Source organism: Diadema setosum, chromosome 13, assembly GCF_964275005.1.
Source record: "Diadema setosum chromosome 13, eeDiaSeto1, whole genome shotgun sequence".
NCBI lineage: Eukaryota > Metazoa > Echinodermata > Echinoidea > Diadematoida > Diadematidae > Diadema > Diadema setosum.
In genome coordinates, this window is record NC_092697.1 from 29,776,915 (window position 1) to 29,830,447 (window position 53,533).

Sequence of the window (53,533 nt, forward strand, 5' to 3'; positions counted from 1 at the left end):
AATCCCTTTCTTTGTCTCAGATAATAAATGGTGCAAAATCAAGCGTTTTAGTCGGCCGTTCGGCCAACGATGGTCCCTCGCGAGTAGGTGTTTATCACTGCCCCCCCCCCCCCGGAAAGAGATCAAATAAAAAACAAAACAACAACAAAAGCCCCAAACAATAGAAGAACAAGAGAAAAACTGCACAACTGTCGTAATTGAGTGGTTTGTAAAACTTATGAAATAAAAAAATAAATTAAAAAAAAGAAAAAAAAAGATTGATGAGAGGGACTTACACTTATACTTCAGAGCGTTATGCTGTGGTCGCCATATGCCATATCATAATGCACCCTGAGCGATAGATATGACGCGGACGAGGCGTGCGTATCATTGAACAGATATCGTCATCGAACTCGCAGGTAGCTAGGAACCTACATCCCCGGCCGATGCAGCCCATTACCCGTCAAAAGATGATAGAAGTACGGTGGTATAATCATGACAATGTCTATATCGATGAAAAGTTAATTTTGAAAGCAAATATAGCGGCAAAGATGACACTGGCAATGAAAATGTTACTGTGTCTATCACCTTGACGACAATAATGAAATAAGAATATCATTATTAGTCGCCCCAGTAAAAGTCAAATAAAACTAACATCATGACCAATGTTGCAACTACTGCTTCTTCTGGAAATGTCATCTTAATATTACGGTTATGGATACTCTTCTCGTTTTTCAATGATTAGGTGATAAGCAACATCAACACGATGAAAATGACGATGATTGTGATCACTTATAACCTTATATTGCTCCTATCCATGCAATCAACAATGGCTTTAAAAAATGGCATGTTCACAAACAGTTAAAAATAAAAGTACATGATTCATCAGCTCTCTGAAAAGAGTTGTTGCTTTTCCTATTTTTTAATTTCCTGTTGAGGTTTTGAAAACTTTAGAAGAATTTGATAACAGTACGTTCCTGACACAAAATCATTTTGAGCTTCGATGTTTGTTTGTGTTTTTTTTTTCATTCAATACCCTGAAAAGAGGAAGCGTGGGAAAAGTAGTAGAGGTCACTTCTAACGGAGTACCGAAGTCTAAAATAAGACAAGTATACTACACGATATTGTTCATGTTGTTGCTGGTACTGCTTTCATGGTCGACCTGTAAGTTGAGGACTTCGACGATGATATTTGAAAGATGTTATGCCGTGACGGGACAGGCGTGTATTCTTAGAATTGCTTCTCTTTGGCAGTTCTTGTGAAATCTTCTTCACTTTATCTTTCAAGGTTTGGGTGACAGAGTCTGGTTCTTTTCACCATCATTTCATGAGACAACGTGAGTTGACTATTGTAGCATCTTTGAAGAGTCACTCACTGGGAAATGACGTCATCAGATGCTGTTCCGGTGAAATGTTGTTATAGTCCAAATAAGTGTAACGAATAGTATTGGACTGATGAAAGAGAAAATGAACAGTTCGAAGCAAGCACAACACCGGCTGAAAGAACGTAGACTGGACAAGGACACAGCCATTGGTGAAAGCTTGCGGAGACGGTTGTCATGGTGATGAGAATAAATTCTTGTTCAGGAGCAGGATACGTCTGGTTCCTGAAGAGTCAAACTTGCTGCTTGATAACGGAGATTTCGGTTGCGACGATCCGTTTTAATATGATTAAATGTTCGCCTTTGTTCGCGTTCAAACAGAAACTCAAATTAATGCTACTCAATGATTATATTAAAGTTGCCTGACTAGAATGCATTGACCTGCTATCTCCGTTGTCCTCTCGTAATAATGCCTGACAACTTTACTTGAAGTGTACGCTTGCTTTGCCTCTGGTCTCAGCCTTTGGCCTCAATTGTCTCTCTACGCTCATACTTTCTTTCTTTCACTTCTTTTGCCCTTTGTACCTTGGTATTTTAGCTTCTAGACATGTCCATCATAGTGCTAATTTTTCGTCCCATCTGCACTTCGAAGTGCATTCATATTGTTATTTCTTTCCTGGCACCCGCTGTTACATAAGTTCTACTACTCTCTGTTACTCCCGGGTTCCTTCATCAATTTCACATCTTGTTTAGAAAGTCCTTCATGTAGATTTCGTATACAAACGCACTTTCTATCATCCCTTGGATAGTTGTCTTTAGTAGATATTTTTTTTCATTTTTTCATATATATATATACATATATATATATATATATATATATATATATATATATACATATATATAAAACCTCAATGTCAAATGAAATATGAAAATAAATGTCCTGGAACTGTTAATATGCCAGTCATTCGAATGAAGCGCGGCGAGGTGGTGCTGTTGGTAGCGTATCTGCCTCAAGATCAAATGACTAGGGTTCGAAGCCAAGTAAGTTTTGCTGCGCAATGTTGTAGGCCATTATGCTGTCCCCGCTTTTAGGAGGCGAAAAACTCTGCCTTCTGATAGGACATAAACTGAATGTCCCGTGTGTGCATGTGTGTGTGTGTGTGTGTGTGTGTGTGTGTGTGTGTGTGCGTGTGCGTGTAAGAGGGAGAGAGAGAGAGAGAGAGAAAGAGCAATGATGATACATGTACTGATGATCGATGATAGATTGCACTTCCTGTTAAAAATTGTCCCACTTTAAGGAACTGCCTGTCAAGGAAGGATAAGGCTGCTGCTGTGATCTGGTTGGATACGTGATGTACCAGGGCCAACTATTTTGGGCAAGACAGAAAAGAAAAGAAAATGTTGACCGAAGCTGGTCACAATGCTAATGACTTAAAATCCTCGCCACGGGCAACTTGGAAGACGCAGGGTGATTAGGATGAAGGTTAGATTGGACCTCAAACTGTGGTGCATCACAAGCATTTCTTCTGGTGTCTAATCCCCCTTCCTCTCCCCCCCCCTTGAAGGGGGACCGGATGTTAGAAGCAAAGTGTTTCATTACACCAAGTCACGTTTCACTTTTCTTCACAAGAATACCGTCACTTTCGCCGAAAAGACAAGATGGCTGGTAAGCCCAAGTGCAGTTACACTGTCATAGTGCTGCTTTACAGTGATCTTCCATCGGGACCAGTTGCATTATTGTGTATATCTTTGAATAGGGCGGACCGATTTACCCGGGTTTAATATGCATCCCGCTCTTTGCGATGAATGAATGAAGCACGACATTTTACGTGGGTGGATTGTGACTCCCTCCCTCCCTTTCCTCCCCCCCCCCCCCATCTCTCTCTCTCTCTCTCTGACTCTTTCCTTCTCACCCTCTCTCTCTTCCTATCCGTTCTCCTTTCTTTCTTTTCTCTGTTTTGTCCAACGCCATCCGTGTTTTAAACATGTCTTCAAGATGCTCATGATATATACATAACTATGAAAAATGTCGCCATAACGCCCCACACCATTGTCTAGCTACCTCTTTATCTGTACATAATGTCTTTCATAAATATGGCATGATTTATGCTTATATCTATCTATCTATCTATCTATCTCTATCAATATTTTCTATCTATCTATCTTTTCATCTATCGATCTATCTATCTCTCTATCTATCTAACTGTCTATTTATCTATCCATGTATATTTCTATCTATTTGGGTGTGTTTCTAACAATTTTCTCGCCTATTGATATCATGTGTTTTTCCCAAGTGTTCGTCCGTAGACTAGACTATATTCCTCTTGGCAGAGTGTATAAAAGATTACGTGACATTGATGAGTTATCAATAATACTACAAGGCTCTCTTGGAGAGAGCAGTGTTGTAATGTTGTAGGAGCGACTGTTATTGATAACGCCACATTGTTTATTATTGACATAATTGATATAATACATATCGAGGCTCAACACTAACCCGTTCGATCCACCAAAACCATAAAGTTACACTTTTTTTTTAGGTTGCCCGACAATACCAAGTCTGATAAAGGGCTTCAAATAGCACGCAGTGTGGCTAACTTCTCTAACATTCCCTAAGGCTAAGTCTAAAATTCAACATTGAATTGAGGAGTAAACATGATTTTCCATGATACCGCATAGTCATTATATTTAGCAAGGGATATAGCAACTTCTGTTCTTAGATGATTTGGCCGTGAAAATTGCCCGTGAGATGAAAATAGTTTGGCCGCATTTGGCAGTAAAACAGACCGAGTTTGGCCGTGAAGACTATACAGGCGATCTGGTAACCCTGGTCGCTCCAGTTGGTTGATGTGCGTGCAGTTATCGAGCGCTTAGCAGCGAGTAAAGCTCCTTTTTCCTGGATGAGAAAACACATAAAAACAAACAGTCTTTCGTAAATAATGGTGGCCTGATATACATTTCCGGTAGCCCCGAGGGGCACCGCTAAATTCGCGCTATGTATACATCATGTATATGTATATATCTATAAATCATTAAAGATACAACAATAGTTGTTTGTTGTAAATATTTGTTGATGTATACGTTTTGATACGAATGTGAACGCACAAAATAATGACTGTGATTTGGCTAATGAATACTTAAATCATCAAGCGTGAGTGTGCGCTTGTTTTTGCGTGTGTGTGTATGTGTGTTTATGTCCTATGTGAGTATTATGCAAGTGTAGACACAACAGCACTTGCGTAAAAAGAAGCAACAAACCTAACGTATCCAAATAACACTACTTATGAAGATGTAGACACACAGACACACCGTAGGTCCTAACCCTATTCTCTGTTGATTATAATCGATGTCATTCTCGCTTCCGCTCTCTCCTTCTCTCTCTTTCTCTCTATCTTTCTCCCTTCCTATCTATCTCTCTCTTTTTCCTTATCTCAGCCTGCTCAACCCCCCCCCCCGTCTCTCTCTCTCTCTCTCTGCCCCAACGTTCCCATTATTGGCCCGACCACTTGACCGTGTGTTTGCTCAATTCCCGCCAATGCTGCCACATCGCCGAACAATTGTAACATTTACACCCAGATCGATTAGAATCACCTGCACTCCGCATCTCCGATACAATTGCGGAGCCCGCGCGACGAAGCCGCCGCGACTTCCGCACAGGATCGTCGCACCTTCAGACTTCTTTGGCTTCAACCATCCCGCGCTTTGTCAGTCTCTCTCCACGAACCTTCCTCCCACCACCCCCCCCCCCCCCCTTCCCCCACTCCCTCTCTCTCTCTCTCTCTGGTGAAATAGACCACTGGCCAGGAAAACGGAAACATGCGCCGGGCTCGTAGCGCCATTGCCATTTCTCATTACGCGCTCAAATATTTGTTTAAAGACAGCACCAGCCGACGGGCAGCGAATTCGGTCATTACGTCACCGCCGTGGGGGGGGGGGGGCATTGATAATGAAGGTCGCCGCCACTTACAAAAAAAGGGGAAAGCAATTACCTCGTCAGCTTTGTAGATTTTTTTTCAATATGTTTTGGCTGTAAGGTATATATCTATGCATACTTTTCACTACGCAGGCGTACCAAAAACAAAACAAACAAACAAACACACACAAGTGATTATCATACTGATGTATGACATGCATAGTGTGGCAGATTCTGGAACAGACTTTTTGTTGTTTCCCCGTGAAAGACTTACTTGGAAAAATAGATAAACAAAACAAGACAAACTGATATCTCTACTCTCGTTACAACATCCACTTTAAACAGACGAACTTTAGAAGTTGTAAAGGCAGACTGTTTGAACTTTTCTACCTCATGCGCAGCTTTTTGAAAAGTCAAGAGGTAAAAAGTGAGATGCATTACTTCGCTTTTAAATCAAAGTCAAACGAAAATACCCGTGCAATGTTCAGACATTAACATCGGTTCAAGACGCGTAGCTCGGCAATTACATAGCGTACATAAAGTAACTAGGGCCTAACTAAAACACCGACAGGCGGGGGTTGGGGGGGGGGGGGGGGAACGGGCGATCGTTTTCATTGCCGATGGTCGTGATTGTGTTATTGTAAATCATGACTTTTTTTTTTTTCTTTAGGGCGAGTATTGTATATTAAATTTTTGTTTCTTTATTACTGTTATTACGGCTTTACAAGACGATCCAGAGAAGATATGAAAATATTTTTAAAGAATGCAAAACTGAGCCGAGAAGATGACTATTGAAACGCTGCAATATCTATATCTTTTTCGATCTCTCCTCCATATGTACAGTATTTGTATTTTGGTAAATGTTTGCTTGTTTGTGTGTGTGTGTGTGTGTGTGTGTGTGTGTGTGTGTGTGTGTGTGTGTGTGTGAGTATGGGCACGCGCGTTTATGTGCTGTTTCTATAACCAGGTGTTTATATCAGATCCATTGCTTATAATTTACTCTTCGACAATCATTAATAAATCATGCTGTTTATAAATTCATTTCTTTGTTTTATCTTTTCCACAAAGTTGATATAGCTTTGCCGAGGCTGTTACATCCATTTAACTGATTGTAAAGTTGTTTATGATGAAATGTCCGGGTATTATGTGTGTTTTTTGTGTAGATTTGACACTGAAAGTCCAATTTCAGATGCTCAATTAACTTTGTCATCATACCAAAAAAAAAAATCAAACAAACAAACAAAAACAAACAAACAAGCAAACACACGACTATCAAACTCATCTGGTTGTCTTATCCAGTCAAGTTTCATCTGAAGTATAAAATCTTTGTTTTGAAATATTACTTGAAGTTTATCCCTTTTCCGATGTCACAAGCTACATTCCTAATCAGACATTAGAGCTCCAAACTAAAGTGTTGCTTTTGTTTTGGTTTTTTTGGTCTATCGTTCTTTTCCAGATCTATCGGATGAAATTTCAATTCTTCTGACACACCATGGCGACGAGGGACGGAATGACGGTAAGTGTAAATAAAACGCATTACTGTATTATTATGATAATACGACATTAAAAAAGATTAAACTAAAAAAGTTCGGCAAAGTTGCAACGAATTGCATCTGGTGAATGACAGCATGTCGTCTAATGAACTGTTGTTGGTCGGTTGGTTTAGACCATGGGCTCTTGATCTTCAGGCTTCTGGTTCAACTGTAAGCATGCAGCATTAATGGCAAGACACTTTCCATCATCTTCATTACCGAGTGCTTTGCAAGAGTCACAGCTGTCTGGCGTGTGGTTGCCTGGAGACGCGCACTTTTTTAGTCTCTTAGTGAGGTGGCTGCGTAAACAACAACATATCCTGCAAGATGAGAGGTTCTATTTAGTGTGAAGAAAGTATAAATCGCACGAAAAAATACAAGACCTGTGAATTACAAAATGTTGATTATTGAAAGAAAAACAAAAGCTGAGATGCAGCGCGGTTTCTCTTCAGGGATATGATTCAATGATAAGTGACGCGGTAGGATTTCTTATATACATATATATATATATATATATATATATGTATGTATATTCAAGAAGATTCTATGAAATAAGTCCACTTCAAATTCTTCGTTTATTTTACATCAATTCATTCTTCCTCTCTTCTGATCTCCCCAACCTTTCCTCTTGTGTCCTGCTTTTTGTTCTCCACAATATCTTATTCTGCTCTCTCCTCATCGGACATAATATACGCATCACAGTATCGTTCACATCATTGTAAACGAGAGGCATGATGTACATGTAGCTATGACCATGAGAGAGGGTGGGCGGGGAAGAGAGAGAGAGGGAGAGAGGGGGAAGAGAGAGAGAGGGAGAGAGGGGGAAGAGATAGAGAGATGGAGGGAAGGAGAGAATTCGAGTTTCATCGGAACGACGCGTAATTGCGATCCACGGTTCATGATCGAATATTCCCCGTTATGAAGTCGTTGAGATGTCTTCTGAAGGGTTAGTTCGTATGGGTCGATCACCGTCAAGCTCTACACGAACAAGCGAGCGATTGTGTGTGGAAACGGGGCCACGCGGAAAGCTGTTAAAAGGCGGGAAACGCATGCATTATAGACTGAACAATCTCAGGCCGTGTAGTCTGCCGTCTGAACTGGTTGCTCGGAGCGCTGTATTGTACGTTCGCGGTTTAATCATCGCGACTTGTGATTGATAATCAATCCGTGTGACTGTTTAATGCAGGGCAGTAAAAAAAAAAGTCAAACATTGATGTATGTTTCACTAGGATGATGTTGGCAACCTTTTTTCAGCAATGCCAGTTGTCATGGCAACAGCAATGCTCGTAGCTCATTCAACTGCTGTCTGGCTGCGGCTGAAGCTACTAGTAGGCCCCCTATATATTTGCTCTAGCACCTTGCAATAATTGCAAACCTGTGTGCACAACTGGCCCTGAATATCTCAGTCTAACGGATTTTAATTTGATCAAGTCACGCACAATCGCCTCTGTAGTGGAAGCAAGATGGATGTTAGCCATTTCCTCTCAAAACAAATTAGATACATCTGAAATGCAACCATCTAGATATTCGTATGACACTTTGAAGTAAATAATCTAATTTACTATACTAAAGGCATCTATCAACTCTCTATTCATCTTTACTCGATTTCTATCTCAGAGATAGTGCATACATTCCCACTGTCTACGTTGTCATGGTAACCATATGGTCTTCAAGCCCTAGATGACTGCCATGGTGATAACCCTGGATGATTCGACTTGATATGGCGAACCAATCAAGAATATACTGCATCCGAGAAAAACGAAAATGTGCAATTAGTGCTGCGAAGTCAGGCTTTCAAGGAACACCCAAAAGGAGTTTCTTCATCGAACTTAGAGTTCTGATTCGCGTGCGCGTGAACTAGAGTTCCTGTTAACTATGTTTAAGTGTCACATCAAACTCCTATAAAAAAAAATTAATATTTCTTAATCAGTGTTAATGTTATGACCAAATATATGGAAAGCGAAAATTTCAAGATTGACTTTACACACAGGTCATGTTTCTTTTAAATGTCATATTCTGGTACAAAAACGTCTTTTACTGGGTATAAATGCTGGTATGAAATAGCAGAGTGTATATTGCTAAGCTGAATTGTTCATTCTAATAACATGAAGACATAATAATACTCAATAGTATCTGAGTGATAAAAGAGTGACTGTAATTGTTCAGTTGGAAATTTAAACAAAATGATTTTGTACATGAGGGAAATCAACAGAAATGGCACGTAGCCATCAGATTATATCTATGCGATAAGAAAGAGAGATATTTTCTTGAATACAGCTTTCTTCGCCACATTGATAGAGATAATAACATGTTACGTATACCCGTTAATGGCCCGATGTCAGTTTAATAATATAGGCCTAATGGCATGGAGCATACAAGATAAGACTGTCGCGTTCAGCGCAAGGAGAATATATACCAAGAAGGCAGTGAGAATGTATATACACGTAGTATTTTTGATTCATCGTGGCTGTCATACTATAGACATTCGATGAAACTCCGTTTGCTGTTTCCTTTGTCAATCCGCGATTGGCGCACCATCTTCCTTCCCCATGCAGGAACCATGAGGGCGTAGTTCAACTAGGTTTCTATAGTTCGAAAAATCTAAGCTGCATGCATGGTTATATACATTCTACCGAGTCTGTGATATCCAGCTATGAAAAAGAAAGATTAATTTCTAATGCAAATGCTCGGTGATGGAGGGGTGGGAGGGCGAGGGTTGAGGGATGTAGGCCATACAGTGATATCAAAAATTGTATTAATATCCCATTAGCGTGGCATGCTACAATAGGATATTACGCCATTGTCAATATCACTATGAAGATAACTTAGCACTTCCATTCCTGACGAAGGGGGAGGCCCCGGAAATTAATAGATTTTTTAGAAAATACCAATGTGTACTGTGTTAAGGTCAACTGTTGTGCAATCATTTAGGGAAAAATACTTCAAATGGACATTACTGTTTATGCACAACAGTCAAACCACACTTAATGTCTTCTTATAAAGCTTTATCGATTAGGGTAAAACCAGAATGAAGAATTGGAGCCCTGCAGTGTTCGCACTCGCTGTGAACCCTAGCTTAACTTGCTACTGACTCCGTTGGGAAGGGGAATTTCTACCCATCGCTGTGGTTCGCCGGAAAGCTTCGTTTATACTTGGGAGGGCTTCGCGTCTCCCACAGGCCCCACGGTCTGCGGCCGTGCGACTACAACTCGCCCCGCATCTCTGCTTTTTCTCGGAAGTGAACAAGGCGTCCCGTGACGTCATTACCACAATTCCGTCGCCATGGAAACAGATGGATGCATTAAAGTAAAAAAGGACTCGGGAGGACAAATAAGAAAAAAAAATCGGAGAGCGACGAGCGGTTCGTGCGAGACAGCGAGTTAACTAGAGTATTAGAAGCTCTTTGCACGAAGGTGTCGGAGAGGAGCCCCGAGGCTACGGCGGCCTTCTCCCGTCACCTGCTGCAGTGGATCAGCCCATGCGGCAGCGAGGACCTGATGAAAATTCAATATAACCGAAAATCATGGAAGACGCAATAAAACAAAACTGATGGGGTAGAAATGAGAAAAGCAGACATGCATAATCCAGCAGAAAGGGCCTCGTTGGCTTATCTCCGCTGTTGGTGTTGGTGTTTTATTGATTAAGAGGAAAGAACACTTAGACCCAAGATGGAGATCTTGACCAGACATTTGCCAGATATGAAACTCGGCGGCTGACCAGTCTTTTGTTCGATTTTCTTGAGACCATAATGCCACCTAGGAGACCAAGGAAGGGTAGAAGAAAAGAAATGCAAAGGGGACGTCTGGACACTTTCGTGAGAAGCTACTGCATTGTGTGTGTGTGTGGGTGTGTGTGTGTGTGTGTGTGTGTGTGTGTGTGTGTGTGTGTGTGTGAGAGTTAGTGTGAGTTGCTTAGTTTTAGTCACGACGGTCGTGTTCATTCTTTTATTCTCCAGAGTCTGGCGAAATCTTAAACCAATTGCCTACACGAGACACCCGAAAATCTTGTCAGTCCTTTATAAAAATTTATCGGGAATTTGAGAATTTAGAAGGGAATAGGCTTACAAAAAATTATCCCACAAAGAAACAATTAATCAATGTCACACACTCATATCTGTACCTTTTGTAGATGGGGTGGGCGTGGCTGGAATGTGGAGTGTAGTTCGTATGGAGTTCGTGTTTTCTGTTCATATCCTGTAGATGTCTAAATCTTTATATGAAGAGTTTGTTTGCAAAAACCGATAAGTCCATTTTTGAAGATTTTGAAGTACGGCCTCTGTCTTAAAGTACAAAATAATACCTTTTCAATGATATCTTGGTCACTACATATAACGGTATATTTTTGAAGTTATGGTCAAAAGAAGCAAAAATTGTCTTATTATTCTCTTTATTTTTCGTGACCTTTAATCGCAAATATCTCCATTTGGCAAATATGGACTTATCGGTTTTTGCAAACAAACTCTTCATATACTCTTGAGATCACACTAGGCTGCAGCTCTTACCTATACTCCTTCCAAAACCTTGTCAGTGAATTCTACCGTGGTATGTATATGTGTTATTTTGAAATACTAGTAAAATCGATAACGTACGTACAGCATGTCTAAATAACTATGTCGGCACGCCTGACTGTATCGCTCTGCTCCCCGCTTCATTTCATTTTAGATTTTCAACGTTTTTTATATCTTCATCATTTTGTTTTGTAACTTTCAGTAATCATCACAGAGATATAGCCTCTTGAAAACTTAAATCCACTAATGAAACTGCGCGAGAGACACATATCCCTATCGCCCGACTGTGATGGGTTTCCCGCCAAATCGGAGCGATATCTACTGATTGATGATCCCTTTACGTCTATAATACTCTGTAAGTGAGATCGTCAACGCGACGAGAGGGTTTTCTGCTTCTTTACCCTTTTTCCTCTGTCTCTGCCTTTTCTTCCTCTTTCTCCTCCCTCCTATCTTCTTCGTCTTCTTTCTCCCACGTCGCCTTCTTCTTCTTCTTCTTCTTCTCTCACTATTTGTTGTGTTCCTCTTCATTAATTCCTCGTTTCTTTCGTTGGGGGCACTGTGGCATAGTGGATAAGACTCCCGACTCCCGATCCGAGGACCCGAGTTCGAATCCCGCCCAGTGCTTACGTCCTTGGACAAGATGTTTTTACCCACAATGTCCCTCTCGACCCAGGTGTATAAATGGGTACCTGGCACCGCTAGGGTAATAATAATAGCAGGGCCCTCTGGTAGAGCAGTGGCAACACTGAAGAGGCTACCCTGGTTAAATAAGACCTTATTATTATTATTATTATTATTATTATTATTATTATTATTATTATTATTATCATCATCATTATTATTATTATCATTATTCGTTCCCTCTTCTTTCCTCTTTTCTCCTTTGTCTTTATATTATATGCAGACTTTCATTTTTGATGGAGTCAGATATTTGCGATTAAAGCTGCTAAAAACAAAAAATAATAGGAAAATATGGGATATTTCTAGTCATAACTTGACAAATATCCCTTGCAATAAGCAACAAGTGAGGTATCTCTGGAAAGGTTTCGTTTTTCTTTATCTGATAATGAACGTACTTCGTAATGTTTCAATATAGCGCTTATCCCATTTTGAGGTCAAACTCTTTATATATTAACCCTCGGCGTGCCATATTAATTTCCTGTCCATAGATTAGTAGGTAAAATTTATGCCAGTTTGACTCTTTGGAACAGAAAGGGATAATATATAGTTTCATGTACTTCTTCCTGTTTTTTATTTCCATATTTCTGTTAATATCTGTTATTTCTTTTTCATTTATGATCAGCTGCTTCTCTATTTTTTCTTGTTTTTCTTGGTTACTCTTTTTTCTTATCCTTTCTTCTTCCTTTTGGACACTTTCTTTTAATTCTCTGTCATATTTTTGTCTATCTTCTTTTCCTTTCTTTTCTCTCCTTACATTAATGGCTGATAATGTGCAAGAATATAAGTTAACAGGATGACCATTGCACCCCTTGTGAAGCCAAACATCCCTTCGACAAAAGGTCGTCAGCTACGTTTCTAATATACTTCCCGCCATTCCCTCCATCTTCCCGCCCCTCCCTCCACCTTCCCGCGACACCTCCCTCCCCCTTTTACGCAGTGGAATGTTGTAAAACGTTTTGCACTTTCTCTTCCCAGTTTGTCAACCCACTTTGCGGAAAAAAGATCATTGCGGAGCGCACATGCCATTACGATTCTAACTATTCTCACTTTCGACTAGATGGGATTTTTTTTCATACTCCCTTGAGGACATGGAGAGGGAGAGAACAAAGAGAAAAAGAAAAGGAACTCATTCCTTCACTGTCGATAAGACTTTCTTCCCCCTTCCCAAGTCTTTGATAGAAGGTAAATATAAAAGCTCTTAACGACAAGTGCGCCGAAATGTCACAATGTATTAACAAGAGGCATTATCTTCGACTGATCAAAAACGATTCCTTCCTATGAACAAAAAACAAAACAAAACAAAACAAAACAAAAGCGCGCGCACACACACACACACACACACATGTGCTCACAATACAGAGAGGGTGTTCTGAAGAAGTATTTTTTTTCTTTCCTTTTTAAGGGGATTCTAAAGGATACTTTTTCTTCTTTTTTTGTCTTCAATATATTCGTTCTTGGCCACAAAATGCAATAAAAGGCAACCGTAATTGCACGACGGGTACTTAACTCAGGCAGTGTGCACACGGGGAAAAAAAATCACGCATGATTACTGTTGCAGATTTTTGCTACTATTGTATTGTGACGACGGTGATGATTTTAACTGTTGTTACTATATTGTAATCACTGCAGATTTTAGTCTTTGAACTAGAACTAGCATTGCAATAAATTGTTACTTCGAATACTCTAAAATTACATCGCTATATAGTTTTGTCTGGATTACTGAGCTGTTATGAATTTTGGCAGTGCAGGGGCATCGAAATACAAGACAATTATATATTGTTATAACAAATGGGAATGCAGTAGTAGAAAATAGGAAGCTAAAATATCTACAAACACCAAAGACTGCCCATCCGGCGTCTGAGTTTATTCGGGGATTAGACTGGTGTATCATCCAGTCTACGGAAAGAGCTTAATGTCTTATGACATGCCCGCCGAATGTATCTTTATTTAAGAAAGAATATACCACTTCTACGGGCGGCCGAAACCATGTCATCTCTTAACCCCTTTCCCTACACTTTTTGCTTTGCTGGGGAAAATGCGTCCGTGGTGTCTCCTTAGATCTTTTTTTGTTTTTTTATAAACAGATGAATTAACACAATGCGGAATCAGTGAAAGTAAAGGCAACATGAGATAATATTTGCCAAAATGGCACTAGAGAGAAAGCGAGCAAGAGAGAGAGAGAGGGGGGGGGGTGAGGAAGGATGGAGGAAAGCATAGATAGGACTGTTCAAGGCGCGCATGAGCGTATCCATCTGCAATAACGAGGACTTCTGAGGAAAAAGGGAGAAGGAGCTACATCTAATATTGTCACTGGATTCTTAATAACATCACCAGATAGCCAGGCGCGCGTTTTGCCCGCTCTCCCTCGCCTCAACCTCGTCCCGCTTTTGTTTTGTTCTTTTCTTTTTTTCCCATGTCTGGTTCATCGCACTATCTGCACGACGTCTGTTGCTCGTCCCGATGTACGGTTCCCCGTGCGAGTTCCGACACGCCTCGGATCTTGATCGTCATTCGTCGCGATCGGGTCGAAATCATGCTCTCTTTTCGATCTTTATGTCGGATGTTGTCATGGCAACTCACGGCACTTGCTGGCCATGGTACAGGGTGTCTATGAATCCTCCACCAGCCTGTCGTCTGCACATGGCACCGTGTATCGTCAATGTGATATTTGACACAATGACGCCTCTTCTTTCACTCCCAGCTATTTCAGTCGTTTCCGATTATTTTTAGATCCCACCATCATTCAACAGCTGGGCATTGAAGAGGAAATAGTTTTCACTATATCCATAAATCTGCTACTGTATTTTCCCTGCAGTACTCTCCGTTCTTCATTTCTTCCTGGCTGCCAATTCAACAACTGATGAAAAGTGGCATTTTTGTTTCACCTTCCTTTGCGTCATTTATTATTCTGCTTCTTTAAATCCTCGCCGTCCTCTATTTTTTTCTCATTTGTCCTTTCTAGTAGACTGTCAATACTTTGTTTTGATTAAAAAAAAATGTGTGTTGTGTGTTTGTTTGTGATTGAATACGCTTGCTTTAACAAGGATAATGTAATTAGTCTTGAATTAGGGGTAGCCCATACCTCTTTTCCAGCAATGGCATGTTGGCACATATTCGCCAGTCGTCATTTCAAATAAATTTGAACCCTATACGAGTTATCAAAAGAAAGCCATGTGTGGAGGCACAGCCTTGATTTTAGGCTAATCCGCCGGCAATACTATTCATATCTATTATCAGTCCTTTCCTTCTCTCTCTCTATCCCTCTGTGTCGTATACACGCACATACATGCACACACACTCTCTGTATGTGTGTATGTGTATGTTTACACACACATACATGCATTAATACATGCACGCACACTTTGTCTCTCTTAATCACTCAGGCAAATTCTCTTTCTATCAATCAATCAATCAATCAATCAATCAATCAATCAATCAATCAATCAATCAATCAATCAATCAATCTATTTATCTGTCCGTGTATCTATCTGTCTGTTTATCTATCCATCTTTCTATATATCAACTATCTATATTTCTATCTATCTGTCTATCTAATCATCTCTATGTATGTATCTGTCTATCTCTATCTTTATCTATGTGTCAACTATCTATATACTAAGGTATCTATCTATCTATCTATCTATCTATCTATCTATCTGTTCATCACAGTATCTCTCTCTCTCTCTCCCTCTCTCTCTCTCTCTCTCTCTCTTTCTCTGTAATTGGAGTTGCTCCTTTACCGGCAGCCTTTTTTCCAGCTTGTTTGTCAAGTGTCATGTGAGATTATGTCGACGGTGTGTTTACAAAATGTTGAAGAGGCGATTGGTCTACGACGGCTCCCGGCCGCACATCAATATTGACAGAAAATTATGGCTTTCGAGTTGAAGTTATGCGACCGACGAGAAGTACTACACGATAGGCCGCCAGTCGCTCCGTGGCTCGAAAGAACGTGTGCAAACAACGACAGTGACATTTTACGGACTCGTCGGAAAAAAAAAAATGAAACAGATTTGTTTACAGCAATGCTACAAAGTAGTTCTTCGTTTCCATCCATATACTGTAAACAGCAAAACACTATTTGCTATTTTACGCAATGTGTGTATAATACATATATTTATATACATGTAGATATATATATATATATGATAAATATTTATTCATTTACTTATTTATTCATTGTATGAATGTGTGTGTATTGCATGTGCATGCGTGGGCTTGTGTGTATTTATATCCGCGTTTCCGGGATAAAGTCGAAAAGATGCAAAGCCGAGAAAACAGCTAGATAATCGCTTAAGAGGTAAGATATTTTGCATTCTTACAAAAACATACACATTCTCATCTAAGCTGTACTTCCCGTCCGAATGTCAAAAGTCCACGCAGTGATTAATTAAACACTGATTTCTAAGCGATTGCACCTTTCGCTTCGTGTTTCAAATTTTACTCGACCATTAGCTTTCTTCATTTTTACTTTGTTTTTACTTAAATTCAAAGCCACGGTCTGCTCGTTTGTCTGCTGTGTGTTTTCAGGTGTCTCAAACGACAAGAAAAGAGCGGAAATAGGTTCGAATTCATACAAATATACTCGATCTGCGTAATGGAGATAAAGCTGACATAGTATATTGCATGTACCAATTGTAATGTGCGATTTTTTTTTCAATTTATGTATTTTGTTTAATTCATATTGAATTGTATTTGTAATTTCGATGTTCTGAACCCATTGGAACACCAGCTATGTCACTTTGTCATCTCCGTTGTTATACAGAAAACAAAATCAGTCAATCAATCAATCAAACAATCAATCAATCAATCAATCAATCAATCAATCAATCAATCAATCAATCAATGTGTTTGAGTGCAGATTGGCACAGAAACCCCTTAGCATTGTGCACTCAGCCTAAAGTCCGTGATGGCACAGAAGGGGTTAAGGTGTAGCCTTCTCGGAGTCGGCAACACCATTGTCATTGGTCCATCCATTGAAGCACCTTGGTCAAGGGAGACGAGATGAATTCAGCCTTATGTCCGATTTTGTGTGAGCACTAGACATGATTTGAACCCAAGCTCTGCTGTTCATAGTGTCTCCAGCCTCGACCACCTTAACAGCGTATGCTTCCCAGATAGCGGCCAATCAGACAGTGAACGGACATTTGCCGCCTTGTACATCAACCGATGGATAGAGAGGAAATGGATAGTAAACAAAAATATTGCTCACTCTCCGACGCCGTTTGTTCATGCTGCATATATTGCAAACGGGCAATATAAAAAAATGTTGCTCGCTTCTTTGTTTCTCATCTCCCCTGTAACATTACGCCCCATGAGCAACTATTACAATGACGGTCGATTATTTAGCGGATAGCAGGGGAAAAAAAACAAAGATATTGCCTTCCCTTGGAATGTGTAATCGTAGAACATAATGTACTCTGTGTGTAACATACTGCACTGTCCTGCACTCTGGTACTAATTCATTGTAGCCTCTCTGGACCAACGTATCTGATGAATCTTCAATGACCCGCCAGAGCACTACACGTTTAATGACGGTCATCCAATCATCGGATTGGCTTGCATCTCGTCTGTTCCTAAAAATGTAATCAAAAGAGTGCTGCAGAAAGTAATTTTCGGAGAAAGCAAGCGATCTATTTTTTTTTTTGCTCAAATCCTTGGATGAAAGATCTTTAATAGCTTATCCGAACTCTAATTGTTGGTGCATGAATGTTCTATTCATTACATTGAGGCAGTGTGCATGTATGTGTGTGTGTGGGTGTGTATGTGTGTGTGGGGGGGGGGAGGGGGCTATATTAGTAGGATCGAAAGTCTAGCCCATGTTGACATTTCTAGATAATAACATTATCGGCACAGGGCGCCTCTAAACCTCTGTAATAAGATGCTTCTTACAGAGAATATGCCATGCACATACCCATTATTTTTATGATCACAAGGTACCTGTGCATTTTGCTTATTACGTCGCCGCTTGGAGATTACGTACACGTCCTTCTGTGCATCCCATCCAATGCGATATGACGTCATATCGTAATATGCGTGGTGCGACGATTGTGCGATGCTGCGCATGCATTTCTGCGAATACGTATGTCCCCTCTCCTTTCCCATGTCGATGGACGTTGCGGATTACAGTTCTAAATGTTAATCAGTACCAGAGGCAGGGCGCCCTGGCTGAATGTCAACCCCCGTTCCGTCCCGCACTAACATTTACCGGGGGGAAATGTCAAAAGTGAAGCGGCAAGCCATCGCGGCAACATGATTTCGAGCAGCGGAGTCGGGGGAAAGAGGGGGCGAATTTTTCATATTCATGCCCCACACGCCTCGATGAATATAGGATTTTTTTTTTTTTGTCCCGCCGCCGTTTGGAAGAACCGGGGGGCTTACTAAGGTCTGATAACCAACGGTTGAGATAGCCGAAGTCCCACTGCCAGGGATTTGGAAGAGGCCCTTGTCACCAACAGCTCAACCCAACTCTTCCCACAATGCAACACCGAGCATCCACGTGAGCCTTTCATAATACACCGATGACAGAAAACTTGAGAATGGAATTAAAAAACTGAAAGAGACATGAAAGACAGAAGAAGAGGAAAGAAGAGAAGAAAAACAGAAGAAGGAGGAGGCAGAGTTGATGAACGAAATAATCATCAGTGGTTATACTGCGATGTCAACTTAAATGCGTGGGTGGTTCGAACCTTCAAATCCGTTACAGCGCCATCATATGAATGATCAGCCGTAAGCAGCGATAGAGTACACGTTTACTGTACTTGTCTCCGCTGTTGGTATCAAACCACTCCATTCACCGTAGCATTACGAAAGAGATGACCATCAGAATGTCGCTTTCGCATTGGCTTGTGCCCCATCCTAGTGCTGAATATTGCGGGCAGCCTATTAAGCCAATGGTGTAAGGCAGGTCGACACTCGGGCTCAATAAATTACCCATGAACTCCAACAGAAAGGTAACCAAACGTCAACCAATGATCCACGGACGGAATATGAGCAAAGTAAATGGTTGACTCTCCACAACTAAAACTTGAAGACGTCACACATGTTTAATTGTCAAAAGTGCGCCGAATGCATCTACAAACTTGTGAGCATACAGCAGTGATAACAGCTACAATCGTTACATTTCATAAATTTTCGAGAAGTTAGAGCCTTTCCTCTCTTCCTGTGTTCCTGCATTCAACAGTTAAGAAATATGATACAGCCAGATGATTTTGCCATGGAAGGTGAGAATATGGGATGACATGAACGAATAAGGTGAACGTACGGCAGTCACTGTATCGGCTGATAATTTCATAAGCGTGATTATCTGCCAGAAGGTATGCGTATTGGCAGTCCTTGTCTTGGAGCTTATACGTACCTGACAAAATACTGGGTTACGTCATCCGTTCGAGACGCGGCGCTAATGTATGATGCCCAGCGAAATTAGTGTGGGAGGCGAATGCTTATGGGTGAACGGAGGACACCCGAAGTCAACCCATCCGCACCGAACGCGCGTGGAGGATTTCATTTCCGTGCGTCACCATTTGGCAGCACTCGGTTGCATTTTTGCCCATTAGACAGGTAGATTGAGGGGAAAAAACGGAATGTGCGGAATCCCCTTTGACATAAAGGACTGACTGGAGTGAAAATCCGTGGTAGTCTGCACTGGACGCTCTCTCGGTGAGGAAAGCGCGCGGGCACGGCACAGCATAAATTTCGCTTTCTGAATGGCGAATGCTATCCGTGGTCATTCTGACGAATCAATATCACCGCGCTCTCCGTTTCTCTTTTTTATTAACGTGAGTGGATCTCCAGGAGAAGTGAATCTATCTCTGTGAGAAATTTATCTGCCGAAACTCGTACTGGGAGCGAGCTGCATGATTTATGGATGGGATCGCTTCACCACGTAAGGGGACCGAGTCAATTCCAATCAGAGGGTAGCTGACTGGCAGATGACCGGGTAAACCATACCACGAATTGATTCGTGTATCCCCCGGTGTGTGTGCTCGCAAATCAGAGAGGGACGGCTTGCAGACGACAGGAAACCGCAGCATAAGAACGGTCCTGTTGTGACTGAGGTGTTCATCGGTCGCATGGCTGGAGAAGAGACGAACGCGGATTGTATCAATGAGGTATGAAATGAGGGGTGATTGATCCCTCCTTTCGCTCGAGAGAAAAACCGGTTCCTCTCCCAAGTTACGCAATACTCTTACCTCCTGTATGGGTGCATGTTATTAACTTTAACACCTTTCCTTAACAGAGTGTCCAAGTGATTACCACGTTTGTTGCGTTCTGTTTTGGGTCATTATTTTTTCTTTCATCAATCAGGTTTTCAAGTCTTGAAAGCTCTTCAAGTGACAAATTCCACCCCATTCTCTTTCAGTTGCATGTTGTAGGGGCGTGGTAGCAAAAGAAGCCACGGTTTGATTTGCCCCAGGGCCTGTTCATTACCTACATTTTTCACTGGCTTGGAAGAATGTATGCAGATTCTTGTCTTTTTGCAATGGACCAGGTGTTTGCTGAGAACAGTCTCTTTCTCAACTAACTTTTAGTGATGGTCAGCATAGATTCTGTGAAAGTGCTGTGTGCATGTATTGTGTGTGTGTGTGCGTGTGCGTGCGCGCGCGCATGCGCCTGTTTTAAGCAGGCATCACCTGAGTAACAGCGAAGTAAAACGTGAAAAATCAAATTCATAATTTTATTACGGACAGGTGTGCAGTGTGATCTGCTGGATCATGCGATTATGTGAGTAAAACACAAATTTTTCTTTGGTTATTATAAGACGGATAGCGCCGGAAAGCGAACTGACTTGCTTCCGTAGATATGAAAGTATTCTGATTGGAGCGACTTTTAATATATCTACGTTATATGACTGGAATGTTTGATTATGCGTATGCTCTTATGCTTCTTGTGCTTGAAAAATGATATCTAGCGAATTTAAGTGTATGGATCTCATGTCGAAGGGTGAAATGTGCACCATCCCCAACGCATCAGCAGGGGGTCCTATTACGTAACTTGGATACCAGTCACTGAATTCTCCTTTTTTTTTCAGGCACCAGCAGCGTTTGTGTTCGTGTGTGCGCGGTTTGTCGACGAATTCCGGCCAGGTTCATATTTTGCTAAATCATATTTTGATGTATTCATGCATCACGTGTAAGGGGCCATGATCATTTAGCTTACGCCTAGGAGCTTCGTACGTATCAATGTGGGCTGTAATCTTAGCGTGGGACCAAAGATTGAAGTACCTGAAACCTATCGGTGACGTAGTGAGCGAATAAAGAATATTCTGTAATTTTTTAACCCCCATTCCCAAATAGTGGTAGCTGTAAACCATTGACGTAGGTGGCGTTGTGCTTTCTTTTTGCAATAGTGCAGTATAGGATGTTTTCTACTGTGAAATGTCGGTCAACTCTACGGTTTGAGACATAAAAATGAGAACTGTGTCTATAGGGGCGACTTTGGTCTTTAGTTTCTTGAAGTTTGGGACCAGGCAAACTTCAGACCAAAGCACTTATTGGATATACTTCTAACTCTCTTACAAAAGTTGACTTAAAAAGTGTTTAGCAATGTCATAAACGTCCGGCTTATTCGGTTTGGTTTTAAAATCACGGCAGTTTTAGTCAGTATTTACATAGGAGAAGTGAAATTATGATTCGACTATCATAATGGCGTGCACAAAAAGAGACGACTAAACCTGATTCTAGTTCTGAACGAGGCAATCGAACTGAAAATACACAAGTTTTTAAAGGTTCATCTATAACGCCAAGTTAGGGGGGGGGGGTGAAAGAGAGCCGTGACAGGTCCATTTCCGTGACGGAAACATGCACACTATCCTCTGCCTCGGCCTGTGGACAAACAACCTGTAAACACATGTTGCGAATCGGACTTGACTCAGGGAACTCGTCACACTGTTAGTCTTACCGTCTCCCTGTAAACTATGTCACACACTAGGTAAAGACACCAAGGCATTAACACGTGTGTGTTTTATTTGTGTGTTTGTGTGTGTGTGTGTGTTTGGGTGTGTGTTGCGTTGAACAATCGCAGACCCATATTGAAATGAAATGGGTGTGACTTAAATCACGTACGGAGGAGAGACTGAGCCCCCTATAGCGTGTCATACCCTTGTCGTGACCTACTTTTCCTCCGATGAACAATTGCCCACTGAACCTGGTCATGTGTCTCCCTCGAACCAGCTGAATCAACCCATATTCTTAAATCTCCCTTTCTTCCGATTTCTCAGTATTCATACCCTCGGGGGAGATAGCCGGTGGAGGTGATGGCGAGGGGGAGGGGGTGGGGTCGAGGGTGATAGCTTGCAGAGTCAACCGCACGTGACTAGCAATTCTATCATTACAAAGATGCCACGCTTGTAAAGGAGTTAGAGTTAATCGATAGCAAACCGCTGTATTTGCATTGCTACATTTGATTTTTTTTTTCCTTCCATTTCTTTTTTTTTTCAAAGGATTTGATGCAGTGTGCCTTGCTCTTTATTTTGTTCAAGTGTCCTCTTTTTGTTCCTCTCGTTTTTATGTTTCTCTTTTTCCTCACGTCTCGTATTTTTTATTTCGTTCTTTTATATTAAATGTCGTCTCCCGTCCTTTATGTTTTTCTTCATCTTGTGTCGTCGGTCCTTTTTCAACAGGAAACAAAGATTATTGACTAGAATTCGTCGATTGCGCGGTGGTGTTGTTACACACAGACTGACTGAGTTTGATACGTGGCCCTATAATATATGGTATTCTTTATTGGTCTTGATTGTGTGTCGTTGGGTTTTGTCTGCGGATCCTTTCGAATATATCTTTTGTATCATCTTATGCGTTGTGTTTTGTAACCGATTATTATAACGAAGTATCCCTTAATCAAATGTTACGTTTTAAAGCGTCTCCTTTGCTATATCGTTGCCGTGGTTACTTCAATTCAATTTCAGTTCATTTTCATTTTCCTTCTTCCACAGACCATAACATAACATAGCATAATATAAGAAAATTACTAATCTCGAGTACGCAATAATTAATCGTATAAGGTGAAAGCTAAATGTAATTAACGAATCAAAAGCATGTAAAGGCCTAGATAGTTTCAAATTAAAAATCTTGCTACATTTATCAATGCTCTGAGGGGGAAATGGCAGGTCCACTATAAACTGACTGGAAGATGCATGTGGACAGTCAATTTAATGTTTGTAAACGTCAGTTACGAAATCTATGATCTCCACGCTTTCTAAAACTTGGTGGTCGTGCATGATGCATGCCCTTACATCGAAATCAATCAGGTTCTGAACATTAATTATTTAGAAGGAAACGATTAAAACATTAAATGTAAATAGGATACGATTATGGATTTATTAATGGGGTTATTTGGAACGAGAGGGGAAGAGTATACAGCTATCCAAAACTGAAATCCAAACTGCGAGATATCATAGTAATCTCAAACGATTTGGCCACATTCGTTTATGCTTTTTGCATGTTATGTACCCGATGCCACAAGTCAGATATAAGTGAATTGTCGCGAAACAGTGTTAATGATTGTTAAAAGTAAAGGTTAAGAAAGACACACATAAAACTTTTTCTTTCATTTGTGTTACTCTTCTCATTATTTTCTAGCTCATCATACATCAAGTACTCGGAAAATAAATCATTAGGAGGGAATTTTAGGTAATTTCTTACAGCGTAGCAGGTTAATATTCTGTTTAAATCGGTTTGTTGTTATGCTTAGGGCTACTTGATACAGAAATATCATAATTTAAATATCCCATACTCTTGCATGATATCATGTGGGATGGAACTTTTCTTGAGGGTCTTTTTCTAATAACTGACAAAGCCGTAGACATGATAGATCATGTTAGATTAAAGAGTGTTACTTTTTAAATCGCAACTTTCTTTCTGTTTGCACCCTCCTCTCCCCCTCCCCCTCCCCCCTCCATCCACCCCTATATACCCCCAGCGAGGCAACGAGTCTTTCGCAAGTGCACTTCATGAGAACCCCTACCTGACGGTCGTCATTCTCATAGCCGGCGTCGCCGGGGGGCTGGCGCTGGTCATCGCTGTCATATTCTTCTGTAAATACTGCGTCAAGGGAAAAAGAGGGCTCAACAGGTGAGAATATTATCAATCTATCCTCTTTTCTTTAACCTTTGAAATATGATATTATGATTAGACAATCAATTTAGTTGTTTATATTTTTTGTTTTATCTAATCATGTATTCATATATGTTTTATCTATCTATTTGTTATACCTGCCTATGTATTTATATGTCTGTCTATGTAAAGATATATATGATTTACAAGTAGGTATTTTTTGTCTGTCGGTATGTTTTGTACACAGACAGATGTATATCATATCTTGTGATCTACAATGCACCTGTGCATTTATTCTATCTCTCGCTCTCTCTCTCCTACTTACAATAGCTATTTCTGCTCTTTGTTTTGGGTCTTTGCAAATCTCCTAAATTTGCTTCCGTATAGTTTGACACAACCGAGGCGGTATCGAAAGCACGTCTTTGACTTGGCAGTGGTATATAGTTCGTTGTTGTAGTTTAAACACAATGGCAACCAGTCGTTGGTGGTCGTGGTATAATGGAGGCAGTATGTAGAATGAAGTATGAATATGGTGATATTCGATTACACAATTGAAGACCTGTTTACTGATATACATTGCAATGATGATGTTCATGTAAGCAAACACACACGCACACACACACACACAAAACTGGTAACTGCGTTCTGGGGCAGAATACCGAGGTTCTTAAAATAGAAGAGGTGTATACTCCAATATTCGATCCTGATATCCCCTCACAGTGTGACGTCACTCATTGCTTTGGAAATGAAGCTTACGGGGCCCTCAAGATGGTTCTATGTCCATATAGTATCCTCATCGCTACAATTACACGTTGTTTCGTTGTCGGTATGATTATCATCTTCATTTTCTTCGGCACTATGGAAGTGAAAATTATAGTTGGATGGGAGAAAATGCATGTGATGTAGTCGGGGAAAACTGAAACATAACTAGCTCTGTCATTAGACGCAGACCGACGTAATTATTGTTGATGTTAATGAAACACTTACGTCAGCTACTTTTCACCCTCGCGATGTTAATCTAAGAGTGAATGTGTGTGTATCCATCTGTCTGTCTGTCTGTCTGTCTGTCTGTCTGTCTGTCTGTTTGTGTCTGTATATAATGTCTGATGTCTGTCTCCTAGAGTAAACAGTTGTCTTTTCTATCGTCGTGTTTTTGTTTGCCGAAGGCGCGATTTTGCCCCCCTATCGGTCCTGATGAATCCTTTGTAACAACAGTCTGTCAGCAAGCACAAAAGGATCTCATCAATAAATGCATGAGCGTTGGATTACCGTGATTTCCCACCTCACAAGCCCTGTCTGCCGCCCTCTGAATAGCGGACTGGGGGACAGCAGTGGGACGATTTCTCTTCGTGAAAAAACAAAAACAAAAACAGAAGAAGACAAAAACCTTGAGAAGACGATAGGTAACATCATTCAATAATTCACAGGTAACCGGAGGCAGGGGATAAGAACTGATACAGGAGGGATGCATTAAGAAAAAAAAATGAGAATAATAGCACAGGAGACGAAGAAAGAGAGATAAATGAGGAAGGAAGATATTTAAGAGGAGATAGAGAGAAGGGAGACATATTATGAGGATATGAGAAAGACGGAAAAAGGGAAAAGGGATGTTACATCTTTGTGTATCTTTTTGTAAGTTGATACCGTGTTCGATTCTGTTGTTGTGTACAGAGGGATATTGAGAGATAGACAGGAGAAAAGACAAGAGAAAGAGATAGAGACAAAGATATATTTTAACAGAGGGAGAGAGGGAGAGGTGGGGAGGGGGGAGTTTGGAAGGATTAGACATCTTGTCCTCTATTTTTTGTTTCTCTTTATTATTAAAGTGTTGCTAAGAAACTGCTGAACTTCCGCACAAAAAGCAGAGGGAAAGAGAGAGAAAGAGAGGGAAGGGGCCAGGGAAGTAACCAGTGGCTAAGATGCGGAAGATGTTGATGTTCAAAAAGAGAATTATAAAGATACCCCATTCATTCTCAGATGACGCCGCATAAGGTTTCTGTCTGCAAGAACCGAGAGAGATGGAGATATGAGACCGAGCAAAGAATAAGAGAGGGGGACGGAGAGATGAGAACAAACAACAACAACAACAAACGAAACAAAAGGGAAAAGAGAGAGACGGAATGGCCAGGAAGATGATGTGTCGGGGGATTAAAAAAATCTACCCTGAAGAATTCCGTGATGAGTTACATGACACCTCGTACTGCCATCACGCATCGTGTGCATCGCCATCACCATCACCTCCGTGTCTTCACGGAAGTGAGGTCGACGTACAGTGACGTGTACAACAGTGTATAATGGAGGTGAGGTGAGGAGTGGGGTGGGGGTGGAGGAGGATGTGAGGGAGGGGAGAGCGAGGGGTGCACCGAAGTTCCTATAATCCTCCCCATGGTAGAGGATTGTGTTTCTTCTTCTTCTCAGCCATCTCCTCCCTCCCTGGGAGTTCGAAAGTTCGTCGGACGATCGTAGCTCACCGTTGTTGTTGCCGTTGTTGTTCTCGTTGTTGTTGTTGTTGTTGTTGTTGGTGTTGTTGTTAATGTTGGTGGTGGTTTCATCGTTGTTGGTCTTGTTGTTGTTGTTGTTGTCGTCGTCGTTGTTTTGTTTTCGTTTGCCTTCCTTTTTTTTTTTTACTTTTTATTCTTTATTTTTTGGTCAAAAGAGGTGCTGCCGGGGTAAAGAATGCAGTGTTTCTATCATGATATAAATATTTACTCATTCATAATGTATATTTTGCAATAAACTTTGTGATTTGCATTTCTTATAATTTATCGATAATGCGATTTAAATGTAGCCATAATTTGTAATTGCGTTTTCTATTGTTGGATGGCAGTAACTAAAGTACAACAGAATTGAGTTGAATTAAATCATGATAACGCCGTTAAATTCCTTCCTCCGAGAGTGTATTTGATTTCATCATGGAAATCTGGGTTTACTTTAACAGAACTGTTGTAGCGATCAACAGTGACATTTGAAAGACGTATAATCTATTTCTATATTCTATCAAAACAATGTGAATCGGAGATGAGTGCAAAATAATTAAAGCGCTAAGGTTCAACGTGAAGAGAATGTCGTTTTCTCTTGTAACCTTTATATCAGTAATACCAGAATCTGAGAAAATGTTCATATTTTTGTTCAAACTATATTGTGTACACATATTATTGAACTATAACATAGAGATGCGTAGACTGTAGCTGCATATTCTCCGAGGAGGATATATTACGAGAATGTTGGAAAAAGATATATGCAACTGACTGACTGATTGTCGTTCATCGACGTAAATAAGAATAGTGAAAAGTAATTAAAGATACAAGTATCCTTCTCATCGAACATCACACTCCCATGAATACGCACTTCACGCACACGTACATACTCACATTTACACGTATGCGTTTATATTCGATGATGATCCATAATCTGATTGCATATGAGCGGGAACACTATTAACCATCAATCTTTGCAACAGGTTGTTGCTATTTTTTCTTCTTAATGATCCCGCATCATTAGTGATAGTGCATCTGCCTAGAAGTGTGTTTTCCAAGTAAGCATGTTCATTTCCTTGTACTTATTTTCGGGAAGCGTTGAAGGACAACGGGGACCGCACCTTATTTGTAGCGGATGACAGTCAAAAACTTGTTGTTATGCCGGCGTGTTTCTTCCCGGGCATAAGCAGGAAATTCGTTCCGAAAATAGCCTCAAAGTCTAATCACACAGAAGGAACTGCGAACGAACCAGTGGTTGTTGTTGGTGGTGATGGTGTTTTTTCTATCGACACTGATCGAAGGAGCCATTTCTTGAAATATTATTGCCTTCCTATTGCATAACAGCTGGGGGGGGGGGGGTGGTAGATGAGGAGGGTAAAAGGAGGGGAATATGGGAGTAGGCCAAGTCCAGCGTTTCAACAAAAGAATTTAGAAACATCCAGGAACCAGGCTATCTAAATCATGGTCAGGATTCAGCACTTATCTCCTTATATGCGTATCTTTGTTCTTACGGCGGCTGACAGACGCATTATGCTATAAAAGATGGTGTGAAAGTGTGAAACACTGCGATGAAACTGATTTTTGCTTTCTTCCTTCTTTTCTCCATAAAGTGTCGAACACTTCCGCCTTACCTTTTTGCCTTTCTCAACGGTAGGTCTTGTCAATCTCGCATCTGCCCACGAAGTCTTGCATAATTCATAAAAGCGGTTCATTTAATGCTCGGCTGTTCATCACCTGACGCGCACTGGGGCACTTCCACTGGGCGTTTGACGGAGGGGCAGCGGCCAGAGATGGGATAGCAGGGATGGGGTACTAGATATGGTGGAGGAAAAAAAAAAAAGAAAGTTCCTTTGCCTTAAAAGCCTATCATATAGTTTTGGGAGAGCACACGGGAGTACTGCACGATATACACATTTTGTTTAAGAGTTGTCTTCAGAAAAATATTAGTTCACACAAAATAATAGAGCGAATGTTTTGACAAGCACAGTTACTGTTACTGTAAGCATAAGCCCAAAATCTTTATGGTGTAAAAAGGTGCAAGAGAAGGCACCTGCTCTGCAAGCACGCAATGTTTGGGGTTCGAATCCCAGCTCCACCTGCAGCTGTTAGGCATTGTTTGAATGCGTGCCCTTCACCCTGTGCGGCAGAAGAGAGTCATTGGGGCATTTGCTTATTACGGTTGCTCCTGTTCTCAATGTACAATAATGTACGTGATAGCCTTTCCTTATTCACAATACGACTATGGCGCACGTTTACCGACGGAGTGCGTTTTGCGAGCGCGCGCTCCCTTGAAGAGCTATCCTGGCTCTCCTCAGGGTCATGTGACCATTCAACGTGAGGCTTCACACTGCCGGTGCATCCATTGAAAAGCCTGCATAGACAGAAACGGTGTGAATAGATATCTCTAAACCAGGTGTGGGACGATAGTACAGATGACCCGCCATATCATGCTTATAGAGAGAGCAGGGCCGCCACCGTGTCACAAAAAGGACCCCTGACGCTCTCAAGTATAATTGTGTAAGGCTCTTAAAGGTACTAGCCCACATTTGCAAACCCACGAAAATCAAACTGCATAAAACAGGTCCAATATGACTTCAAGTACAAGTTATAACAGTAACATACCTCACCTGTCGCTCTTTGTCTATACCATTCGATAAAAGAGAGAAAATCATCGTTTTAAAATCAATTTTCAAACCGGGTCAACCCGACCCAAAATCGAATTACGAGCGCGGGCTATAGCTACGTACATTGTACATGTAACACGTACGTGGACCGGAGCTAGCGAGCGTTATACGCATGCATACGGATTACGGTGCATTTTCATTTATTTTTATGAAAGTAATGGACTAATTGGAACGAAATTTTGCACAGGTGTTACTGCAATCATACCCAAACTCCATGCTAACTATGAGACCAATTGCTGCAGGTTTACAAATGTGGGCTAATACCTTTAAGTATCATTATGTAAGGCTTCAAACTTTTGCAAATTGTGAATTTAATACCATTATCATCATTAAATAAAGAAAAAGATGTAGGTGTTGACGCTAACCTAATGGAAGATGCTTTATTTTCGCGTTGACTGTGTAATGGAGACAAATGAAAGTCGATTGAGGGTTTCAACTATAGCACATTGTTCAGCACATTTTCCTCTTTCTCTCTCTCGCTATTTATTTTTTGCTGTTTCTGAAGAAGAGATGATAGTAATTTGAGCTAATGTGCCATTTTCAAAGGAAAAGGAGACACAAATACACAAAAGGAAGTGACAGAAAAATTAAAATCTGGAGTCAATTCTTATTTCTTTTTCTTTTTTTGCCATGAGAATCAAATTCAGCTTCTATCGCTTCAGTACTTCTTTGCTTCCTCTTTTCTCCATAGTTCTTCCTTTCTTTGTTTCCATATTTGTTTTTCCTTTCTCTCTTTCTTTTCCATTTGCCGAAGATATTGCATTTCCACTCGGCTGCTCACGAGTCGCCCCTGACAATCCGCCATGAATAATTCATCATTCTTTGACGTCATCGCGCCCAGGTAGCGCGCGAACAAAAGGCGGTGAAATGGCGGGGAGAAGTTTGCCTGACTCCAGAGCCGGGGCGCGAGTGGCTGGAGGGATGCTCTCCGCAAATTATCGTGACGGATGTTTTCAGCCGCGAGCGCAATTTTCGAAATGGGCAACAAAGGAGATAGGAGGAAAGCGACGTGGATGACAGAGAAAGGGAGAGAGATGGACAGGAAGAGAGAGGGGAGGGGGACAGAAAGTGGTAGAGAACGAGAGAGAGGGAGAGTGAGAGATAAAGAGATACGAGAGAAAGAAATAGATTATGATATACTCTCCTCCCGGCGATCATTACGCACGTTAGCTTGCATTGGTGCTGATGCGCGCTTAAACTCCATCGAATTCAGGAAGGAAAAAAGAAACGAAAGTAAAAGGCATCCGGCATAAGAGAAACCTAGCTGTTTATACCAAACAAAACGCATTGCGCTAGTTGTTAATGTTTCCATGTCACCTCAAGGGGTTTTCGACAGTTTTTCTTCTCCCAGGTCAAGAATTCTAAGCGTCTGAAACTGAAATATGCTTTAATGGCTGATTACGCTGACTCATTATTATTGTTATCAATTGTCTCTAAAAACATCAAAAAATCAAATTGGTTTTGTACCAGTTGCTCTTTTCATACGACCGAAAATAAAGAGGTTTTTTTTTCTCTCTCTTTGTTACATGTAGTTTGTTTTTTGTTACACACGGAATCAGAGGAATACAGTTCAGTCGTATGATAGGACATTAATGATAATTGTGATAATGTTAATGACAGTCATGAGAGGAGGCACATTGCAAATAATTCACAATTAGTGAATCTATCTCAGTATTGATCATCAAGATACCATATCTGGCATCTTGAGGCTGCAGGGGAAAAAATGTTGATTGCTTTATACAGTTTGCATGGTGTTCTGTAGGACAAAGCATGTTTTGATTGACTCTGTTCTGAATTCTTGGTAAACAGTTCAGTCGAGGGAGCAAACGTTCTGACGAGATGCGACACTAGGACTATAATGCGCGGTCTTGATTTCTTATGTCTGATAAATAATCCACAATGTTGTCGTTCTCTGTAACCAACGTTCTGATACTAACGACAATGCGCTGTTTTTCCCCATTCTTGTACCATCCACTCCCCCTTCCCTCTTTCCCTTTCTTTCTCTTTCAACTTCTCCTCTTTTTTCACCTCCGCTGCAGAACTCCCGCGTTTTTTAACCGCCTGCCTGCCGAGGTCCAAGCGGAGCGGGCGAGGAGGCGGCGCCAGATCCTCGAAGCTGCCGTCCAGAACCGCACCGAGCAAACTGCCTTTCTCACTTTACCCGTTGACGGCTCCCCTGAGAGGTAAGACGATTGGATATTTTTTTTTTCACACGAGTTAAAAAAAAAAGAGAAATCCACCCAGAAAATGAACAAACTTCAAAAGAAAGAGAAAAAACATTTCTTACAAAATGATACAAAAGTGATAAAAATCGGATAGAAATAAGTAAGATATGACATCTTGAAATTTCACATTTTTCGGAAAACATTTCTTGACAAGTCCTCGTGAATATTCAAATGAGCAAGTTGATGATGTCATACCCTCACAATTATCCGTATATGTTATAAATGACATTCGGAAGAAAAAATAATTTTAAGGTAATACAAGTAAGAGCATGTTCCCATACCAAAATATATCAGAGTTGATATTTGTTTTGGGTGGTTTTAGGACAAGTTTTACACTTATACAGGTGAAATATGAGATTTTTGTCGTTACTGTAATGAAATGAATGAGAAATTGTTAAGAGTAATATCTATTACCGATATATATGTATGTATATATACATATATATATATATATATATATATATATATATATATATATACATATACAATATACTTACAATTATTAATGCTTGCACTGAAGTTGTAAGAAAAAGACCTAGCAAACTAACATTTTCTGCACCTGGTGAATGTTTATGCAGAATGTTGACATATTTGCGTGATCAGAAATGATTGATCTTGCGGATTTGTTGTTGCTGAGATTTTTTTTTTTTAAACTTACTTTGTGACAACACGTGTGTGGCGCACGTGGCGTTAATGAGCTACATTGTTGTAGCCAGTGCGAAGGAATGTCCAAATTAGTCTATTCTGAGATGTTTGCAGCAACATAGACCGTGGGCAGTGGAAACAAGACTTAAAGAGAGAGAGAGAGAGAGAAAGAAAAAAAAAAGAAAGAGATGAACCGAAATACCGGAAGTGCCGGAGCTGAACAACTTGTTTTAAAAGAGGTTTTCGTTTTTGGTTTTGTGTGCGTGTGTGCGTGTGTGTGTGTGTGTGTGTGTATGGGGAGGGAAAAGGGAGAAGGGGAGTATTGGAGAGAAGCAAGGGCGCCGGAAGCGGGGGGGGGGGGGGGGGGGGGCAGGGGTGGCACTTGCCCCCCAAATAAAATTTTTGGGGGGCAAAACGAGTTTTTGCCCCCCCCCCAAATTGCCCCCTGTAACAAAATAATTAATCAATTATTTAAAGACCAAAATGAACAATAAAGGCACTTTTCTTGTCTAAAAGTTGTCAATTTCATAACTGCAAATGCAAAATTGTCGCCCCTAACGGGCGAAAAACATAATTCATTATTGACATACATCATAATAATATCTATACACTAATATTTACTTATGAGTAAATTGAGTGTATAGATGGTAGCCTCGCGTCCTCGAGTGTGCCCCCTGAAACATACTTTTAGTAAACCTTACATTTTTCCTTTCTTCTATGTTTTGAGCAATATGAGAAAAATTTATTTTGCTCGAACAATGCGATCACGTTTTAATGGATACATTTCAGACGAATGGCAAAGTGAAAGTGGCTCGCTCGCTCTGCCCGTCATATATAGTAAAATGAACAGTTTTCATAAGTTATGATAGTAGTCCTTCGCAGTGATGTTTGTTTTACTACTTACCTAGAAATTTGAATTAAAGTGTTCTGTAAACGCGACTTTTACACTCTGTTTTTACAAAAAGACCCTACCGTGATACCCCCTCCCAAATCCTCCCCCGCTCGGTCGCTTTGCTCCCTCGCCGAGGATCTCACACCGGACACAATGTACCCTCGTATTTCATAATCGTATCGTCCTTCACACTATTTTTCTTTCGCCGTGTTTAATTCCCTACAAATTTGCTTTTAAATGCTCTATAAACGCGACTTTTGTACTCTGTTTTTACAAAAAGTCCCTACCATGGGACGGGGGTATCCCCCCTTCCACACCCTCCCCCTGCTCGGTCGCTTCGCTCCCTCGCCGAGGATCTCACACCGTCACATAAAAATGAACCCCGTGTGTTATAATCATAGTCCATCGCACTAAATTGTTTTTCACTATGTGTAATTACCTGGAAATTTGCTTTTAAATGCTCTATAAACGCGACTTTAAAAAGTCCCTCCCCCCGCTCGGTCGCTTCGCTCCCTCGCCGAGGATTTCACACCGTCACATAATGTGTCCCCGTCGAGATTTTGCCCCCCCCCCCAAAAAAAAAAAAAAAAAAAAAAAAAACCAAAAGTGTTCCGGCGCGCTTGGAGAGAAGAGTATCTCTTTGTCTCTTTTGTTTCGTTACAATTTGATAAATCATATGTCTGTATATTATCTAGTCCAACTATTCAAGTACAGTTCGATTTGTTTCTAATGAATCACATTCACGAGTATGTAAATGAACTGTAATATGTTACTTTTTAAAGTGCCCCAAGATTTTAAAATTTTAAGGGAAATGGATTTGTTTTCCTTTTTTTAATTATGCAAGGGAAGGTAATTCAGTGGGGAAAAAAACCAAGAAACATTTGGTGCCCAGCAAAGAAAATAAAATGCGATAGGAAAAGTTATTCCATGATAAAAGAAAACAAACAAACAAACAAACAAACAATTAAAAGTGAGAATCAAAGCAAGATCTTTTTAACGCAAAGATATTGGACGAAAAATGGAATAGAGAAAAAAAAATCGCTGCAAAAGTCAGCAAAGGAATTACATTGATGTACTGGGACTTTGTGACGAGACGTTCTTTTGGCATTCCGTTTGATTTTGGCTCTAAGTTGAGCGGCTCTCAAGACCTTCGCACATAGCGTCATTGAAGACTGAATCGAATTGAATTGAACCGAATTGAATTAGATTGGATTGGATTGGATTGAATTGAATTGAACTGAATTGAATTGAATTGAATTGAATTGAATTGAATTGAATTGAATTGAATTGAATTGAATTGAATTGAATTGAATTGAATTGAAAAAAAAATATGACGAACCAGTACATTTATAGATAGTATCATCAGTCCGGTCGTCATCAAACTCATATCACTTGGTATTCGTGAATCTACCCGGATTGATCATTCTCGTGTCAGCAAACCAAAACGAATTCTTTACCTCGAATCTGTTACTCTCATCATGTCTCTATAATGTCATTGCATTGCATCTTTAGGTTTATATTAAGCCGATAGAGCTCCGAATGGCGATGTCAGTGTGCGTGTCGGTCCGACAGGAATACAACATAAAGCGGCGTTTTAAAATGTATAACTTGCTCCTTACCAATACCAAATTATTATTCATATTGATAACAGGGAAGAATCACACCTCTCTGCACGTACTAGAGAGAGTCACGTATCAAACCCCCTGCTGAATTCCATAAGCACACACCAGCTCATCGTAACCCCACCCCCTTCATCTCATCAAGATTCAGGCCAAGCCATGATTGAAGCAATGTCTTCAACCCAATCGCACGGGGTCGTCGACCCAAATCGGATACGGGAATACGTGTTAGATGGAGAACAGACGAGTTAGGGATGGGCAACGACTTTTCTTCGGGGCATATTCCCTTCGCGAACTCATTATCGAACTAATATAATAGGGATCAAACTTCGCATCCATGTTGGATATATCCAGTCAGAGGGGGATACGCTTTCTGATATTTCACAGCAAATGAGAAAACATCTCCCACAGCAACAGGAAGTACTATGATGACCTCACTTCGCTGAATTCTAGATTCATTTCCCGTTTGAATATACGTCGCCAGTATTTACACTATGTGTTTAGCTATTCTTAGTGTCCTCCTAAAGATTGACATGATAATAATGCCGCAAACAAAAGTTAAGGATCAGGATAACTTTCAATGACGGACAACAGGAGTTGGTTTTCTCACTTCAACAGAATTCCAGTGTCAAAGCTGTAAAGTCGAGACATTTTTGCAACAACAATATCATCATCATTAACAACAACAACAACAACAACAACACCATCATCATCAACAACAACAAAATAAAAAACAACAAGAGCAAAATAAAGGAAACTGTCATAAATGAGACTTCAGTATTCCGGTGTTGCTGTCTGTATAGGCTTTCTATTTTTTTTCTGCAACAATCTAAAGCAACATTTAGATGAAATCTACACCTCGACATAGGTCCCTGACCTCATCTTCTTGTATACTGATGGATACTGATCTGAATATTCAACTCCGCCTAAGGAAAAAACAAAAAATGTCAGTTTCGTCCACCATTCTGCTATAGGCCTAAGTGCACCGTGAAACCATGACAACGAATAAAGTACCATCTATTCTTCCCGACCCCCCCCCCCTCAAGTTTATGTCATCAAATATCGCGGTATATTACCAGGGAAGTTGTGACGTCATAGTATGTGGAGTGGAAGCGGAGTATTATTGTGCCCCCTTAAGTGCCTGCGATGTGACAATTGAGTTGGGAGAGCCATGAATTATAGATTATATCGGCAGGAATAGTTGTATACGAGAGTGATCCCCGAGTTTCGGATCTGCATCGCGCATGAGGCAAAAGTTTGCTGGGGCACGAGAAAAAAACACACGCGAGCGACGAGCAAACGGAGCGACGATCTCATGAAAGATGCACTCCGAAATGGGATTGGTACTCTCGCACCTTTCTGGGTGTCTTTTTTTTTTGGGGGGGGGGGGCATGTCACGTGACCTGTGTTCTTAGCAAGAGGGTTGTATGTTGTGCATGTCCACTTACATTATTTGACATTTCGGTGCTTGCTGTCGTTCGATTCGCGACCTGGGTAAAAACCAGAAATAGCTTTCGGCGTGCTCATGAGTTAGATGTTTTGTTATCATTTTAGAGGTTTGTTGTTATTTTTGTGAGTTGTTTTTTTTTTTTTTCTCGTTTGCATTTATGATGAAGTCTTGTATTCAAGTCGCGTCCATAATGCCATAACACCCTGCAGCACATTATTTTGGATGAAGACGCTTTAATATTTATACCACCCATGAGTTGGTGCCGGGCACGAATGCATCACGGCCTTGCGACTATGATAATCATATACAGCCAAGTGTTTTCTTTTCTTTTCTATAGTCTGTACCTAATCCCCATCTCTATCTCCTTATACCTTGTGCCTTCTAATCCGTTACATCTCACATCACATTTGCCCCTCATCTCTTTAAACCTCATGCTTTCTCTTCCTTATTTTCACTCGCTTCGATTTCTTGAAGCTCGAATGTGAAATTATCAGACCCTTGGAATAGACGCTGGGAGAAAATGCCCTTCCTCCGAGTGCCATTAAAGTCGGTTAGTTAAGTGGTGAAACATGTAGCTACATCGATTCTTCTGAGAGGATGTAAATGATGCAAATTATACGAGCGTCTTACAAGTACGACACTATATCACGGCCATTTTTTGATGATGATGATGATGATGATGATGATGATGAATAGCCAGGAAACATTATTTTGAATTTTTATGAATATGCATGTCTGCAAATTCGTGTAATCATGAATATCCCACGTCGGGAGAAGTTTCGAGAGATCGCACACATGGCGGCCGAGGAATAAAAGTCTGGTTCTTTTTTTTTTTTTTTTTTCGTTTCCTTCTTAAAGATCGTGGTGATGTGGCCCTGGTCACCATCTCATCCTCGAGGTGGTAATAGACTATAAAATGACAAACTAGATGGTGAAGAATTAAAAGACAGTGCGTAATCGGCCGTACGGTAATGTGGTTATTTTGGGTTAATCATAACTCAGTCTAAATAGAATGCTGTGTGTGGGTGCGCGCTCGTGTGTGCCCTCTTGTGAAAGGCATGATAGACAGAGAAAGGGGGGGGGGGGAGGGAGGAAGGAAGAGATGAAAGCCCCCAAGACAATGTTGAGTTACTTATCGGCATGATGTAAATAATTGAACGCTGTTTGAGGGAAGCATATAACTTCAAGTTACGTTAATACGTACGCATGCAAGTTTCCATGAAAAGGCCAGCATAAACATGCCGAAAATTTCACTTTCTAAATGTTAAAGAATACACTTTGTCTTCCGGTGTTCACGAGTTGTCTTTCTGGCGTGAAAAGCTAGTTATCTCTCTCCCAAGCGTATATTGTACATGATGGGCTAAATCGTCATATCCCCCTCTCAATAAAAGAAACATTCTAAGACAGTAAAGGTTGACACACGGAGCTGTCGCTGTAAGCTCTGTAACAATAGTTATAGTTAAGCAATAGCTCCGACAGCATGCGGTAGAAATAACAGCTATTGTGCGTAATGCCTGCTTCGTAATCACAGATGCAACAATCTCACTAGCAATGGATGAGTAGACACGTTTTGGAAACGTGCGATTCGACGACATTTTACACCCCGGAAGGCGCACACGTCACTGAGCGTTGTAACCTATTCGCACATGAAACGGCGAGTGGAGTGTTTTCTTGGCATTTTTACTCCCACTCCGAAATTCAACGACGTCGATAAACAGTGATTAAATAACGACGAAGTGTCATTCGAGCCAGACCCGCGCCGCTGCAAGCGACAGGGACGATTTAGCAATATAACCCGCAGGCACACCTGTACTTGATTACGAAAGGGGGAGGGGGCAGGCATTGGAGATGGGGGAGGGATGAGGGATGTTGATGGTACACATAATTGTTTCAACTTCTTTCGCGGGAAATCACTGTCTGACAAACTATTGTCAGTCCAGCTTTTATGAATGTCAAGCATTCATGAAGATGCTTCGGCTGTACAAAGCAGTTAAACCCCTCAGTAGAGCCTGTACAATGCTGTTGACATGTCCATAGACCTACGTTAACATGTTGCGAATGGGACTAACAAAGCTGAACCTCTTTGCAAAAAACAAGGAAAGAAAGAAAGAAAGAAAGAAAGAAAGAAAGAAAGAAAGAAAGAAAGAAAGAAAGAAAGAAAGAAAAAGAAAGAAAGAAAGAAAGAAAGAAACAAACAAACAAAAACCGAACCTGGGAGAGGTCCTATCAGAAGACGGGGTGATGGTAACGGACTAACGGTGACACGCACCAGCATTCGATTGAAGATATCGGAACCAAACCAGAAGCACTAGCAAATCACAAACCTTTGCCAACGTTAAAGGGTCACTATAACGTCATAGAACTGTGAAAACAATCGCTGATTTCGTTCATGATACAGACTACAACCAAAGTAGGTTGTTCCTATATACCAACTGACCTATCCTGAGAATTTTCATCAAATATCCTTTCATAAGTTTTTACAAACAATCATTCAATCATTATACTACAGACAGTCAGACGGACGGACGGACAAACAAACGCCGGCAGTGCCCCTAAAACACAACAACAAACAATCAAAGAAACCAAAACAAAACAAAACAAAACAAAACTGGCCCAATAGTATGCCCACAATCCAGCCTCCTTGGTCGAGGCGTTGAGTTGTCTTGAGTTTAAAGTGCTGCCAGTGGATTCGAATTTATGACCCTAAGAAAAGAGGGCCTAAGTCTTGTCCTCTGACCCACAAAAGCCCATCATCCTCGGATCATTACGTTAGCCTAGTCTAAATCTAACACAACAATCACAACAACAACAACAGTTGCTAAATTGACTCTACTTCCACTGGAGTCAAGAAAGGGTATAATCGATTTAATTGTGGGAAAATGACGACCGACCGAATTTGATATCTTTTTTATCCCTATAAACCCATGTTTAGAGTAAGCAATTTAGCCACGAACTCGTTAACTCTCACCCATATAATGAAAAACATATTTAGAGTAAAGCGGTATGTTCACTCAGCCGACGAAAAGATTAGGAGCAAATTCTTTAGATTAAGAAAAAAAGATATGTCACGATTTGGTAGTTATCTTTACAGCAACAAGAGAAGGCATTGGAAGGGGTACATCTCTTATATTAATTCACAAGTATATATATCACAGCATAGAAGCTCATGAAATAAGATTAGGGAAGACGAGGAGAGAGACATGTAACTGCAAAAAAAAAAAAAGTATGATAGCATTTTTCTTTTTAGAATACCACGTGCCGCTGGAAATAGATAGATGTCAAAAACCAACCATTGTTTAACCGTCAAAAAAAGGGGGTTGGAAAAAAGAGAAGGTTTGCACTGTCTTATGATTCGGTACACTTGTAGTTTTGATTGTCCGTTGTTGTGAATAAAGATAAAAGAAAACAAGTCAGTTGTTTGAGTTCACTTTCCTCACCTTAGTGAACGTATTTAGCAAGCTCATTAGCAGGAGAAAAACAAAACGGCAGAGAAAACAATGCTCTTGTAAAAATCCACCGAATTTCCACAACACCATATGCCATAGCGCGCCCGTTAGCCTGTACGCTCGTCTTCTGCAGACGACTTTCCGACCGTTCCGCGCCCTTTCATAGACGAATAAATTGGATTTTGTGGCGTCATCTCATCTAATGACATACTGCTTCTTACCGTAGTCACGTGAGCCGGTCGCTCCTTGCCTGCACTCTCCCTCTCTCTCTCTCTCCCTTCCTCTCTCTCCGTCTCTGTCTCTCTCCTATTCTCCTATGTATCTATCTATCTGGTCTGTTTGTCTGTCTTTTTGTCTCTTTCCTTGTCTCTCCGCTGCACATCAATTACAACCAGCCAATAAAGCCTTGGATCGATTCGTCGTGCTTTACTTGCTTTAGAAACGGAGGTGTTCGCATACTTCCTGGCAGTGCAAACACACACACACACACACTCTCTCTCATACATGCCTCACATATACATCACATACATACACACACACATTCACATACACAAATACACACACACATACACTTAACACACTCGGATGATACATCCATGTATGGTTGGTTGCTGTTGTTGTTTTGCTTGTGTCTCAACGCTTGGCAATTCACGGGACGGATCGATTTGAAACTGACAGAGTACAGCTGTCACGACTTATTACTGAAACAAAGTTTATTTAAGAGTCGAGTTCCGTCTTCACGTCCCCACCTCTCTCCCCGCCCTCCTTTTTTTTTTCTCTCTCTCTCTCTCTATCTCTACCTCTTTGCGAATGAGTCCTCTTTCACATTCGCTATAGAATTTGTCGAATTAAGCCAAAATGTACAAAGGCACTTTATCAGAATATCCCGAGTTCGACAGTGGATATGAACAATACGCCTCATGCAGGAATCGCGTTGAGGGCGTGCCTAGGCGAGCAATACTCTAACAGGTTTTAAAATCTTTTAAAGTCCGCGAATAATTTTGGAAAATCATTGCGGAATTCTTTGTATAGTATATTACCTATCATTATACTGTAAATCTTCCTTTAGTTTTTCCCCAATACAGACAGACAGGGACAGACAGAGACAGAACAACACGGACGGTACGACAACAAACTTGTCAGGACTTAACAGCTTAGCATGCAGTATGACGCCGACGCAAACGCATTGGGAAAGCTAACTGTCGGAGCGGTAGTATACGCTGATTACTGAAAGCATTTGGCGCACTTTTTCGCAAGTGTGAATGGGACATATCGGAGCTAACGTCATCAAAAACCAATCAGTTATGTGGAAAAGCACAGATTGTTGTCGCTGCGCATCTAATTTGTGTGAAATAGACCTGTTCAACAATGTATGCAGATTTACGGATGATTTCCCCCAGGACCTAGTATGTAGCTTATTATCTTTTTTAATCAACCTTTACTCAGTAATGCATTTCAATATTTCTTTTAAAAAAAAATCAACTTGGAAGGATTTTTTGTCGGGCAGAAGAAGGACCGTTTATAAAGAGGCATGTATAGCATTTGAACGTTGCAACACTGTTACAACATTGTATTGCTATTGTGTTATTGTGTGCACGTAAATGCTTTGTATTGTTGGAAATGACACGAAATGAAATGAATGAAACATATCGGTAAGCCTGTCTATCTGTTTTAACTCTTAAAGACTTCCATCGACTATTCAAATATGTTTATGACTCCTCCTTGCAGCATACATTATCATATATTGTAAGCTTTACAGGGGCGTGGGGAGATATTAACGATTTCCAGAATGTAAAAGGCCGTGGGTCATGTGATTAAAATTAATTTCTTTAGTAATCTAGTTCATTTTGGAACCAGATATTACCAACTTGCGCTAAATTCAATTCTCTTTGGGAAGCCATAGATGAAGATCATGAAAACTGAGACAAGGCAATAAATACCAAAATAAGCTGAGGTTATAACCTTACATGGCAATCTATAAAGAAAATCAAGATCATGGCCCTTGAAGATCTACGGTGTATCTAGACACGTTCGCATTCCCTTCATTAGTTCCGTCATTCATTCTTTTCATTTTGTGAAGGGCAAACCGTGCGCGTCGAAACTATCTATCAAGAATTTCCGTCTAGTGCTGACTTTGTTCAATCTCTCTTTGAAAAAAAAAAAAAAAAACATAGATAAAAATTGATGCAAATTTAGACAAGGTCAGAAACGAGACAGCAAAACACAGAAGTTAACCTTCGATGGCGATCTCTACGGAAAAACAAAATCCGAGGGTGTACGTAGACACGTTCACTTACCTGTCACTAGTTTCGTTTCATTTTGTGAAGGGCAATTCGCGTGGGTCGACAATATCTATCAATCAGTCAGCGATGTCCTCACACAAGCGAAGACAGGTCACCGACCATCCTCCGACCTTTGAAATCACTAGTCGGCAATTGCTTGTCAACGATTGTACATTTTTTTTTTCTTAAAAAATGGTTGTCAGCGTTCAGCGACCGGTGTTCGTCGTTAGAGATTTTCGGTGCTGCAAAGGAAACCTTTTGCTGACCGAATTGTATGGGCTCCCCCCCCCCCCCCTTTCAATTGTCGTCGAAGTCGTCGAAGAGTTGCCGATCAGTTGCCAACCTTTCTGCGAGTTATCACCGGTCTAGAATTTGCTTTAAGTTTATCGCAAAACGTTAACAAAGCGCTCGGCAACACTTCAGCAAATTGCTTTCAAAGTGGTCGGCAACCAGTCTTTAACCAATCGGCAACTAGTCGCGGTGATCAATGTTTCTTATTAGAATTTCGGGGCTTTGGTCGCCGATTTGTTGTCAGTGCTCGGCACCAGTGATTATTTGGTTGCGTGAGGACGGTGGCCAGTTTTGTGTAATATGTGTGACCGGGGCCTGTGACGATAGCGTCCGAAATTCGTGGTCAAACGCTTACCAAAAGGGTGTGATGCTGCTGTTCCTTTGCGGGTGTGGCGTTGGGGCGTGTTTATTTTGTGTTTGTGTACGCCTGAGTCACGGTCACATTTCTCTCATATTCTTTCAATTAGGGGCAGCGTTGTATACAATCACTGCATAAATTCCATGCTTTACTTCACACACGCGTTCTCGTTTCTTTATTTCCCTATGAGTTTTAAAATGAAGTCATTATTTACACATCTGCCAAACAGATGTCCTAAGCAAATTTCAGTCAGCATTAGTTGTCGCTAGCTTTGACGTGGCAAGGTTGGGCAAGCTTTAAAACTGCGTGCCTATTCGCACAGAAACCCCGTGGCGTTGCACACACTGTCCGAGGTCCATGGCACAGAAAGGATTGAGTAGATTCTTTTTCTATCTCCGTTTGTGCGTAAAATATGAAGGCATTGCGAAACCTATTATCAGTGATGCATGTGAATGAGTTTCTGGGTTGAAGTGTGTAGGGTGCTTAATGATCGACTTTATTAAAAGACGATCCTTGAGATACCGCCTAGTCGCCCATTTTATTGTTTTTGTTTTTATTTTGTTTTTGTTTTTTGTAATTGTAAGATGGACAGGTGTCAAGCCAGCCAGGTTAACGGGGTTCATTAAAAAAATAAACAAATGAGATATTGTTTGATTTCATGAGGCAATTTCTCGTTGTGAATTGCGAAAAAGTCGCCAAACATTCTCGGTGTCAACAACCATGTATTCGTGATTATTGAAACTTCATCATGACAAGTTCATATCATTGGTCCTTTCACGTACATGACAAAAACTTCAAGATGTCTTTTGTGATTTCGGGTTTCATTCATAGTGTGCTAAATGTAGCCTCAAGGAATCGTTGATCAATCGAGCAATTTTATGTACAACAACAGCAGAGAGGGGAAGAACTAACAGCAATCAATGAACATAAGACAAATGTGCTGTTTTTAGTCAACATGTTTTTTCGTTCACCTGTTTCACCTTGCGCACAATCTATGATCTATAGGGCAAGTTTGGTGTAGGAGTCTCGATCCCGCTGTAAGATACTTTCACTCAAAGACAAAAACAATTTTGTTTCCCTTCTCCCCTTCCTCTTACGCCTTCGACAAACCTTGGACATCACTTCGTCGCAGGTTTTCGAATGGGCTGCTTGTTGATTTTTGTGTATCGCAATCTTGTCGTGTTTTCGCCAAGTTGAGGTGATTCATACCCCGGGTTCCTCGGGCAGACATTTGGCGTTGGGTGGCTAACGAGCCCTTCGCCCCATTTCGCCCCGTCACTGGCAATAAACAGACTCATATTATCGGGCTCCATGAGCTAAATGTCATTTGACCTTTTTGTGTTTTTCCTGTATTTTTTTTAAAGGTCAAAGCATGTTAATTCGGCAGATGCGTAGGTCTTCGTAAATGAGCAAAGTGCGAATGCCCCCTAGCTATAAGAATTTGATTATCCCCTAACTCTACTAAGGGAGATAGAGAAAAAGAAAAGAGTTAAAAAATCATAATTCATACGACTTTTTAAGAAAAAAAAAAACAACAGGCACAACACTTATACAACGTAATCGTGTGGGTATTTGTTGTGAACCGTATATGTGTTATTATTGGTATACCTGCTCTCTTTACAAATCAACGAAATTCGTAGCTGTAACTGTCATACATTCAATTCATTTCAATTGAATACTTCTGAAAGTTGATCATGATACGCGACTGTTGTTAAACAGATCACTTTGTCAGTGAACGTGAAGAAATCTCGTGTTTGCGACGGCTCAAGATTTTGTAACAAGAGGAATGTGGGGCATTAACAAAGAGCTTTCTTTGTTTGATTCTTTCTGGCATATGGAAGTGAAATAACTTTGAGAATGAAATGTTGACATCCTTTGATATTTTATCGCAATCTTTTTTTCTTTTTCTTTTTTTTTTTTTACTCAGAAATAATCATGAGCAATGTGGGCAGATTATACTCGCCGCTGATACGTCATTTGAAAACAATGTACTAAGCATACCTAAACGTTAACCCCCTCCCCCCCCCCCCCCAAAAAAAAAAAAAGTGGACTAGATATTTAAATTGTAAATTTAAGCCTCTCCCTCCCCCCCCCCCCCATAATAATTACGGACAATACTTCCGAGTTTTCTTGTTCTATTTTGGACGAGGATTGGAAGCGAAGCATGTCAAACTCTCTATCCTTATCCAGTGTTGTTACATTGATTCCACGCGGGTATACGTTGTCAGTTCCCGTCGGTACTTAAAAACGGAAGGTTGTTGCCGTTTTGTTCGCATATTATTCAGTTTGTTCGCGTTAGAACGGGTATAACCTTCAGCGACAACGTATTTTTAGCATCGATAAGGAATATCACTATTAACGATTTCGTAAAGGGGGAGGGGACTTTAGAAGGGCGAGCGCATCACCGACAACCAAGAACACTTCCTGCCTTGAGCTACATCTTGATAAAAAAAGACCTCAGAATAAGATGGCTCACCATGTGTGACGTCATAGCCACCTGATTTAATTGTAGGTACATGATCAAATTACTTATGCAAACGGTGGACTTACTAATTATTCCCTACCGCGATTTATATGAGGGGAGAGGCATCAGACTCCAAAGAAATTCCCGCCGTGCCGCTCTTTCATACAATTCCACTGGAACATATTGCTCGTAATATGATTGTCTTGGGGCCGTTCCGGCAAATTCGATTCGCATTTACATTTTAGGTATTCGGGATGGACTATACGAGTAGTGAAGGCAGTACTGTAGCGGTTCAGCATCACAGACGCAAAGATCCGTCTAAAGCCTTTCCTAACGCAGTACCTGTATTTCAAATCATAGATTCAAGACAGCTGTTGTTTGACACACACACACACACAAAACAAAACAATAGTTTGTACCGACTGATTTGGAGAGATACATAGTATGTTCGTTTCTGTTATACAGTAGCAAAGGCTGTTCAAACTCCAATTTTCACACCGCAAAATTACGCGATACTGCCCGTTATCAAGATCTTAAGTTCATGGATATTGATAAGACTACTGCATTCATTCACAAACTCCTGCAATTTGTCCTGAAAGCTTCTTTCACCCCATCCCACTAAAACGTGGTTCTGTCTCGACGGCCATGATCGACGACATCTTATGCGGCGCCGTTTCCCATACACGCTATCTTGCTGTCGTAAAGATTGTATCGAGCTCTTTATGCCTTTTGCCTTCAACTCACGCCAGGTTTCAGGTTGGAACACAGATATCACGGAATTCATCTGATCCGTCAATTAATTTATCTTAATATGGACATGGATTACGCCAGGTCGATTTGTTCTGAACGTAGAGCGATATTTCCTCTTTCTGTTGTTGTTTTTTTTTTGCGGTATGAAAGGCCGCAAAAAACCCCAACAACAACCGAATGGCTAGTATAGAGTAACGTTAAAAGACGCGGTAGGCACCTAATCAAACGGACAAGTAGATAGGATTATAAAAGTTTACCATGCCGGTTTTTCTGTACACAACTGTCATTCCAAAGACGGTCTATAGGTTCCGCGTTATACGTCCGACCTCTTAGAATTACTGTGTAATTGACATTACCTGGTATGTGTGCGTGTGTGTGTGTGTGTTACGTGTCTGTTTGGATATATTTTACGCGGCGAATAAGGAGTAACATAAGCTTATGACCAATCTATCAAGCAATCGACGACCTTTAGCACTCAAAGGGTCATAGTGTCCTCCAAATGACTATAGGCGATAAGTGCTCCTGACAGCGAACTCGAACCTGGGACGTCGCAGTTTAAAGCCCGTGAATTTATCCACTGAACCACAGCAGTTCTGCTGTCTTGTCTCTATATGTGTTTCACTGACTCTATCCCAAGACGAAAATTACTTAAGATTGATAATAATGCACACTTTTATGCAAATTGAGATTGTATTCTTTTCGCATATATAATCATGTGTCATGCTAGCCTAATCATTTCTTCGTTGTTCTCTCTGTCAGGTTGTTACGGGAGGATGGTGCGGCCAATGTGGACAGGGATGTCTCGGAAAAGCTCGGGGAGGAGGAAGGTAAGGACCCCCCCCCCCCCCCCCCATTCTCCTCACTCCACAATCCCCTCCCTCAATACCCCTTCCCTGCACACCAAAATCTCCTGAATTAACATGGTAATTACACAGAACAAAAAAAAGGTTTCTTTAACTCTATAGGCCAGATAATACTGTAAAATCTGGTAAAATTAAAGATAAGAGAAACTCTCACAACAGACAATGACATGACTGTGTGTCGTTACTGCATTTGTCAATTATTTATGACGTCACTTTTAGAAGTACATCGATACATAGGTTATACATAGAATAAGTAAAATATTTATCCCATTATTCTGTATGATACTCGTTCTTTTTTTATAAATTGTCTCAAGGCATTTTTGTTTTCTTATTCTACAATGTATTTTGACTGTTCTTGCACATTTCGCACGGATGGTTCGGCTATGCCTCTATACAAGATATGTAGAAACAGAAACAGATACAAATACACACACGCACAATTCTATATTTATGTATCCGAAGGGAAGTTACAATTATAGAATTTATTTGTCCCGTTTACCCTCAAAATTGTCGTTTGTTGAAATGTCTCAGTCAAAGCAACTTGCTATTGGGGGTAAATAACCCTTGAGGCGTTTCCCCCTATTTTTTCTGTTTTATTATCATTATCATTATTATTTTGCACCCGAGCGTTCTGTGTGCGATAACAGCGTAATTGGAACCCATGCAGGAAAATTCTACCGCAGGGTAGCTGACGATTTATTTAATCAGAGGTATATGAACCACAGAAACTGTCTCGAAAAGCTCTTACTCTTTCGCGAGTTGTGCCGGTTTTTTAACCGTTATACTTCCCTGCAATATTTGGATTCGCGTGTATGCTGATCTATTTTTGAATAGCCGGGACTAGGTATAAACCAATTTAAACTTTGAATGTGACTTCCCTCTTTTTTAACTGTCCCTTCTTTGTCTCTGTTAATTTTAAATCGCCCATGTGTGACGAACAATCCGTCTTTTTTCCAGTGAAACTTAATCACGACACGATGAGGAAGAATGGCTTGCATGGTCAACATTAGATCTCGCTTGATTATTTGACTATCTAATGATTTGAAGCATGCCAAATTGGACTTTTATCATAGACGGCTGAAGTGATGAATGTGGTTGTTGGAGAATTGTGTTTGTTTTGCGTGTCAATTAACTCCGAACTCCGGGGAGTTCAGTAATAAATACTGGTCAAATTTTCTGGTGTGTGTGTGTGTGGGGGGGGGGGGGTTGCTACGGTACACACAAAACTTACAATGCGTCATGCTCACCACATATAACCCCAAGTGAATCAGATTTTTGAGACTTTGTTTCCAACTATAAACTTTCAGTGACAGTGGCTTTCCAATGGAACAGTGTATGCTGTGAAACAATGTTGAGGTGTTCGAGTGTCAAGAGAAACATTGTTGAATACAATTCAGTAATTCACTCCAACTTCGTTACTGCCAATAGACATATATCAATATTTTTTCCTAATAGTTTTTTTTCCTCATTTCTTGCAGAGGCAAATTTAATTAGTCCTCGTGCATTGATTTTTACTGTTCCGATGTCAACGCAGTATAGGGGAGTTTTTTTTTCTATCTTCATTTTTTTTTTTATCTTTCTCTCCCTCCCTCTTCGCTTTATTTCAGGCAAGGGTAGATGGACGCCCCCAACGTGCACTCTAGGGGAAATCACAGAATGTGACAGCGAGGTCTTGGAAGGACTTGATACGCCACGTACTCCTCGCTCAAACCACACCACACGAAGTCGAGAGGTCTCATTCTCGGTCACCGAAAGAGAGGCGAGGTAAGCCGAGTTTTCACAGAGGGACTCTGAAATATTGGATTTTTTTCCTGTGCCCTGCCCTTCCCTTCCTTACTCATTACATTCAATATATCAGGATAGAATATGTATCAAACGTGCTCTGCTAGACCTCGTTTCTCGAGAGTGGCAAGTTTGAGGCTACCCTGGGTAAATAAGACATTATTATCATTAATATTATTATCATTAAAACAATGCAAAGTTAGTCATCACTTTGTCGTACAACCGTGAAAAAATTCTTTTCCAATACTCTTGCCATGATTGTATTATGTAAGTTACTTATATATTTTGAAAAGAAAAAAAATGATCTACTATAATGAAGGTGGTGGTGTAATTTCTGATTGGATTGGTTTTGTCGATATTGGTTTGATCGAGAGCGAGACTAATTTTTAGATCTTTACCCATCTTATCCTAGATATTGTGACCTCAATGGTGACGTCGCAGACAACGCGCAAGTGGTCATTCGACGCCATGGGGACATGAGCCCTTTACACCCACCAAGTGTAGAGGACTTCGACAGACCCAACAGGATTCGGGGAAAATCCCCGAGGACTTTGCTGAACCCGGGTGAAGTGGTGCAGAGTGAACCTACCCGCTCGGGAGACTCCATGACCGTCCTGGTGCAGGTCCACAACCATCCGGTGAACGACGGCACGGGGAAAAGAGATCCAAAGAACCCAGATTTTAAGAACAGCAAAGGGGAAATCAACCAGGTTCGACTGCACGACGAGAGGCAGAGAAGCCCGATCCGAGATATCGGCGGAAAGAGAGAGCGAGACAGGAGCCTTGATGACAAGGTGTCCATCAAGGGCGACCGGTCTCCCGGGAGATCGCGGAGAAAGGAGACTGCCGACTCCGAAAAACGTCCGATTGATAGGGAGAATATTGAAGAGCGTCGTGAGCGACCGGAAACCAACGGTGAACCTGTTCCGATCAAGAAAGACCAGATGGCCAGAGCTAGCGAGTACCGTGACCTGTGGCAGCTACGGTCAACGCTAGAGATGCAGCACTCCTCAGATGACTCGGGGTCGTCGGAATACGACACCGTGATAGGCGGGAGTGGTGAGGATGATGAGCGCATGCTGCCTCCCATGCTGAGAAGTCCGACGTTGGAGGAAGAGAGCAGCGGGCAGGAGAAGAGCGAAGGAAAGAGCGGGATCGACGATAGTTTTGAACAACCTGTCAGTAGTATTAGCGCCGAGGATTCGGATGTATCCGAACGAGATCGCGACAGCGGAGGATCCGGTAAGGATGCTGCCCGAAACCTCCGTAAAATGCACGGGGACAGCGGATATGCCTCCATTGAACAGAAAACGGAGACTGAATGGAAGCGACGCCAAATGTTCGCAGCGAGCGATCACGAAAGCACCAGTTTTGAAAGCGCTCAGACTTTTACCATGTCTAGTGATAGCAGCAGTCCCACTGTGGACAAGCCACTGGTCAGTGCCGTTGTTGGACGCGCGAGTGAGGAAAGCAGACCCATGACGCGCAGAGGGGATCGTCGAACTGCTTCGACCAAGCGGCGTGAGTTTGTCGCAGGGCGAGAAGAAGCTATCTTCGGGAGCTTTAGCTTCCCGGAAGAAGAAACGGAGACGTCCGGAACAGAATCTACGATGACGACAGGAAAGGACAGTGATCAAGCCTTAAGCGATAGACGAGGTGCTTTACGAGAAAGAAAAGTGCGCCGCACGAGTCCGCTGGCGAGGTCAAGGGAGGACGGACTGAGTTGCTACCCTAAGGGTCGCGATTATAGCATTGACGAAAAGACAGATGCCCTTTTCAAAGAATTCCTCAAACAAGATGTGCTTTTCGATACGAACACTAGACGATCACGGCCGTACAGAAGTCACAGGTTACAGCTACACAACAAGCAACACAGCGACTCCATGTTAGAATACCCAACGAAAATCGTATCTAGTCAAGGGGGCAATGAGCCACGAAGCGTAAGCTTTGAATCAAGAGCAGCAACAGAAAGCTCGGCGAAAGAACGGCTTACTACTCTCTTGCCTGGTACGGGTAGATCAAAATCGCTGATTTCGCAAGACAGCATCGAGGAGGAATACTTACGTCAGGAGCGGAAGAAAACTTACAGCGCAGACTGCTCTCCGGACTCGAGGTCATCTCGCGAACCTTCGAGGGAACCTTCGCCGACTGGCGATCCGAAATGCCATCCAGCTCCTCCCTACAAGCACTCGTACGATAGACACGAAAAAGCAGCTATCCTTGACGTGCCTCCCAGGTTGGAAGACGTGAAGAATCGACGGAGCGCATTCCGTCTCGTCCGACGGTCGCCACAGGTACGGCGCGCAGGGGCCGCCTCGTTCCATGACTGCGCGGTGACAGCCTTCAGTGCAGACCTGAGCGAGATGGATGACGAACGAGAGCGCACGAGGAGGGAGAGCATCCCTTCCAGGCACTCTCTAGACTTGCGTGACCTCCACGACCGCCAAACGATGGAGCCACCGACCATCCTTGTTGGGGGATACGAGACCCCCGATGAGCAGCATACGCCCGATAGGGAAGATCGCCTAAAGGCGCGGGGGCAGGATCCTCACCCTATTTCACCAAGCCGTAGGACGCCCTCTGACGAGTACTTGAGGTCGCCGCGCTCGGAGGAACGATCACGCAGTCCACGGAGTCGAAGGCATCAGCGGTTCAACGATGTAAGCCCGAATCGAGGAGATTCTTCAGGAAGAGGCGTTTCGCCGGGCAGGAGCGGGAACGCCGCACACTATCGATCAGCAAAGTCACCAACAAGGCCAAGACGCAGCATGGAAAGTCTAAGCATGGACAGGGATGATAGAGTGTATCGTGACTCCGCAGAGGGTAGGAGAGATTTCTTGCAAGTGCCTGGAAATCGAGGAACGGGGCGCTCTGCCAGCTCGTCACCACGACATCGGCTGAGGAAGCATGACACATTCGGCGGAGTCAGCCGACCCTTCAGCGAAGAGTGCCTGTCGAGGAGCGACGAGCCCATCCGAGACCATCCGGAATACCAGCAGACGTTTCACCAAGGCCGTTACGTCCGGCCGATCGATTTCGAGAAGCTGGAAAAGCCCCACAAAAAGCCACATTCCAAGCAGGCAGAGAAGATCATCAGGTTCGAGACAACGCGAGCTGGCTCGGAGACGGCCCTCTTAGATTGCAGGGAAGAACGCAGTCGACGGGAAGCTCGCAGGTCGCCGGTGAGGGCGCACAGCGATCAGGATGTCCTCTCCGACTGGAGGCGAAACGGAGAACAGAAAGCGAGGTCACCCGATAAATTTTGATATTGGCTTTATACTGGCACTGCGCGTGGATTGCAGACTTTTGTATCTACATAAGCACGCCTTGGTATTATATGCAATAGACTCACGAATAGTTACGCTTAACATGTCAACACCTAAGACATCTTGTGGTAGAAAATACTTGGTGTAGCAGACGATGATATGATAAAATATAATTGTTACATTTCTAGCTGTCAATGTCTTTGAACATTTCCTAGTGGTAGACAAGGTAAACCGATAGCTGTTCACATTCATCCTATTTCACTGTGTTTTTGTTGATCTTGCGTTACGTTTTGACTCAGCAGAATGGTAAACCGAGCAACTGCTAACACCATCAAGAGACCAATATTCCACAGATAAATAAGGAAAGTTTGTCTATCGATAGTAACTATCGATTCTATCTCCTTTAGGTTCATTTACGTATCATTTGCATGAATCCAGCATGCGATACCTGATATTCCAATCTCTTTTCTGTTGGTAAGAGGTAGACTTGACAGTACGAAGATGTATAACAAAAAAGACAATCGAGTTATTTGCAGATTTTTAGCGCGAAATATTGCCATACATTGTCATTCATGCAATCATTGTTTACCAGTATTTATATCAGCTCCAAGTTTTTCAAGCTCGTGTAAAATTTGTATTAAATGCTTATTATTACGTGAAAAGAAAATATCGATTTTTAAACGCGTCCGTAACCGTACGGAAAATCATACCAGTAATTCGAAACAATTTGCAGGTTTTATATTACGTAATAATCGCGAATGGCTGTGCCTTAAATATGACCCTGAGTTAGTAATGCAATGATGGATCGAAGCTATGTGTTTGAGAAATGCCATATCACTCATGTTTGAAGAATGAGTTGTGTTTGCAAATGCAGTAATGTGATGTCATTCTCGTACCCGAGTAGCGTTACATTTTTGGGAGGAAGATGGGTAGGCGGGAGGGGAGGGGGAGAGGGGAGCAGGAGCAAAGAAAACGCAGCTATTCTTGTATAGCGGCTGTACCAGAAAGGCCATCAGATCTCTCCAACCTCCTATACGAAGTGTTCCATAGTTAGTTGCAATTTAAATTGTCATCGAAAAAAAATAGCAGTAATCTTTATCATCATCATAAGCAGCAGCAGCATGAAACTTCGATTTTAGGTACATAATTTCAAACCGATGGCCATTTTTGTCAAATGAGACTCATGACTTTTGCGGGATTTTGCCGGCAAGCCAGTCCTCTCTATACTGCGCATATTGCGTACTTGCCTGCAAACTGCAAGACAAGTTTTCCTTGAATATGAAACACCGCGCAAAAAAAAAAAAAAAAAAAAAGTTGCGAGTTTTCTCAGATATTCCGTTGCATCAAGTGGAGACGGTCTAACAACCCAAACTGTAATATTGATTTTGATTTTGGTTTTCTGTTTTGTTTCGGGTTTTTAAACTTGCGGGGGGGGGGAGTGTTGAGAATGAGCTGTACCGCGCTCTGCAATCATCATCAGAAATAACTAAATGTTCCCCAAAGAGGGCGCTCAATCTAAGTTGCTATACATGCCACACTTCACACGCCTCGACACGCCACCTTTTCCTGGTTTGGTATAGCACTGTTTCTCATCGATTTGTAGCAATTCGAAGAATGCAATAGAACTATTATAGGGATAACGTAATTCAAAAAAAAAAATGTTCAAAAAATCGGCTGTGCAGCTGTTCGGGGCCTGATGTCCGACAAGTTGCCACTTGATTTATACAATGTATTTGCAAGTTCAAAGGTCACACGATGATCTCAAAGTGGCTAGAAGTTGCTAATTGCTTGCCAGGTTGCTCGTGATTCACTTGGCTTGCAATCAATCGCAACTTCTTCACACGCACTGTCAACTCTGAAATTGTTGCCATTCTCTTTTCCTTCTTGTTCACCTTCTATTGTAAACCATCTAAAAAATATTGGCCTATATATGCCCAGAATAGTATAATTGCTTAAATTCAGTTTGATCATAATCAAATAAAGTTAAACGACCCAATTTTCTTGTCTTTGTATGTTAAAATACATCATTAGGGCGCTTTGACGTCATAATGTACTCATG

The 53,533-nt window shown here is 41.4% G+C and overlaps 1 protein-coding gene across 1 annotated transcript; it reads left to right on the top strand.

Moving 5' to 3' along the window:
• Positions 1-6,682: 6,682 nt before the first annotated feature.
• Positions 6,683-51,474, top strand: LOC140237199 (uncharacterized). The gene is made up of 6 exons (XM_072317143.1): positions 6,683-6,726; positions 23,847-23,998; positions 31,181-31,324; positions 46,323-46,390; positions 48,034-48,190; positions 48,621-51,474. The coding sequence occupies exons 1-6, from the start codon at positions 6,703-6,705 to the stop codon at positions 51,472-51,474; spliced, it is 3,399 nt and encodes a 1,132-aa protein (XP_072173244.1). The 5' UTR covers positions 6,683-6,702.
• Positions 51,475-53,533: the final 2,059 nt, after the last annotated feature.

Coding starts and splice junctions, on each gene's coding strand:
- LOC140237199 (XM_072317143.1), top strand. CDS start 6,703: ATGGCGACGAGGGACGGAATGACG. Junction 23,999..31,180: donor GGAAAAAGAGGGCTCAACAG/GTGAGAATATTA, acceptor CCTCCGCTGCAG/AACTCCCGCGTTTTTTAACC. Junction 48,191..48,620: donor GTCACCGAAAGAGAGGCGAG/GTAAGCCGAGTT, acceptor ATCTTATCCTAG/ATATTGTGACCTCAATGGTG.